The 71,877-nt window shown below is 38.1% G+C and overlaps 4 protein-coding genes across 8 annotated transcripts; 3 read left to right on the forward strand and 1 right to left on the reverse strand.

Annotated features, from left to right (window-relative positions):
* The first annotated feature begins 19,815 nt into the window (after positions 1 to 19,815).
* Positions 19,816 to 21,141, forward strand: LOC113340590 (basic 7S globulin-like). The gene has a single exon (XM_026585715.1). The coding sequence runs from the start codon at positions 19,816 to 19,818 to the stop codon at positions 21,139 to 21,141; it is 1,326 nt and encodes a 441-aa protein (XP_026441500.1).
* A 2,093-nt stretch (positions 21,142 to 23,234) lies between these two features.
* Positions 23,235 to 25,915, forward strand: LOC113340674 (S-formylglutathione hydrolase FrmB-like). 2 transcript variants are annotated; one of them, XM_026585794.1, is made up of 4 exons: positions 23,235 to 23,666; positions 24,191 to 24,308; positions 24,679 to 24,745; positions 25,487 to 25,915. In XM_026585794.1, exons 1-4 carry the CDS (start codon positions 23,634 to 23,636, stop codon positions 25,557 to 25,559), a joined length of 291 nt encoding a protein of 96 aa, XP_026441579.1. In that variant the 5' UTR covers positions 23,235 to 23,633; the 3' UTR covers positions 25,560 to 25,915. The 2 variants fall into 2 exon arrangements, with proteins under 2 accessions (XP_026441579.1, XP_026441580.1); XM_026585795.1 differs by having other exon boundaries at positions 25,505 to 25,915.
* Positions 25,916 to 29,899: 3,984 nt separating this feature from the next.
* On the forward strand, positions 29,900 to 32,341 carry LOC113340498. 4 transcript variants are annotated; one of them, XR_003355510.1, is made up of 5 exons: positions 29,900 to 29,987; positions 30,067 to 30,208; positions 30,404 to 30,693; positions 30,772 to 30,946; positions 31,767 to 32,341. XR_003355510.1 is itself a non-coding variant. In XM_026585639.1 (4 exons), the coding sequence occupies exons 1-4, from the start codon at positions 29,971 to 29,973 to the stop codon at positions 32,105 to 32,107; spliced, it is 675 nt and encodes a 224-aa protein (XP_026441424.1). In that variant the 5' UTR covers positions 29,900 to 29,970; the 3' UTR covers positions 32,108 to 32,341. The 4 variants fall into 4 exon arrangements, 2 of the variants coding, with proteins under 2 accessions (XP_026441424.1, XP_026441423.1); XR_003355509.1 differs by having other exon boundaries at positions 30,067 to 30,693; XM_026585639.1 differs by lacking the exon at positions 30,404 to 30,693.
* A 3,994-nt stretch (positions 32,342 to 36,335) lies between these two features.
* On the reverse strand, positions 36,336 to 37,243 carry LOC113340591. Its single transcript, XM_026585716.1, has 2 exons — positions 36,810 to 37,243; positions 36,336 to 36,489 (listed from the first exon to the last, which is right to left on the reverse strand). Exons 1-2 carry the CDS (start codon positions 37,241 to 37,243, stop codon positions 36,336 to 36,338), a joined length of 588 nt encoding a protein of 195 aa, XP_026441501.1.
* Between the last annotated feature and the right edge of the window lie 34,634 nt (positions 37,244 to 71,877).

Genomic DNA, 71,877 nt, shown 5'->3' on the forward strand with positions numbered 1-71,877 from the left:
ATTGGTTATCAGAACATGATGTGTGGAACCCTCGTGCCTAATTCTACAGGTTTGCAAATCTATTCTGAGATTTGTAAGTTCTTTTCGTGTTGTCCTTTATTTTTTCGTTTCTTTGTCATTTTTGTGACTAAAAGGGGGATAAATATATGGAGTAAACAAGTGATGTTGGCATTGATATTTTATATTAACTGGCATCGCTAGGGAAAAGAACATCGGTACTTGAATGTTTTTATCTAACGAAAGAGTGAAAGCACAGACTAAGGGGGAGTAACATGTTATATTATTGGTATAACAAAGACGTGCGAGTTTAATATCTACCTACCTTACTTAGGGGGAGTAATAACTTTGTTATTCTAATGTCAACAACGACATTTTCAAGCATCGAATGTAAGAAGTTTCACTATGCTGTTGAATCGGGAATCAAGCGGATGTGTAATGAATTATTGTAATTTGTTTATCCATATGATGTAAGAGTATTGTCACTAAAATTGACAAAGGGGGAGATTGTTAGATCATGGATCGGTTGAACCCACCAAGCGTTGGTATGTCAAGTTTGGTTGTCATATTTTAGTGAATCAAAACTCATGTTAAGAGTCACTTGATTATGTACTAGAGTTAAACTCCGTATAGGTTAGCTTGAAAGTATTAGGATATGAGACATTACAAGTATCGGGAAGACTTGAATATGTGAAGAAGCAAGGAGCTACAACGACAACAATCATCCTTCCACTTGAGGTTAGTGATATTTGACTTGAACTTTTTCATTCCCTAACGTATCTTTCAAGTCGTTCATATTGAAAACATAACTGCGAAGCATATTTGAACTCTAGATAGACATAGCATTAAGGAATACAATACGAGGTTTATTGTTTAACCATTAAACTATTTAGATAAGACATCGCCATAATCATTTGAATGCTATTGTGATTATGTGTGGGTATAAGGTGAGGATTTAATTCTAGGGAACAATGTTAACATGTGTTCTAAGGAAGTAAGTTCATAAACTTGTTTGTGGACCGAAAAGGAAATTTCCAGGTGTTATTGGTTTTGTTATTCATCGCATATCTTATGAACAACCAATATGTGTGATACAATATAACCTCTCACAACTTGTTGTGTTCTTGGTAGAACTGTTCACAAAGGCCTGACTTATGCATTGGTATAACTTTTATTTATAAAAACGATCTTAAGTAATCACCTGTGGTATGATCGGATTTTGTATGTCTGACCTTGTAAGGGAAGGGGAACCGATCCTTGTAACGGAAAAGGAACCGATCCTAGTATGGGAAAGGGAACCGATCCTAGTAAGGGGTGCAGTACATCAAAGGGAACCGATCCTTGTATGGGTGCAACAAGGTTTATAGTAGAAAGGGGAACCAATCCTATGGACATGTGCAACACATATAAGTTAGATACCATATATATGTGAGGAACCGAACCTAGTACCTAGTCAACCGAACTTTTGGGAAGCTAGTGTGAATATGCACAGTACTCACATGGAGGTAGAACCGAAACTTGTTTTGGTAGAACCGTAAACCCATGATTGTGATTGAATGTTGGTTTGATCAATCGCATAGTTCTTGAAAGTCAGATGAACCAATTCTAAAGTTGTTTGGAAATGTTGTGAATGGAGATTTTCCAGCCTCTTCTATTGCTTCTGCCAGTTGCACCCTGCCACCTCTTCGAGAATTGTTTATCAATGTCCGCATGTCTTGCAGTTCGTTCATGACCTCTTGATGTAGGTTTCTTCCTTCTTCTTGGCGATAATTGTTTCTCATCTCTCCATACCTTCCTTCCCCACGTCTTATTTCTTCCTCATATTTACGGTTTGTTACGTGTTGCGTCTCCTCCTCTCGCCTCCTTTCTTCTTCGTTCCTCCTGTCTTCTTTGTATCTCCGTATTTTTTCTTTTTATCTCCAGTGCTCTTCTTAGATCTCTTTCTTTACTGCTTTCTCTTCGTTGTCTCCTTTTTAGTTTTCCTCTGTCTTCCTAGTAAGCGTATCTCCCCTGTCGCGGCTGTTCTTCTCCCGACAATATTGTTCTTGCTTCCGAGTCCGTGGAGTCAGGTGATCTGTCCTCATTGAATCGGTGATTCTCCATTGTCAACATAACGTTTTTCCTTATCAACCTTGTGTGTTGCTCCGCTAAGTCCCTGTCTCGCTCCCTATCGAGGCGGAGTGTCTCCCTTAACTGCTCAAACATCATATCTTCTTCGCCGATGTTTTCCTCCATCTCTTCGCGGGTCAGTTCTTCTATGGCGATGGTATCCGTGTCATAGGTGTGCAATGAACCCTCCCTGAAATCATCTTCACTGGTCTGATCATTTTTCCGTTGATTCACGCCTTGCATTTCTCCTGCAACCGAAGTTTCCTCCCTTTCCATTCTTCCTCCTCTTTTCGCCTCCAAACGTTTGCTTCTCCTCGTTGCTATCAAGTGCCTCGCTCGATCCGGTGTCATGTCCATCAACTAGTTCGTGATTTAATATCTCTAAATCAACCTCTGCTTCTAAAACCCAACCAACCTCACGATGCAACACCCAATGATTACTTCCTTTCTTAGATTTCCAACCTTAATTAAGAATAAACCGTTTGAGATCTACAAAACCATAACTTGTAAAAAACAATTCGCCAAGATCTCTAACTTCTATTGTTTTAAAAAATAATTTCAAATTTTCTCAAACTCTTAGATGACGATGAATCCCCAATTTAAGTTCACTGTTTCTGGACGCCAAAATGTAACTACTGGAAATCCAATAGCACACCCAAATAGGAAACAAACAAGATCTAAGACATAACAAATATTTAGGTAAAGAAATTATTTATTTATCAACCACACAAGGAAGTGAAAATACAAGTTTTGGATACAAGGAAACCCTAATCTCACACTCCAAGCAAGACTATTCTTACCCCAAAGAATCTCGACCCCCTTTACATTGCCTAAGGGTCTCTATTTATAGATCATCCAATCCTAATGGAGTATAGCTCATTTTACTTCGTCCAAGGTTATCGTGTTCTCGTGGGTAATCTTTTTACTTTTCCCAGAGCATTTTCCATAAAGCTTCTCCCCTTCTTACGCTGAACTTTGGGAACTTGTCGGGACAACTGTCTCTTTTCTTGTTCAATAATTTACTGACTTCACAGGTTATCTTTCCATCCAAGTAACCTTATTTCGCCTACCTGATTTTGTAATCGGTATCTTGTTGGGGACTCCAATTGATCCTTTGTGTTTTATATTCTTTATGCGAGTTACTTCGTTTTGGGATGCCTCCTTGCTACAAATTTTCTTACTTCGTGTCGTTAATCAGTGACAAGGTCATTCTGACTTTTGATTTGACAAGTCACTGATTGGGATCTTGGGGAACGATGCAAGATCTTTGAGTGAGACTCTTCATACCTAATTCATGCCTTCCTGTGCGACCACGTGGTGAGACTATTTTGTGTACCTACACAAAGAGAGTATGAAACGTTAGTTTATTTGATCTTATAAGAGTTAATGAGGGTGTCGACTGTGTGAGAGTTTTTGATGGAGGTTCGAAGCCTACGACTTCTATCGTTATTGGTGCACGTCAGATATCTTTTCTAGAGTTTGATATTTCAAGGTCGAGACTAGGATTTGTTAGAAAATTGAATCCAATTTTCATAGATGATGGAGAATCCATGTCTAGTACCTTGGTTTGGCCCAATTTAGTTTCTGATCCGGTTAGTTAGGTTAATTTCAAATTTGGAAACCAAATTGAAACGTCAGAAATGTGAAACGACTTGACCTTTCATACGAAACCCTTGAACAAAACTCCATGAAGTGTCGCAATGCTTCAATGAAGAGGTATTAGATAATCTAGAAATGCCCTGCACACCTAGATTAGAATAAATCAATAAAAAACCTAATCATTATTCTACTTACATCCTAAAAGTTTGTGTCCAAAGAGAGTTCATCACTTTAAGTTTTGGTTCGTCGTTTCTCGAAGTTTGGAGTGCTACTACATCGAGAAGAAAGTCGTTGTATCCTGGGAGACAAAAACCGATAATCCGTAAGCACCAGTGCGGGGAGAATCTGTCTTAAGGATAGAGGATATAATTCTTGCCTCGACTTTGGTTTGTCTAACTGAGTTTGCATCCTTCTTCTCTTTTCTATTCTTCTCTGTTTGTTTCATTACAGTTCAGGGACGGACCCAGAAGTTTAACTAGGGTAGGGCTATTTTCCATATTTAAGATTCGGCCGCCGAAAATTTTTAGATGAGTATTAAGATGTTTAAGCATCAGTACGTTTCTTTTCTCTATTTCTTAACTATATTGGTAGAATTTTATTCTTTTTTCCCAAAATTATCAAAGAAGCAAGTTACAGGAACTTGGAATACCAATTTAATGAACGAATCAGTGCATTTTCAATGAATAATAACGTAAATCTTGGTAGAAGATTCTCATATGGGCTGATAATAGTAGTGGGCTTGGTCATTAAAATTAGAATGATTTTTTGGGGACCATGGTTTTTTTGGGGGACCATGGTTTTATTTTGGGTAAAGACATTAGAAGTAATTCTAGGTCACCCCATATCTAGTTATTTATTTAATACCTAATCTACCCTCTTAATTAATTTAGGTTATGATTAGTGAAATGATTTAGTTAAAAACAATTAGTGAGATTAAATTAAAAGATGAGTTTATTATTAGTTGAGTAGAATTATTGTGAGAGTAGAGATAGAGAATATGAAGGAGAAAAACATGGAAAATAAATTTTTTTTCCAATTCACCCCCTTTGAGTATTCAAGTGATGAAAACTCATCTGATTTTTCATCTCCATCCTCTCCTAGAATATTTGTTAATCTTCAAAATGATCCGGATTTGGCTTATTTCTTAGATGGTGATTGTATTTTTCCCCAAAATGAAACTCAAGATGAAAATGATGGATTTTATCAACCACAACCGGAGGAAGAGTATTTGGGCGAATAGGTATGCTCCAAACTTAGATAATGTATGTTGAATTGGTAAAAACTTCCCTAAAAATGTAAATCTTTGAACTGGATTTTGCACAGTTCGGTTACATTATATGAAGAACATGTAAACGAACTGTTCTTAAGGTGTAGTTCGGTTGCCTTGTGAGATGAATAAGTAACTGAACTCATTTGAAGATGTAGTCCGGTTACTTTATCCAAACACGCAGGTTACCGAACTCCACATTAATGGAAGTTCTGAGATGCGGTGTTATGTTCGGTTGGTTCGCAACTAACCGAACTTTACGTAAAAATAAAGTTTAACTAAGTGTATACAGTTCGATTGGTTCGCAAACGACATGTACTAACCATCTAACCGAACTATGTTTAATAAGTTCGGTTGTTTCGTAAACTTGAACCTAACAGCATAACCAATCGAACTTAACAAACAAAAAAAATCTGAAGTTCCAGTGTCTAGTTCGGTTATCTATATAAAATACAAAGTAACCGAACTCTGTTCATTTTATTAGTTCGGTTGTTGCGATAAAATTCACATGTTACCGAACTCGGTTCCTTTTATTTGTTCGGTTTCTTTGCAACTTTCTTAACCAACCGAACAATGAGTTCGGTTTCCCCGATAAAATTATTATGTGACCGAACTTATTTGTGATTGCGTTGATGTTGTTACATTTCTTGTAGATGGAATCACAACCTATACCAATGCATGATCAACCTTCTCCGATTGGTATGTTGTTCGAAGATACATCTACTCACTATGCGAATGAGTTGGTATTTGACTTACCTATTGATGTGAAGAATTGGGCTAGAGAACATGCCAAGAGAGTCAATTGCATCTTGCTTTTGAATGGAAAAGAAAGCAACACTCGTTTTGAAATGGTTTGTGAGAGAAGTGGAGATCCCGATGTTAGTCACAAGAGGAAGGTTATTAGTATAAAGGAAAAACGACGAGGAAGAACACAACGTGCTCAAAGAAAATCAAATGTCCGTTCAAGCTAGTATTTAGCAAGAGCAAATTAACGAAAAGATGGTTTCTAGTTATGGATAAGGTGCTAGGTCGTCATAACCACCCTCGTTCAGATGATCTTGAAGGACATGCAATGTCCGCAAGGCTCACTCCTCGAAAAATGGAAAAAATAGCCGAGTATAGGAAATTGTGTATTCCACCTTCCACAATGCTTCACTTATTAAAGCAAGATAACCCGCGTAACTTATCATCTTTGTACACCATTTACAATGCAATTGAGACGATTAAAAGGAATGAATGGAAGGATAGAAAAGTAATGCAATAATTATTTTTTTTGGCTCAAGAGAAAGGCTACGCGGTTCAAAAGAAGGAAGGTCCGGAAGAAGAAATAACTCATCTCTTCATTTCCCATCCGAAGAGTGTTAAATTGGCTCAATCATTCCATGAAGTTCTTATAATGGATTTCACTTACAATACAAACACATACGAGATGCCATTGTTGAACATTGTTGGTCGTACGTCGACGAAGTCACCGTTTACCGTTGCTTTTTGTTTTCTAAAGGACGAGCAAGAACCAAGTTACACTTGGGAGCTACAACAAGTGAAGGCGATCTACCGAGATGATGAGATCCTCGGGGTTATCGTGACGGACAATGACGTAGAATTGATGAACGCAATAGAGAAAGTCTTCCCATTAGCACATAATATGCTTTGTATATTTCATATATGGTGCAATGTGATGAATAGGTGCAAGCCTCAAATTTTTCCACCTAAGAGGAAATGATTGGAAGAGATTGGTAATCTACCGGAAGATGAACAAGCGTATGCAAAAGAGAAATTCGATAAACAATACGCCATAAATCACGCTAAATGGGTTTCCTTCTCCGGGGAATGGGAGGCATTGACTTGGTCTCTCACCGAAGAAGAGTATTATCTAAATCTTGCCGAATTTAGAGAACATTGGTCTAGCCCCGAATATCCGGAGGATATAATAACGTATGTGGTGGAGCAATGGTTGGAACCGCACAAAGAGCACTTCGTTTATGCTTTTACCAACAACTATAAACACTTTGGGAATCAAGCGACAAGTTTGGTAGAATCGGCTCACCACCGGTTGAAGAAAAATCTCTTTGGATGTGTCGATAATTTTGTGGTTGTTTTTAACGCAATGGAGAGTTACTTCAAACACGATATTGAGAGAATTAAAGAGAAGTTCCAAAAAAGCCGCATCATGAAGTACACAAAGATTGTAGACAAAGATGGTAACATCAAGAAAATGGCGGACCTTCGGTTGTTTAAGGGACTCCACTATAATGTTTCACATGCTTGCATCAAGAGGTTAATGGTTGAGGTGAATTCGATTGACATATGGGGAACCAAGTCGGACGAGGTGTGTGTTTGCAACATGATGAAGTCTATGGGACTCCCTTGTCGCCACGTGATAGCTAAGTATGAACATGGTATAATCCCTTTAAGCGATATTGATCCACATTGGCAACAATTAAGTTTTGTCCCTCCTCCAAAGGGCGATGTCAGTGAAGAGTTTGGTGACAATGAAATGGGAAGAGCGATTATCGAAATGTACCGGAACATGAACAAACTCGAATGGCAAATCTTTTGGGATGACATGCGGCCAATTGTTTTTCCACATACTTCAGAGAATGTGCAAGAACCGGATAAAGGCAAGGGCAAAGGTAGGCCAAAAACCAAAGAAACAAAAAAACAAGTTAGAGAATATGCAAAGGTGTTGGATAAGAAGGCAAGTGAAATGACCCCTTTTACTAGAGATCCTTGTGGGCATGAGCATACCGCAGCGAAGTACCAAGAAGATTCGAAGAAAAGGGGAAGGAATATTATTCAAAAGGGCGAGTCAAGTGAAAGAAATATGAAGAAAAAAGGAATGATGTTACGCTCTCAACCCACTCCGTCGGAACCAAGTCAAGTGAAGAAAAAGGAAATTGATGATACACCAGCTCATGTTGATAAAAGGTACTTGGAAGAGCTACCTCCTTAAATTAGAGATTATGTCATATCCATCAATGATGTCCATCCAGATGGTAATTGCGGTTTCCACGTTGTCAAGGAACAACTAGGGACTTTTACTCAAGGTGCCAAACTATATGATGATAATGAAATCACTTATATTCGTCAAAGGATGAAGATGAAGCTAAAGGAAAAAATGGAATTTTACAAGAGAATGTTGTCCGATGGGGATGATAGCCTCAACATGCAATTCCTTAGGTATCAAATCCGTCTCCACGGGGGAAATCCAATCACAAGGGATCATTAGATGGGCATGCCGATATGTGGGCACTTAATCGCCGACGCATTCAATTGTGTGGTTCACTATTTCTCAAAAGGTGCTAGTTTCACTTACACTCCCAAAACAACCATATGTGTCGAGCAACTTAGACGCATGAGAGTGGTGATTGCGTTGGTTAACAACAACCATTTTGTAGGCCTCCGGTTAGAAAACAATTGTCCATTGCCTCCGATATGCGCATACTCTTATTGGAATGGATTTAACCCCGACACGATGTTGGGTTGGTGCATTATGTATGAACATAACATGGAGATGTGGAAAGCTTTGGAGGAATCAAACAAAATTATACATGGACATGCAGTTTCCCTTGGGGATGATTAGATGTACCTTTGGCTAGAATATATGTATGCTTTTGAACATCATCATATGAATGAAAGATTGTGTTTTTTGGTATTTGGTCTTATTTTTTGTGTTATTAGCTCATATTTTGTTGTTTTGGTGAATAAAAATAGCCGTTTTTTGAGTCAGATCAAGTACAATGTTGTCTCAAAGCTTGAGTTCGGTTACCTGGAAAAATTCTGCAGGTAACCGAACAATGTCATTTTTTTGGAACATTAAAGTTCGGTTACAACGTATTTTTTGCAGGTCACCGAACTGCTCAGTTCAGTGAGCTGACGTTTTTTCCTAGTTAAACCAACCTGACTCTAGATGTTTTGGCATGTTTTCGGTTTTGTTCAACCCCTGAGTTCGGTTACACTACACATTTGCGATAAAACCGAACGCTGAGTTCGGTTACACTGCACATTTGCGATAAAATCGAACGCTGAGTACGGTTACACCGTATTTTTTTGTAGGTCACCGAACTGTTCAGTTCGGTGACATGTCGTTTTTTCCTCGTTAAACGAACCTGACTCTGGATGTTTTGGCATGTTTTCGTTTTTTTTCAACCCTTGAGTTCGGTTACACTGGACATTTGCGATATAACCGAACGCTGAGTTCGGTTACACTGTAAATTTGCGATCAAATCGAACTATTTGTGTTGAATCCAAAATTTTAATTTAAGCATGACTGTAACAACAACATAAGACCAAATTATGAAATTCATTTAGTAATACATATAACTAAATGTTGGAAGCAAACATAAGAAAAGAAACTACCAAATCCGCAAAACAAAAGTCTTCCAAACATAAGGAAACAAACTACCGAATCCGCAATAAAAAAGTCTTCCAAACATAAGAAAACAAACTACTAATTGTTGCAATCACTCATTTACCACGACTACTACGAGAAACTTTTCTACTCTTGCGTTTAGGGATTTAGTTCGTCCTTCGTCACTAGGAGTGTCATCTCCTTGAACCTTCCCCTTGTTGGCAACTCCTTTTGAACGACATGGTCTGGCTTGGATCAACCTGGATTGTATCGACAAGGTCGGGATTAAAAACATTAGTTATTTGTTTGTAGAGGTCTGTTTGTCCTCGAGTGTCCATCGGCTCTCCACTCCGGATTTTTTCCATCAATTTCTTCAACAATTTAGCACTTGGCTTCAACTTTTCTCATCAAAAACATAAGTCACTATTATTTTTCAATACTTTATAACATTTTGAAAAACAAAAATAAGAGTAAATATCTTACCGGTGAATTCCACAAGATCAAGGCCTCATCACCACACATAAGGGTAGGATTCATAATCTTCTGAGCCTCTTTCTCCATTGCCGTCGCTTTTGCTTTATCAGCACGGGCTTGTCGGAAACTGTTTATTACACGAGGATGAGAAAAATGTTCATACCATTCCATATATCCATCGTCAGCGAAGTTTTGCTCATCAAACGAATCTTGTAACTCTTCGACTGGAACAAGATAATCCCCAAAGTTCTTCCAGTGGTCCACTGATGGAGCAGGATCGTATTTGGGGATGAATTCTTCTCGCTGTTCTTAGTTCCGGCCTTCTTTACCTTGAATTTTTCCACTTGTGGGACACTTTGGACACAAGAAAGTTGTCTAAGTACTCTTCGAGGATTATACATTGTACAACCCCCAGGATGAAACAACGGTCCATTATAACCCGCAACAGGTGAGAAATCAATAACATCAACATCCTCCTCATCTTCATCTGATGCAATGCTGTAAGGATGGAAAACCACATCTTCCACTGTTAACTTATCCAATGTCTCGCTCAACTCCAACACCTTTTTTTCCTTATTCTTTTCCTGTGAGTTCAAAAATTCATATTTACCAGCTGTAGGCTTCCCATAAGGCTAAAGAGTGCGAGAATTAGACAATTGCAGTTTAGGGAAGTGGTCGTACACCCAAACCTATGAGAAGAGGAAAAAAATAATACATTCGCAATATTATTAGTAACAATACACATTCATTCACTTATATATTCAAACATACAAACGATAATTTAACGGGGTACCTGAACAAGGGTGTATAAGCCTCCAAAATATAGACTCCTAAGCCTCGAAGCTTTTCTGAGTTCCACTTGAACGAATGAAAGAACCGCAATGCCCCAAGAGTAGTTGTTCACCTCATCCAAGGGGTCCAATAGATGGAGGTAATGAGCATTTACCACGTGGCCTGAAGTGTCAGGGAAGAAGATGGTTCCTATTTTGGGAAAAATCAAACAATTCGGTTACATGGATTTTTTTCCTATTTTTGGTAATATGGCTATAGTTCGGTTACATGGAAGTTCAACAATTTTTTTCCGAAACAACCGAACTCACGAGTTCGGTAACCTAGTTTTCAATCCTATAAAACCGAACTGTTCTTCGTGTTCTTCGTTTCATGGAGTTCGGTTAAGAAACTAGGGCAACAATAAAAGACGCTCTAACCGAACTAAACACTGTAACTTCAATTTGAACCCTATTTTGATGATTTCTAATCAATTGAATCGATGAAAATCAAATTAAAAGAAATGGGTTTCTCGGGAAATACCTGCGAATCGGTCCCATGGAAGAATCAGGCTTCTTACTGCGTCTATTATACTAGATTATGGATTCACTTGGCTCTTCCACTTCTTTATGAATCTCAAAATCACTTGGCTGATTTGCTAGATGTCCTAATGGGGGACCTGTTCCTGGGAGTCTTTTGGTTTTCTTTCGAAGAACCATTCTTATAGTCGATTGATTAATCGACGATGACAATTTTATGAATCGACGATTAATCGATGAAGATGACGTTGAAATGGGGAAGAAGAGAATAACAAGAGGGAGAATAGTTTTCTTTTTTTTTTTCCTTTTTTTGGGTTTAGTTTAGGTTTTGAATTAGATTTAGTTTAAATTTTGTTTTAAATTAAATTAGAGGCAGTTATTAAGTTAGGGGTAATTTTGATTAGAATAAGGGCCAAATTAGTAATCTCATGATTTTAGGACATCCCTTAAAATTGTAGGGTAGGTGGCCTAATAGGACCATGGTCCCCAAAAAAACCAAGGTCCCTAAAAAATCGTTCAAAAATTAAATGGGTTTTATCAGGTGGGATAAGAACAAAAATTCAGCTTAATATCTATACTAAAATTTTTGGTGGCCAAATTCAGAGACGGGCTATAGCCTTCTTTAGCCCCTTGCTAGGCTCGTCCCTGTTACAGTTTATACACAAGGTTGCCAACGGGATTCATGGAACCAAATCTTCATGAATCGTTCTTCTGATACACAAGGTTGCCAACGGGATTCATGGAACCAAATCTTCATGAATCGTTCTTCTGATGTATTTAGAACCCTTAGTAATTAATCCACATTTTGTGCTCGTTTCTTTGTTTGTCTTTTATTTTAATTACTTTCTTTTGTTTTCTCTTTTGGTTGCAATAATATCATTCCACTCTTAAAAACAAGTGTGTGACATCCAAACCAATGTACGAGCACCAATGACCATGATGAGTCAAATGTATAAGTCATTCTTATCTATTACTTCGTGAATCCCATAGGTCTTTATCCATTTATCTTATTTTATAGGTTTATGATAAGGTTTAATAAGATTATGATCTGATTTATTAGTATTCTGAGTGACATAGTGTTCATATGATATAGGCCAAGTGGTGTTTGCATTAATCCTATTCTTCTCTTAATTACTTCTCGGCATTAAATGCAGGCACTGGATAATTAACGCAGCCACATGAAATAGTTGATCAGAACGATTAACAACATGCCGCAATTGTAAGATTTCTAAGTTGACTTACATGCATGCTATATATGAAACCCATGCCAATGTAGTTGTTGCCATTATTTTCTAAATACCATGTCTTCTACTTCTTTGATTATTCATTCTAGAAAGAGCAGGAGGCGGAACAGAAACAGGAAGAGGAGTACATGCAGCAACAAGAGTAAGATGGGCAGTCAAATCTAGTTTGGTGTATGTTATTGTTTTTCGTACCTTGACGTGCTGCCAGCTTTTAGGTAATTCTGTTGATGGCTATATTTATCTATGCAAACATTGAACTTTCCAATATAAGCACGGAAATCTGCAGGCTTGATTAGTTATAGGGTTCCCCACATTGGCCTTCAGTGCAACCTTATTGCATCCTCTATGTCTTGTGCCTGTTGTCTCATCGTCTTTTTCACGACTCTCTCTTCATCTTTTTCATTGAGGAGCTCAACAAAATGACTACTGCCACGATGACGTTTATTCATATAACGAATCTTCTCGAAACTATAATTTTCAGGCCGGCGACATATTTGATAGTACCTTCTAGCATTGATATTTGATAACGAAGGAGAGATATAATCAATCAATCAATATATCACTTCTTTTATATAATGGGGAATGTTAAGGCTGACGTACGTGTTGGATCCAGGTTAATTTTTACGTTTTCTGAAAGAATAGGATGCCACGTCAGCATATCAGTTTTGCCAAACGAATGAATGCACCTCTTGGTCAATGGTTGTTAGTATTCCACCGTACATAATGAGAAGATATACCTCCTTAGGATTTACCAACCAACACGACTCTTGAGTTACCCTTCCTCTTTATCATCTTATATTCCGAGACTCTTACAAATGCAGTACGTAGAGTCTATTCGGATGGTCCTAAAAAGGAAGGCAGAGCTTTTTGTTTTACCCAATTGGATTTAGAGTAGTAAGTGGTGATAATAAATTCTTTCCATGGTTTACAATCACCGTATATTGATTTTGATCGAAACAGCACATTGAAAATGATGGAAGTTGGAGAATTTGGTGAAGTAGAACAAAAAGATGACACTTTGACACACTTTCATGCACAAGTTCTGTTTGAAGTTGTGAGACTTTCATGCAACCACAAATATCTTAGTTAATTAATGGACAGGTAATAACTTTGAGTTCAACTGTCCCTTGATTATATTCTCTCTTCGAAAAATCTTAGGATGCATCCTTTCGCTCAAGTAACTTTGAATTCAAGTGTCTTTGGATTATATTCTCTCTTCGAAACATCTTAGGATGCATCCCTACGCTCCAGTTTTAGAAAAGATAAGGCTAGCGCCACCAACACAAGCATCACTATGTGTTTCGACAGACAGTCAGACATCATCTTCCATTGACCAACAACAATGTTTTTTGGGGAAAAAAATCCTTTCCACATTGTTCACAGATCACGACGATAGACTGTATGAAAGTGCAGATCCCATTTTCAAGTCTCCACCACATTTCATTAGATTGAAGAATTCTTTAAAGGTATAACCATATATGGTAATCTTGATAGGAACATCATTCGACATATTCGTACGTGTAGTAGTAATTTTCATCCATGGTAATAAATTAAGTAGTTCTTGATCTGTTTTTTTTTTCCAGTCTTTTTTGATTGGGTACTTGATGCCTCAAAATGGCGTTACCAATTTTTTCGAAAAAGTAAGACACCGACGCACTACGGTCTGGATCTTCTCAGAGTATACCAGAAGATAGGCTTTAGTATAATGTATGCGGAATAGCGAATGCACATCAGTTATCAAATTGATACCACGCAACAGTTCTCTTTGCATGGTGATCGTGTAGAAATATTGAGGATTTCAAAGAAATCCTTACACTGCCAAACAGGTTAGATCATTTTCCCTTTTCTTCTTTTTCTTTTAATTCTGAAGAGATAATTCTTAACCAACCGATGGATTGGAACAAGGGGTAAGTAAAAATGACTTTAATGTAAAATACCAATTCCTTAAAAATTAAGTAATGGTTTGTCTAAATTGGATCTGTTTGTTACTGTTTTTGATGATTTTGTTGATATAGTTGGAGGTTATAATGATGCGGGTGATCATGTAATCTGGATGGACATGACTGTAACAATGCTTTCATGGAGAGTAATTGCGTGTGGAAAGCAAATCGTTAACTTTGATGATTACAGTTAGACAATGATAATGAGGATGAATGCTTCCACACCTAATGTGTATGGAGAGCTCGTTTATTTATAACAAGATATTCTACTCAACACAGTTACAAAGTTTGTTAAGGAACCTATCAAATAAGGATAGCTTTGCAACCCGTTATTATAGGCTAGGAATATTAGAATGATACAAAGTCATAGTCCTGGTTGTTGAGACTTGTTAGGAGAGTCATCAGGATGACTCTTAACATTCCCCTCAAGTTGTACTGTAGCTGGTAAAGTTGCAACTTGCCACGAAGTATATGAAACCTGGGTGCCGGAAGACCTTTAGTGAAGATGTCAGCGACCTGAACTCTTGAACTGATGAACCTGAATTTGAGTAGATTTGCCGCTACCCGTTCACGAACAAAATGGTAGTCAATTTCGATATGTTTAGTACGTGCATGGAAGACCGGATTAGAGGTTAAATATATTGCCCCTAAATTATCACACCAAAGGATAGGTGGTGAGGACTGCACACCCAGTTCTTGAAGTAAAGATTGGATCCATATTATTTCAGAAGTGGCAATAGCAATGCCACGGTATTCCGCTTCAGTGCTGGACTTGGATACCGTTTTCTGCTTCCTTGCACTCCATGAAATTAAGTTGCCCCCAAAGTATACACAGAATCCACTCGTAGATCGTCTGTCATCCAGGCTCCCAGCCCAATCCGTATCAGTGTAGACCTGCAACGAAAAATCCTTCGACGGACTGATGTGCAACCCATAATCAATTGTATTTTTGAGATATCGAATAATCGTTTTTACGAGATCCCAATGCTCGTCATAAGGGTCATGCATAAATTGACACACCTTATTGACAGCAACAGAGATGTCAGGTCTTGTTAAATGCAGGTATTAAAGTGCCCCAACAACACTTCGATACAATGTGGAATCATGAAATCTCGTAGAACCTTGCCTCTGGATTTTTGCATTGACTGCCAAAGGAGTGTTCACCGGTTTAAATCCATCCAGCTTTGTTTTGCGCAGAAGGTCCGTTATATATTTATGCTGAGTAAGAATTAAATCATTCCCCTTTCTAAGCACTTCTAACCCCAAAAAGAAAGACAAATCACCCAAATCCTTAAGGGAAAACACAACAACAAGATCCTCAAGCAACGTGGAAATCTGAGCAGTACTTGAACCAGTTACAATAATATCTTCGACGTATACCAGAACATATAAAGTGTTATTATGAGAATGACGAATAAAAAGAGAACTATCAGCAATAGATCCCTTGAACCCCAACTGAACTAAGTAATTACTTAGCTTAGAGAACCATGCCCTCGGTGCCTGTTTGAGCCCATAGAGGGATTTGTGCAGTTTGCACACATGGTTAGGATATGACTCATCCACATAACCTTGAGGCTGCTGCATATATACATCCTCCTTCAAGTCACCATGCAGAAATGCATTTTCCACATCTAATTGCTTGATATCCCAGTTGCGCATCACAACAATAGACAACACAATCCGGATAGTACAAGGTTTAACCACCGGCGAGAATGTTTCACCATAGTCAATTCCCTGCTGTTGTGTATAACCCTTGGCAACCAAACGAGCTTTACACTTGTTAATAGTACCGTCTGGGTTTTGCTTTACCCTATACACCCACTTTGAACCCACAACATTCATTCCTTTTTCGTATTTAACAAGAGAGTACGTACCATTTTGAATCAATGCATTTATCTGGATATCCATCGCACTTCTCCACTCTGGAATTTTTCTTGCAGCTGAGAAACATGTGGGTTCCATAAAGTCGTCATCAGCTAACGGGTGTTTAGAAGCTGTTAGGCACAGTTTCTGGATGGGCTTATGTATACCAGACTTTTCCCGCGTTACCATTGGATGTCTGACATTATCACCCTGCACGTCTTCATGAGCAGTAGAAGCTGAGGCTTGTTGTGAAGACTCAGCTACTGAGTTATTGTTTGCTGGAGATCCCGCTGGTGAAAGAGACTTCGCAGTATCTGATGTACCATCAAAAGACGCTCCTGGTGATGGAGCGTTGATATTCTCATTTGCTTGTAGATCACCGGACTGTTCTGGAACAGCACTTTGAGGCACAGGAATACAACAGTTGTGAAAAGGGTGCTTAAAGAAAACACTTGTGCTGGAGTTTTCCATACCTGGATTTGGCTCCGGAGAATGCTGCTTGAGAGGTAAGAATGGAAAATAGTTTTCCACAAAACGAACATGCCTAGAAATATAAATCCTGTTTGATTCTCTGTGTAAACACATGTACCCTTTATGGGCGTTGCTGTAACCTATAAAGACACAAGAAAGGGATCTTGGTTCAAGTTTATTGTTGTTATATTGCCTCAAGCAAGGATATGCTAAGCAGCCAAACACCTTTAAGAAGGAATAATTAGGAAGCCTGTTGAACATCAATTCTAATGGAGTTTTCGTATCTAAAGTAGACTTAAGAAGTCTGTTAATAAGATAACAGGCAGTGAAAAAAGCATCCCCCAGAAAGATGTAGGCATATATGCATGGAAGAGTAGAGCTAAACCAGATTCAGTCACATGTCTGATACGTCTCTCTGCTAAGCCATTTTGGGGTGAAGTATGTGGACAAGAGAAACGATGCTGGATCCCCGAATCATTGAGATAGGAAGTGAATTTCTTATATTCAAGTGCATTATCAGATTGAAAAACTTTAATGGTGTAATCAGTAAGGTTTTCAATTTGTTTACGAAATATGAAAGTTTGCAGAGCATCAGAACGTTGAACAAGAGGAAATACCCAGGTATAATGAGAAAACAAATCCATAAATAATATATAGCACCGAAATCCAGTTCTTGATAAAGAGGGAGAGACCCAAATATCTGACACAATTAAACCCAATGGCTTAGTGTAAACAGTACTACTAGGAACAAAAGGTAACTTCTTGCTTTTGCTCACATGGCAAGAATGACAGAAGTCAAAAGATTTATTTTTTATTGGAAGGGAATACTGACGACAAATTTTAGACACAGTGCTCAGCATGGGATGACCTAAACGCTGGTGCCATATAGGTAGAGTAGATGAAGTCAATGCTTGCGGTTTTATTGATTTCTCCAGCAGTTTAAATCCATCGAAAACATACAGTCCATTCTTAGTGAAGCCTCTCAGCAGCAGTGTCCCCGTGCACATGTCCTTTACAACAAAAAATTTTGGGTGAAATTCAAAGTAGACATCATTGTCTTTACAGAATTGAGAGACTGATAACAAATTAGTTTGGATTTTAGGAACATGATATATATTATTCAACTTAAAAGTTATTGAATTAACTGTAAAAGAGGCATTACCGACATTGGAGATATCCAGTGCATTACCATTCCCCACATGAACTTGTTCAATTCCATTGTACTCATGTGGAATGGACAAATTGCGCATATCAGCCGTTAAATGGTGAGTAGCGCCTATGTCCGTCACCCATTGTTGTTATGCATGCTCACCAGGTAAAGCAATATAGGCTGCAGGAGTGCGTTTGGTTTGGCTGGCTGATTTCTCATAGCGAAACCAACATTTGTCTCCAAGATGGCCCTTTTTCTTACAGATTTGACACTTTTCTATGAACTGAGGATTCCGCTGATATTGCTGCGCTGGGGAAAGTTTGGTTGATTGTAGTTGAATTGAGATCTATATTGAGTATTAAATTTTCTTGCATCTCCTCTGGAGCCAGATGCAGAGTTAGTTACATCTACATTTGCAATTGGAGTTTGTAACAGGGATAGTTGTTGTTCTTGACGCATGTCAAAGGTGACAAGATGAGAATAAAAAGTGTATATATCCATATTTTCAACCGTACTTAAAGCAGTGACAATTGTATCATAGCTTTGGTTAAGGCCATTACTGATAGCCTGCTTCTTCTCATTCGTTGTAACAGCACAGCCCGATTCTGCCAATTGAGCAAAGAGAGATTTAGCATCATTTAAATATGATTTTAGTGTTTTGTTACCTTTCGACATGTTGTGTAGTTGCTTTTTCAGATTCATCTGATGATGAAATGTTTTTGGTGCGTATTCAGACTCGAGTTTGTCCCATACTTCTTTTGCAGTCGTAAAATGGGCTACATTGCTTAGAACCTCTGATGTTAATGTGGAATTCAGCCATCCCACAATTAAAGAATCCTGATGTTCATATGCTGTGAACTCTGGATTTACAGCTTCACTGTTAGGTAAAGTTCTAGCAGGAACTGGTTTTGATCCATCCACAAATCCATTAAGATCATACCCTTTTAGAATGGGTTTGAATTGAGCCTTCCATAGGATGTGGTTGGTTTCTGTGTGCTTCAAAGTGACAAGGTGATGAATCTGCACCTGTCGAAGAGTATTTGTGGTTTCTGCCATAATTTGTTTTTGTTAGGGTTCTAATGATATATATTTTTTTTTGATATGTTGCGGAAGATGGCTTGGATCAAATAGCTCATACGTCCCATTGTTGAAGCGGGAAATTCATTATAGCTCATACGTACCCAAATGTTTTGTGGGTTGACGTATGTTTATGTACAAATACAATGAATTTTCTTAATCAACATTTTAGGAAAACTTATGGCAATAATTGTAAATTAAGATTGAGGTTTAGGGTAGGAGATTGTCCGATGCTGATCATCATTGTTGGCAGTGATTGGAGACGGTCTTACTGTAGAGATGGGAGATGTAAAAAGAGATGGGAGATGTAAAAAAGATAGTTAAATTGTCCGCTTCTTCAGAAAAAAACCGATGAGCGTGAAAGCAAGTTTTCTTTTAGTTTTTTGTTGGAAAGATTGACAAAATCATTTGCCGCAATGATCAAGTAAATAAAATTAACATGCGCGGGTTTACGGAACTTGTATATATATACTTAAATGCATGTCGTATGCTCTATTCCTCTCCCTTGCTCATAGTATTATTTAATTGATTGTCCAATTAATCAATGCGTGTACTGTAAGTTCTTATGATAAGATCATGATCTAGTTAATTAGTATTCTGATGAGTGGCATAGTGTTCATATGGCCAAGTGGTGTTTGCACTAATCCAGAACATATCATATTCATTGCTTGCTTACTTCTGATCAGCATTAAGTGCTGGCACTGGATTTACTCAGCCACATGAAATCTATGATCATATAGTATATTCTGATTATGCTCTGATTTATTAGTATTCTGAATGCAAGTGTATATGTCCAAGTGGTGTTTTCTTTGCTTAATTACTTCTCGGCATTAAATGATAGCACCGGATAATTAACTCAACCACAAACAACACCCTAATTGAAAGATATATGTCAAAGTTGACTTACATGCATTCTATAAATGAAACCCATGCCAAGCTAGTTTCTGCCATCATTTTCTAAATACCATGGCTTCTACTTCTTCTTTGATTATTCATTTTCTTCTTCTTCTTCTTCAGTTCGTCTTTGCTTCTTTCTCCAATGCACAGCTACCCATTACTTCTTCTAAGCCTGCAGGTATAATCTTCGATCTTGAGAGAGATCCATCAACTCTCCAATATATGATCAAAATCAACCAAGGAACTCCTCGAGCTGACGTAAAACTAGTTCTTGATCTTGGAGGAATAGCACCTTGGCTTCGTTGTGATAAAGGAACCCACGAATCATCATCCTACCATCCAGTCAGTTGCGCGTCACCCCAATGTTCTCTAGGGAACAAACAAGCAGTTGGTACAAGTGAATTGTGCAATGGTACTGCTAACAGTACATGTAGTATTTACACAAGTAACCCGGTAACTCATTCTGTCAGAAAAGGTGAGCTCGTTTCAGATCTTATGACTATTACATCTAACCCTGACAGCCAAGCGACGCCAGTTGCTTCACCTCGTAGGATTTCGTTTGGTTGTGCGACTGCTGGTAGTATGTTGAGTGGACTTGCTAAAGGTTCTAAAGGAGTGGCTGGTCTTGGTCGTTCATCTTCTCTTTCACTAGTTCCACAATTTGCAGTTGCAGGCCGATTCTCCCGCATATTTTCTCTGGAGTTGGTGGAGAACAGTCAAGATAATAATCACGGCAATAGGATCTATTTTGGGGGTGGACCTTACATTTATTCCGACTGGGTGCAGATGGATTGGTGGAATAGAGGGTTAAAATACACTCCACTCTTGATTAACCCCAAAAGTAGGGAAGAATATTTTGTGGATTTAAGATCCATCTCGGTGCACAACAGAACTGTACCAATAAACAAAAAGTTGTTGTCCATCAACAAGAAAACTGGTATTGGAGGAACAAAAATCGACATTCGAATTCCTTATACTACTTTGGAGACCTCAATCTACAAAGCCTTCATTAAGACTCATACTGAATGGGCTGAAGCATGGAACGTTAAGAATGGTATATGGAGGGATCATCTGGTGAACATTACAAGGGTTGCTCCGGTTGCACCTTTTACTGCCTGTTATAACGCGTCCACCCTGCCTCGTGTGTTAGCTTTTTCCGCTGATTACTTCTTTGGACCAAGTGTGTCGTTCATATTTCCTAAGAATAAATGGAACATTGATTTGTTGGATCTGGTAAGAGTTAATGATGGTGTTGACTGTGTGGGATTTGTCGATGGAGGTTCAAAGCCTACGACTTCCATCGTTATTGGTGCACGTCAGATAGCTTTCCTAGAGTTTGATATTTCTAGATCAAGATTAGGATTTGTGGAACCAAATCTTCCTGAATTTGATTAATGAACCACATTTAGAACCTTTAATAATCTTTATTTTCTGTTTCTTTACTTGTTTCTTTTATTTAAATCTTTTTCTTGTTTGGTCCTTATGCTTGCAATAATGAATTATTCCAAGCATGAAAATTTGCAGACTTTTATTGCAACCTTAGCCTCTATGAATTGTATTGCATCCCTTATGTCTTGGGCCTGTACTGTCTCATTGTCTTTTTCACGACTCTTTCTTCATCTTTTTCTCTAAAGTATAATCTTCAGGCCGGTAACATATTTGATGGCTTCTAGCATTGGCAGCATCTGCAGGGAAGAATAGAAATATATACCAACGTTAAGTTACTCTGAAATAGTTGATTTCCAAGTTTAAACCAACATAGATCACAAAATAAGAAGCGAAATGCTTCTACTAGCTAGATTGACGTCACTCACAACTGGCCAGCAACTTGATGAGATGATCTGGTGGGTGCTTCCACACTACACAGCGTGACAATCTGGCGGTCAAAAGAAAGTTTGTGGTTACCCAATGCTTACCGATTTGCAGACTCTCTCTCAGCCCGATTTTATGTGTGTTTTAATGCTCTTTTTATTTATGTTCAAGTTATCAAGATTTCTTTGCATGTTCAGCTTTTCTTAAAGCTTCGATGGATTGGTTTCACGTGTACACAAGATTTGTTAGAGGTGGTTCAAGTAACAAAACAGGGTTTTAAATACACTTTTTGGGCTTCTTTATCCTGCACTTTCGATTGATATTTAAAACTCCATCTTAAACTAAATTATACAAAAGTCCTAAAATTTTAAAAATTTGATATAAAAACTCCAAATTTCAAAATTGGTTTCATCAAATTTTATGATGAAACTAAAAATTGGTTTCGTCAAATTCTACGAGGTTTCATCAAAATTTTATTTTTTTTTTGGCGGGTTTTTTTGTGGATGGATAGTGACTCCTTTGGAGTTATAACTCGCGTACCGTTTAAAGAGAAAGGATAGTGGACACTTGTACGATTTAATATTATTTTATTGTTTGAGTGTCCAGTTGACATATAGGGGACACTAGGTGGAATCCGGTTATTTCGTAAATAAGTGAACAGTAAATCGACGGTCTATTGGACTCTCGGCCTTCGGAGTCTAGACACTCATATATTTTTGAACTGGACACCAGAATATTGAGGATGTAGGGAGTCCAATTTTATGGACACTACCTTAAACATTTTGCACAAAACAAAACGATCCTATTGGTTCCTCTAAACCAGCAGTTAATTAATGAATATAATTTTTTTTTCTTATTTTAATTTTATTTAAATCTTAAAAATAGCAACTGGATATCTAATATTGCCAAAAATATAGGACTCTTAAAAAAAATGAAACACTTAATTTGCTAACAACTCCAAAAACGTGGTGGTGGATTCAATTTGTTATAAAGAAGGAAAAAAGCATGATGCTGTACTGATAATCATCAGTACAGAGATAAATTTGAAATAGTATTACAAAAAATGAAATACCTAAGTATTACTATTGATATCAACAGTAAGTACATCCTTCGAAATAGTATTATTGATGGAGTCCGCCAAAGAAGTCGATCAAGTAAGCGATAAATTTTCTAAACAGGGTCTCAAACGTATGGAACATGTGTTTCTTAATCAGAAAATTGGACTCAATAATCAGATATACAGTGGTTTCAAAACAAGAGGGAGGTTGGTAGGATGGTATACAATATTGACCATGGTTCTTGCTTTCCATCTGAAACTCACATTCACAAGAAGATCCTGAAAACTTGCATTGAAGATGGATCGATTCAATTTGGATCAAGGGAGCTGAAGATATCAATCAAACGACCTACCCTGATCACCTGTTACCGGGTTTTAAAATTGCTGTATTTTAGGCTAGATATATGTTATTTACCTTTTTTAAATTTCATTTTAATTAAAAAATAAAAGACAGAAACTATTTAACAAATAGTTAACAGTCTGGTTATGCCAACCAATAAGAATAATTTGGACTCGGATGTAGACACCGCATTGGTTGCCACATAGGCGCATCACCAGGAAATTTAACAACTTAGTCTGCATATGCTTCTGTAGGTAGCTCAGTGCTCATATACTTCATCGCATATACTTCTGCACCTCATTCTACCTTTCGACGACCACAGCACACAACCTCTTTCCTGATCTTCTTCTTGGATTTCTTCCTCAAAATTTTGTTCCCCATGTTGTTGTGTTAATCATCATATCTAGGGTTTTGATCCATCCCTAATAACCTTGCTTCATATACTTCAATCTCCTTCTTCTTTCTTCATTCTTCTCACCATGTTCAAACTTTAGTCACAAAATTATTAAAGACTAATAAAGGTCAAAATTTCGATCTTACAGCATGTTTGGTTCGGAGAATTAGACGCCTAGGAATCCGATTGCACGTAATTGGACCGATTCTCCGGACCAAACATAAGTTTGGAGCTCAGAATCGGATTACCCCCAAAACTCAGTTTTGGATTGCATTGGTCCAGCTATGCAATGGAAACCAATTCCGGATAATCAAAAGGTACATGACTTATTATCCATTTTCACGGTGAAAAAGAGCCAGTTCGAGCTGGAGATTCCATTGAGAAACTGAAACCCAAACAAATTGACAACCTAAGTTCCATCAAGTGAAAACCAACCTTGTCTCCATAGCTTTTCTGTTGGTGTTACTGATTTTTAGTCTCATTTTGATATCTCAGTACAATCACCATGAGCTTAAACTGTTTGTTTGTATGTCTGGATGATCCAAACTGTACACACGATGAGCTTAAACTGTTTGCTTGTATGTCTGGATGATATGTCTATATGTCTCATTTTGATTTCTTAGTACACACACGATCACCATGAGCTTAAACTGAGAAAACAAACAATTTTCTCCGTCTCATTTTGATTTTAGGTACCCTATATGAGATTTATCATTAAATATCCATCCAATTTTCCACTTGCTTCATACTTCGGCAGTTCGGCTTGCGCAAATTTTAGCATAAGTTTATGTAGCGTGTTCTGATGCGTACTATTAAACTTTGATTCACGTCTGTTGTGCAGGTACTTTGCTGGATATCTGTCCTAACTTGCTCCGATGAGAACTTCATTGCCAAGTCTGGAGCTCAATGTGTAGCTTCCTGCAAGAGTGTTGCGCTAATTGCCCTAGATACATCTCCGAGTAAGTTGGTGCAACCCCATTATATTTATTGCTCGTCAGCTTCATGATTATTAAAGGTTGAGGACAATAAAATCTGAGTAAAGCTTTAGTGGGTAAGGAGATGCAGCGATGGAGGCACATAGAGACAAATGGGGTCTCAAGCCCCCGCTTGTTTCTCAACCTCGGTGTAAAATCAGTTGAGTTTTTAGAAATTTTGCTCTACTGTGTGGGGGCAAATGTGATGGAATTATGAACATTTTGTTCTTTAGGGGTTCAAATACAGAAAGATTTGATAGAGATTTTCATATTACCCCTCTTAAAATTTTGTTTGGCTCCATCGCTGAGGAGATGAATTTTTTTCTTGCGTTTTTTTATGTGCAAAATTGGTTAGTCCTGGTGCTTGGATATCGGATCTTTCTCGGAAGATATGAAGCAACAGAGAAGAAAACTGCAATAAGGTATTCACTAATATGCAATTCTGATTTTGATTTTATTGAGATTTGATTGTTATGTTGATAGGATAGGAAAACATAAGCAATGGGACACTGAGCAGATCATTTGCTTCGAACCCCATCAAAATGTAAACGGAACATACTTGGAAATTTATTGGTAATAGCCCTGCGTTTAGGAGTTCAAATAGCACTGTCAAGGAAAATTGAGATGCCTTACAGAGAGTGAGATTATAAAAATGGGGGTTGTGGATATAACATTTGTGATTATGATGGTTTCTGTTTACAAATGATCTAGATAGAGGCGAAATATGTCTTCTTTTATTAAGTATCGGGGTTCTAGATTCGCTTCCTAGTTTGTGTTAATAAAAATCGACGTTGCTGACAGGTTATGTGAAGCTAATCATATTATATATATGTAGGAAACAATGTTTTAGAAAGAGATTAGTGCACTAACAGGAATGTTATTATGGTAAATGATTACTGATATGAATAAGTACTATTAAAACTTAAAACAAGGTTTGTGCAGCCTTTCTTAACACTCTCTAATACAATTAATCAGTAGCATCAACAAAGATCTTAGTAACAAAAGTCTATGGTTTTGAAATGGTCTTAGATCAGAGGCAATAGGTTAAAATATTTATAGATGGTTCACTTCTTTTCTGGACCACCCTTGTTTGATGTACTTTCTTAGCTATAATTAATACAACGCGTGGGGTTTGTTCGAAATGAGCTTTATGTTGGCTACAGTGTTGTGCTTTGTTTCAGGTCGATAGCTTTACAAACTCAACGGTCTAACCAATTAGTGATGATGTGGTGGTGAGGTATACATGGAGGCTCAAGAGATGAGGTTGGGCTTATGAGTTGGGAGTTTGTTGCGTGGTTATAGTTTGGTTTTTGGTATGCACACAAACTGAGGTAACCGAACTTATTAGAAGGAGAAGACGCTGAGAGAAAGAAAAAAGAGACGCCGATGATGTGAGACGCTGATGGCGAGAGACGCGCTCATGATGTGAGACCCGCTCATGGTGTGAGACGCGCTCGTGATGTAAGACATGCTGATAGTGTGAGACGCCGTTGTCTTCTAATGGTGGATGCAGCTCTTTGTGGATACGAGGGTTTGATGATGATGGTGGATGAATAAAATAGACGCCCAGAGCGAAGGAGAGATGCTAACAGCACCAAAGAAAGACGTAGTGCGCGTGTTGTAGTGCAATTTGGTGCCACTTGTATTGATTAAAATGACGCTGGATTGTCTGACGGCGCCGCTGTCGTTGAGTTTGCCAGTGGCTGAACCGCTGTCCATTACTGCTCATGTAGCTTTGATCCGCCAGAGAAGCCCTCATATGTACTACCGTAATGGGACTCTACCGCTGATACAAACAGACAATTTAAGAAGTTTAATGCTTATGCATTTTAAGATATCAACGTAACATCATAAAGCAGAAACGTTATTAATTAAACTTGGTGCGTCGAAGGTTATCATCAAACAATTAATGTATATGCTGGCTTTGAAATACTCATCTCTCAATAGGGTCTTTTTCAAGCGGTTGACATGCAGGCGGTGGTCTCTTCTCATTAAATATCAAAATGAACCTCATGTATGGAGGCGCTGGGTAAAGGAAAATGAATGACGCGCTTCTTGTTGTTGAGGGCTCGATGTTACAGACGAGTTGGTGTAGTTATCATCAAGAATAATGGTGATCAGCGTTTGACGCTGATGGTTACTGGGACTCCGTTGATGGTGGTAGTTGTTCCATCGGTTTAGATAAATAAGCTCAGAAGGGATGGAAACGCCAAGGGATGGAAACGCTGGGTGAAGAAAGTGAATGATCAACTGACGCGGTTGGTCAGGTGGATAAGCGTCTTAGCGAGAGTGGATGGTGTATTTTGTTGTGGTCGAGAAAAGACGCCAATAGAAGGCAACAACCGAGAGAGATAACCTCGTCAGATTGTATGTGCCACAATGCGGCAGTCCTTAAATACTCCCGTGAGTACAAACCCCAATACATTGTAGTCTTTGACGCATTCAGCTTCCTTGTGGAGAGTGCTGACCCTTTATTTACCCTTGAGTTGCCAATATTATTATTTTCATGGACAATCAGTTGCTTTAGTGGTGTAATTCCTTCGGCTGATATAGCTTTTTAGAAGAAGACCACACCCTAAGCGGGTTGCACCGGGACCGAGTTTATCCGCTGCCAGGACCTCTTATACTCCGCTGGACATGTTTCAGCACCCCTTGCCGGAAAACTTAATCGCTGAGTTGTTCGTTCTTAGTGGCCTCGAGTCTTTGTGCCCCGATAGTTCTTCTGGAATTTCCCCTTTCCCGGGTTCCCATCCTCTCTAATGGAAGTTTTGTACTCCCTCCGTTCCGATTTACTTGACGTTGTAGAACTTTTCACGGATATTAAGAAATATCACAGAGAGTAAAATCTTTCCAATAATACCCATATTAATTCCTACTTAAAGAGTTAAATAACCTAGTTTTATGTTTCTAAAATATAGGGAAAGTTATCAATCCCGTAGTTATGTACTTGGGATGTACAAGATTGAGTATATATCCTCCATGGGGTATATTTAAAAATTATAGAGTAATTGTTTTTGTGTTGATTACTATGAGAATTAATTCTCTGGAGTGATTCCAAAGCAGGGATAAATTAGTGAAAATTGGGAAAAAGAATTAAAACTATCATCTAATTTGGAACACAAAAAAAACCCTAAAAAAACAAATAAAATGGAACGGACGGAGTATGTAATTTCATGCCCCCTAATAAGGTCTTATTTGTGCAAATAAATTTTCCTAGGATTTCCCCTTTCCCGGGTTCCCAGCCTCTCTGGTAGAGGTTTTAACATGTAATTTTGTCTTTAGCTTGTTCGCATCATTGATATTTATTTGACTGGTACACAACTTTTTTATATCATTTTAAGTACAGTAGTGTTGTTTATGCCTTTCACATGACAAATCAAACAGGACGAATTCATTTGTTTTTTCCTTCAACAATTGTTTTCATGGGACGAATTTCAGCTTCTTCAGGATAAGATATGACTCTACCATCACTATCTTCTTATGCAGTGTAGCTGAAGGTCTTGTCATATTGGATTTTCCATCTATTCACTAAGTCACGCAATCCTTTTTCCCTGGCTCCTTCTCAAGTTTTATAATGCGCCATTTCCCATTCTTAGCAAGTTAAGTTGTACATGGACATCCAGAATTATACTTTGAGAATACATTCATTTTACTGCTTCATTATGCTTATTCCTTTCTTCGAGAGGTAAGTTACTTATGGGTGGTTGATCAACTTTGTGCGACTTTTCTCCTCCATTTTTTTTCAATATTTTCTTCAATTTTCGCAGGATTTCATTCGTGTTTCTGGTACCGCGTTCAACTTTGTTTTTTAGCTATCGCGCTTGACTACGCTCTGTCTGTCTTTCTTTTGCTGGACCCGTTTTTAATTTAGTTTCCACTCTTATAATGTTGATCATTAACCTTTCTGCCCACCTATCATCCTTCACGTTCTGCTTCTGTTTTTCTCTCGTCTTCACATTTTCTTCGCACAACTTCACATATATCTCATTACATCTTTTCGTACTAACATAATCTCCTCGGATTTCTCCGATGCCAGAAGGTATAGAGAATCGAACGAGCTTTCGATAAGTTGATGTGACTCTCATTAACCCATGAATCCAGGTCCTTCTTATGATGGCCACTCCACGTTTACCACACAAAAGGTTACCACTATCTCTAGAATTCCTGCGGGAATGATCAAAGTAATTTCTCCCTTGGGTTTTGAACGACACCATTCAATCCATATATCGTTTGTGTAGAAGGAATAAAATCCGAGTCGTTGTATCCTATAGTTTTGAAGGCATGATAAAAAAGAATATCAACTGAACTTCCTATGTCTACCAAGATCTTGTTTATTTCCCAGGGTAACTTCTTTTCCTCTTCAGTTTCTTCCCATCTGGAGTGCGGCTGCATACTCATGGTGATGATCAACGGGTATGTATGTACCCATTCCCTGTAGGAATATCCTCTGCTGTGAACGAAATTTGCTGCTTCTTCCATGTTTCTAGCGGTAGGTTCTTCGTCACCATATGCCTTCCTTTCCTTCACAATTAATCTCTTTTATGTACCCGGCTCAAAATATTGTCGTGAAAAATCAACTATATTATTGGAAGAATGGACAATCGAGTTTATTCGCCTTGCACCTGGTTCTATTTCGATGCGATGTATCTTTGTTGGTTTTTGATGGGTCGGCTGGAGAGGTTGTGCTTGTGGTAATTCATTCGTCACTAGGAATTGTTTTAACTTTCCTCTTTCAATCAACTGTAACAAGAACCTTTGCACAATCCGTCAATGTGTAGTGCTGTGACCATGGAACCTACGGTACATGTAGTATTCATCAGGTCCTCCTGAAGATTCTCACCCTACATTCCATGTGTAGTTGTAAGAAATCTTACAACTACACTCCAATTTACCTAACTGTTTCTCTATGTAATCATTATGCGAAATTATCTCATTGATCGAATGTATTAAGATTATTTACAAGATTGATGGAAACTTAAAATAACATTTTTGTAGACTAAACTTAGTTTCCCTCTCTTTCAATCTCTCTTACAAGACTTATGTTCCAACCCTTTACAAGACAACTACTCTCTCTTTTATATAGGGGTTTACATAGTGGATGACAGCTAAGAATCCCTTTATTTTCGGGATCTTTGTGCGACATATTCGCTTATATATAACCGCTCATCTTCGCATATCTTACATCTTCGCATAACTCCTCACACTTTACTCGTGACTTTGCTGATATCATCTGATGTGACGTCTCAATTTGTTGTGTGCGATATTGCTCGGGTATGTCGTATTCTTCACTTCGCATGATTATTAGTATGTGCGATATTTAACTCCTACATTTGCCTCTTCTCATGTCGCTTGTTTCTTCAAAGTGAGCGATATGGAAATTCTCCATTTTCAAATCGTGCATGCTTATCCTTTTGCATTTTATTTTATCGATAATTATCCGGATTTCAAGCTCCTCTCTACACGTGTTGATTTTCTTCCTTTTTTACCTGCTTGAACCGTCTCCAACCGATAACTACTTTTCACCTATTTAAGGGTATGATTCACAAGTTTTTTTCACCCATCATTCATCCTCTCTCTCTTAATCTTCATCTGCTACTTCCCAGTTTTGTTGCTGTTTTATTGATTCTTCTGCTATTGTTCTTCTACCATGAATCCCGAATCAAGGTTGGTTTCTTTTATAATCATTGATTTTAACCATTATTTGTTATTATTATTATATGGTATGATTCCCATACTTGTGCAGAAAAATTAGTGCTCTTCGAATTACACAAAGGCCCAATTGTTCTTCAAGTGAAAATCAAGAAACGCAAAAGAAGAAACCCAGTATCGATAATGAACCTCAAAACAAGGAATCTCACAAGAGGAAGACTTCGCACAGTAAAGAAGTAAGAAATACCCTACTGTCTCTAAACAATATTGTTGCCTCTATTTTTTATCTTCTTTATTTTCGCAGGCTTGTGATGTTGAAATAGTTGATCGTAAAAAACAGAAAGTTAAAAAGTCTAGCAAACCCGTACCTCTCTCTTCAAATCTTTCTATTTTAAATTTTACTGCTGTAGATGTTGTTCTTGTATCCACAGTTCAACCTTCGCACACTGATCCTCCTACTACTCCAACAATAAGTCAAACTCCTGAGAAAGATGTTTTTGTTACTCATACATTTTCCCAAGGTTTTGAGAAGAATGTTCCTGCTGCTCCTTCACCAAAAAATCCTCTTATGGATGAGAATGCTTATATTTCGTATGATGAGCTTTTTAAAAATACGTCCCTGTTGCCTCTGCGAATCCATCGCATATACGTTTTCCTTCACCCCTTGTTGCCTCTGCGAATCCATTGCATATAATATTTCCACATCTCTCTAAATGTTTTGGTAATTATCATTAACACTTTAACTTTTATCTTCTTTAATGACATTTCCAAGTACTAATCTTTGTCTTTTTCTCTTTAGGAATCTCATCGTCGTATGATGTTAGCTGAAAAGCATTTTTTGTCTAGTTGTTCTCAATTGGAACTCCCGCAGAAAAATATTTCTTTGGAAAAGGAAATACAAAGATTAAGATGGGAACTTCATATTTCAAATTATGAGACTGAAAATCTTCGCAGCGATAATCAGAAACTTAGAGGTATTTATCTTTATCTTTTGGTCACTTATCGTAATTTTTACTTCTTCGCGTACGTTCATTTTTATAAATTTCTTCATGAATTTGTTAAGATTCAAACCAGAAGCGAACGAATGAGAGATATGAATTTGAATTCCTTGCCGAAGAAGCCCACGTGAATAACCCGAAGTTACAGTCTCAACTAAATCAATTAAATCATCAATATTCATATGCACATAATCAGATTGACCATCTTTCTCATGAAAATGACCGTCTTACTCAAAAAATCGATATTCTTAGTGATCAAATATCTTATTTTTCTAAGTTATCACACGATGCTGACTTACTTCATCAAACCTTATCAGAAGAGAACCACACCCTTTCTAGGGAAAAACTGTTTTTTCAAAGAAAGAAGCAATGTTTTCACAACAATATTCACTTCTTCATGAAATAAATGAAAACCAAGCGCGAACTCTTCGCGTACAGAAGGAACAGTACGAAACTTCGCTTAAAGATCTGAGTTCCCAAAATGAGAAATTAATTCAGAATAATATAAATCTCTCTGTAAAGAAGAATCAATTTCGAGAACAATATAGCCAGCTGAAGAATCCTTATGACGTTCTTAAGAAAAAGAACAAATCTCTTTCTTCCGAAGAAAAGAAAATTCGCTCTCGCCTCATTGGTTCATTTGGTGATGGATTTGATAAGGCCATGGAAAGTATGAAGGACAATACCCTTGCTTTTTCCAAATTCTTCCAAGGTAGTCAGCTAGGGTTGACTGCCTCATGATAATTTCTCAGAATTTTTTTTTACACAGTGTTAACTTTTTATTTTCTACTTGTAGATTCTGAAGCATCGCATCAATCTGTTGTCGCTCAACTGAATTCTAAGTTATCCAAAGTTCGCAAAGAATATGGTAATCTGGAATTATCTCGTGGTAATCTTGAGCTTTCTCTTTCTGCGTCTCGAAATAGAGCACAAAGAAGGTTTGCGTTCCAGAAGAATTTTCTAGAGATAAATGCTAGAAATCTTGAAAGGGCTGTTATTCGCAAAGGCCACTCTAGTGCTCAAACTGTTATTGATGGAATTCTTTCTAGCAATTCTCTTCCAGCAGTAAGGCTCCCCGCATGCAATGTGGGTGAAGATGAAGAATATCTGAACCAGATAGTGATTTTGACTTTTTAAGCAATGATGAGAAGGATCAAGGTGATGAGAAAATTCAGCAAGAAGGAGAGAAATCTACAAATGATGCCGGTATTGAGATTGAAAATCCTTACCCCGGCTCTAAAGTCTGATGTTACCATTTGATCATTCTTGATTTTTTCTTTCTTTTTATTTTGATGTTTTTTTGGTCTTTCGCACCCCCTTTAGACTTGTTTGTTGTAAGGAATATGATACATTGTTATTTTATTTCCCATACTTGCCTCTTATTATATTGCTTGTAAGAAACAATTTTGGAAATTTATCAGTAATTTATTTAATTTGATTGGGAGGTCTTATGCAACCTTCCTATGTAAAGGTCTTATTTTGTCCCATTTTTCGTACGACGAGATCGCAGGAAGACTTTGTATTTTAGTACATTGACCCATTAATTTCGTTTTATCTTCAGGTTTTTTGCATAAATATCACAAGTCTTAATACTCCCATGAGTAAAAGCCTTGCGATATTTACGTCTTTTGACAAAATTAAGCTCCCTAATGGAGGGTGTCGTCCTTATCTTCCCCTCTGGTGCCACTTCAAGGAAGCTTACCTCTATCTGGTTAAGATTATGGCTCTTCCCATCCGGCTTTTCAACAACCAGCTGATTTCGCAATCTCGCATACACTACCTATAGGGTTTATGGCAGCAAGATTTCACCCTAAGTGGGGTATCTTCGGACGGAGTGCATCATAGTCAGGACTTGTCAAGAGTGGCAAGGTACGCTCCAGACGTCCCGGGAACTCTTGACTCAACCGTGTACCTCAGCGCCCTGATCGAGTTTCTGCACTCCTTAGGAGAGCCTTTCTCACCTTAGGCTCTCAATCTAAGATTAACATCTTAGACTGAATATTTAAGGTATCTCTCCCGGATGGGCATTATCGTTTAATTCTCACCCTAAATCTCCACAACTCAAGTTCCGGGGTCGGTGTAGCCTTCCCTTGAGTCATGTCTTCTAGGTCTTTCCAATTATGACTTGCGTTAGGTCTTACTATTTTACCTCTTGCATATGAGCGAACCAGGGTGCACGCCATATTTCGATTCCTAGCCAATCTGATAATAAATATCATTTTCTGTAGCCTTTTATAAAGGTATTATTTCTATTTTTATGAACTCTTTAGCAAATCATTCGCGTTACATTTTTATTCAAAAATATGAGATTTTAAAACTTTAATTGTTTGTACACGCGAATGGATTCGCAAGCAACTATGAATAATATTTCTTCAAGAACTGTCTATTCCAAAGGCGATCCAATTTACGATCTGTATCTCGTCCCTCATGATCCATTAATTCATAGGCTCCCTCTACAACTATTCGTTTTATTATATAAGGTTCATCCCGGATTTTCTCCAACTTTCCATCTTTTCCTCTTTGATAAATTGGAATTTCGCGTAGCACTAATTCGCTTGGTTGAAAATTTCTTATTTTAACCCGTTTGTTGTATTCTCGAGCTAGTCTTTTTTGACAATTTTCCATATGTTGCAAAGCGACTTCTCGTACTTCCTCCAAATCATCCAACTTTGTTAAAATCAAGTCCGCACTTAAATTCTTTTCCCAAGCTTCTCTCTTTGTGGTAGGGATGATTACTTCTGTTGGTAGCACTGCGTCTACTCCATATGTCAGACAAAAGGGCGACATTATTGTTGCTTCTCTCCTTGTAGTTCTGTAAGCTCATGCTACATTATGTACTTGTTCGCACCATCCTTTATTGTGCCATTCTAATTTTTTTCTTCAGGTTGTCTGCGATTGTTTTGTTTGTAGATTCTACTTGTCCGTTACTTTGAGGATACAAAGGAGTAGATTTTCCACTCTGAATTTTGAACGCATTGAGCGGCATTGTTATATTCTCGCCTTCAAACTGCTTCCCATTATCAAACACCAATTGTGCAGGAATACCAAATCTGCATATGATATTTTCAAAAATGAATTTAAATATGTCTTTATCTCGAATGTGTTGAACTGCCTTTACTTCTGCCCATTTAGTGAAATAGTCAGTTGCAACTGTTAAGAATCTCTTTTGTCCTGTCCCCGATATAAATGGTCCAAAAATATCTATTCCCCATTTCCCAAAGGGCCACACATTTGTCGATGTATTAAACATAGCCCCAGGTGCATGTATGTTCTTTCCATGACGTTGACATTCTTCGCACCTCCTCGAAACTTGTTTTGCGTCTTCATGCATATATGGCCAGTAATAGCCCTGTATCTTTTCTCTATATCCAAGTGATCTTCCTCCACTATGGTTGCCAGCATCGCCATAGTGTAATGCCTTCAAAATTTCGATCCCCTCTGTTCGCGTAAGACATATAAGTGAAGGTCCAAGAAATAATCTTCTATAAAGAACTCCATCCCTTAATTCATAATTTGTCGCACGGCTCTTTAACTTATGTGCTTCTAATCTTTTCCTCGTAAATTCTCCCTTCTCTAGATAAGAGTGTATTTCAGTTCTCCAATCTTTTTCTTTGCTCACATTTTCTTCTTGTGTACCGTCTACGATCATCACATTTGTTTGCACTTCTTCGCTCTTTTGTATACATGGTAACAAAAGTGTTTGTATTTTTATATCTCTTGCAACTGGATCTACTAACATTGATGGTATGAACGCCAATGCATTCGCGAGCCTGTTATCTTTTCTCCCTATGTGTCTCCAACTTATTTTTGGAATTTGCATTACTAAATCCATAACCAATTTCCTATATTTTTGTAAAAATGGTTCATTAGTACTATATGTGCCTTCTATCTGACGAATTACCAACTGAGAGTCGCTAGTTATTCGTGCATCCTCAATTCTCATTTCAATTGCTAATCTTAGTGCATGAACAACCGCTTCATATTCAGTTTCATTATTTGTAGATGCGAAGTCTAATCTGAAAGAATAAGCCATTTTCGTGCCCATTGGTGAAATGAATACAATACCAATCCCGTTGCCTTCTCCATTGGAGGAATCCATCCACCAAAATTTCCCATCTGTTTGAGTTTCGCTCAGTTAATAAATCATTAAGATTTCCATGTTCATCATCCACCTCCATCATTTCTTCTACATATTCATCTTCTCCTATTGGAAATTCTGCGAGAAATTCTGCAATAACTTGAGACTTTGGTGAAGATAAAATTTCATAGCCGATCTCATAATTTCCTAACTGTGCATTCCACCTTTCTATTTTCCCCGATCTCTTCGAATTCTTCATTGCATTTTCAATTGGTACTCTTGTTAATACTATGATTTTGTGGGCTTGAAAATAAATGCGAAGCTTGAATGATGCATATACCAATGCGAGAATCATTTTTTCGATTTTTGAATAATTTTTCTCTGCACCGTTGTAGGTTTTGCTTATGTAATATATTGGTTTCTCCACACCTTCCTCCGATCATAATAATATTGTACTTAATGCGTGGGATGTTGACGCTAAGTACAATAATAATTCTTCTCATTGTTTCGCCTTTTGCATAATGGATAGGTTCACCAGATAATCTTTTATGCTTTGTAATGTTTTATCACATTCCATTGTCCATTCAAATTTGGTTCCCTTTTTTAATATATTGAAAAAGTGTTTGCACTTGTCCGAAGATCTCGCAATAAATCTTCCCAACGATGCTATCAATCCGTTCAATTTTTGAACATCCTTGACTGTTGCAGGTGGTGGCATATCTCTGATTGCTTGGACTTTTTATGGATCCACTTGTATTCCCTCCTTGGATATAATATAGCCTAGGAATTTTCCTGATGATACACCAATTATACATTTTTCTGGATTTACCTTAATATTAAATGTTCACATTTGCTCAAATATTTTTCGCAAATCATCAACATGGTATTTCTCCTCTTTACTTTTAATCATCATATCTTCCACATAAACTTCCAGTGTTCTATGGATCCATTTTTCAAATACTTTCTGTACCATTCTCTGATACGCCGCCCCGACATTCTTCAACCCAAACGGCATTTCCGTGTAACAATATAAACTTCTAGGTGCGAAGAAAGTAGTGTGCTATTGATCTTCTTCTGCTAACGAAATCTGATTATAGCCCTTGTACCCATCTAACATCGTGACTCTATCATTTCCTAACGCAGACTCCACCATTTGTGGTATGTCGGGTAGAGGGAAACTATCTTTCGGGCACGCTTTATTTAGATCTGTAATACAGATCCTAATTCCGTTGTTCTTTTTAGGTACCACCACCATATCCATTCTGGATATTTTGCTTCTCTTATAATTCATGCATCCAGCATCTTTTGTAATTCTTCTTCAATTTTAGGATGATAATCAGTTGAAATTTTCCTTATCCTTTGCTTAAATGGTTTTGCATTCTTCTTAATATCTAGTTTATGACATGCGACAGATGGATCTATTCCTGGCATTTCATCCATACTGCATGCGAAAATATCACTATATGATCGCAGAATATTTATTGTTTTTTCTTCTTCTTCTCTACCCATTTTGGTTCTGATTCTTAATATTTTTGGTTCTTCTGCAGTTCCTACATTTATTTATTTTGTTGGTTCTGCTGCGGTAAAGTTCCCCTTTGGTTCGCCCATAGGTGTTGGTTCCTTAATTTCTTTAATTCGTTCACCTTCCTCAGTTAGTTCACCTTCCTTAATTTCTTTAATTCGTTCACCTTCCTTAATTTCTTTAGTTCTTCACCTGGTATTGTTTTTCCTTCTTTTGCTCTTATCATGTATATTCTAAACTTCTTTTCTTTTCTTTGTTCTTTCGCTTTTCTCCATCTATCCTTTTGTTTCTTCCCTCGTCCTTCATAATTTCGCACATCTATTTGATTGCAGGTATTTGCAGCCTTAACATCTCCTCTGATTTCACCTATACCGCTTGGAATTTGAAATCTGATACATTGATGTAATGTGGACGTGACTGCATTTAATCCATGTACCCATGGTCGTCCCAACAGCATGTTGTATGGTGACTCAATGTCAAGCACACATAGTGTTATCTTAGTTTCGATCTCCCCTAGTAATATTCGCATCACGATTTCTCCCTTTTGCTTTGTAATTGCTTTATTGAATCCATGAATATTATATGATGCGGGTGTCATTTCTTCATCTTTGTATCCCATTGCTTTAAATGTGCGATAAAATAATATATCAACTGCACTTCCTGTATCTATCATTGTCTTATCAATCGCTCATCCTTCAAATGTTTTCTGTTGTGCAATAACGTTTTCTCGCTCGACTGTAACCATGATTACCAATGGATCTGTTCGTTGTAAGTCTTCTTCTGAAATTTCATCTGCCGCAAAGGATATCTTCACCTTTTTCCAATCTTGTAATGGTAATTCTGCCTTCACTGTTTCAATTTTCTTTCCTTCATAATTTCTTTTATGAATTTTCCCGGTTATTGTCGCTTGGAAATCTGCTTCAGAAATTGATACTTTAATTATGTTATGACATCGTATATCTCTGCCTCTTTCTTGAACTGGTGTGATTCTTGATGTCTTCATTAGTCTTTTATGATTCTTCCTTAATTTCTCTTTGAATTTCAGATCTATTACCAGGATTTATCAATCCAAAGCTGTTTCTAGCGCCAAAAATGTAGTTGTAAGAAATCTTACAACTACACTCCAATTCAATGTATTCAGATTATTTACAAGATTGATGGAAACTTACAATAACACTTTTGTAGACTAAACTTACTTTCTCTCTCTTACAATCTCTCTTACAAGACTTATGTTCCAACCCTTTACAAGACAACTACTCTCTCCTTTATATGGGGGTTTACATAGTGAATGACGGCTAAGAATTCCTTTGTCTTCGGGATCTCTGTGCAACATATTCGCTTATATATAACCGCTCATCTTCGCATATCTTACATCTTCGCGTACCTCCTCACACTTTACTCGTGACTTTGTTGATATCATCTGATGTGACGTCTCAATTTTTTGTGTGCGATATTCCTCGGGTATGTTGTATTCTTCACTTCGCATGATTATTAATATGTGCGATATTTAACTCCTACACCATGGTAGTGGTATGTCGTCTATCTGTATGATTGGTTCTCAGATCTTTTCTATTGATGTTTTTAGCCTGGGGAGTTTTATATCTTCGAAGGGTAAACTGTACGGCTTTCTTTTGAATATATGATTGTTGTTATATCCGACTCTCCAGTCATTGTTAAATCTTCCTCCTTGATTATTTAATCCTTTTTCCGGGTAGTTGTACGAAAGGATTCGATCTCCGAATTTTTTCTTAAACCATTCTTCATCATGGCCTGACAAAGCTACTTCTTTCTTGATTCTTTTATGGGTTTTCCCTATTTTGCTGATTTTATTTACCTACTATTCGCGGTAAAAATCTTGTGCTTCCTTCTTTTACGGATGCATGGATGTTATATTGATTTCCATCTACTTCTGCTTTTCTTCCAACGAAATGTATTCCTCTTGATATTCCCTTAATTTTTACATTGTGAGTTTATATATGATAAAGAATATTTCTATGTATAACAGGCATGTTGTATACAGAGCATTGATGAATGCAAGGATCAAGTGTCGCTCAGACAGTAGCCCTGTTAATTTGCTACATTTGGTTCTCCAGCGAGTAGTTAGACCTCGCAAACTTTCCCCATGTGCTTTCCTTAAATCAAATGCATTTTTGATTCCTTTCTTGACTGATGGTTTGTAAGTTTCCAAGAATATCCTTTGTAGTTGTCCGAACGAGGTTATGGATCCTTCGTGCAGATTGTCAAACCACGATAGGGCTTCTCCTGTTAAAATCGCAGGAAAGTAGTTGCACATTACGGCTTTATGCTGAACCCACTACATTAACTTGAGGTTATAAGACTTCATGTGCTTTACTTAGTAGGAATAGGTGCTTGCAATATTTTTTTTCGAAAATGGTGATCGCTCAGCCTCTTCTATTGCTTCTCCCAACTTCATTCGTCCTCCTCCTCTTCTGCTATTATTATCCATCGCTGCTTTGAGTTCTTCCAGTTTCCTTAGTATAGCTTGGTTTGCATCATCTTGTCCTATCTCCCTTCGTTTTGGTCCTGCTTCTGCTCCTAATTCTTCATGTTCTACCATGTTTCTTTCTCTCCTGCCGCACCTTTGGTGTTCGCGTTCTGAGCCGCTTTATCTTCCTCCATCATATCGTTGGTACTCACACTCCAGGCTTTCTCTCCTTTCACGATTCCTTCGCCTTTCTCTTCTATCATTCTGCCTCATTTATCTGTCGCGTACGTCTTCTCTTTCTCATTATCTTTCGCGTACTCCTAATTCATATTTTTCTCTTATACTCCTTACTGAGCTCTTACTTGTTTGGGTTTCTGCTTATCCAGTATGCGGCTGTCTGTCCTCATTTAGCCTGTTATTTTGTTCCATTAATAATGTGTTCTTTCGTGCCAGATTTTCTAGTTCCATTGTCAGCTCAGCATCTCTCGCCCTACTTTTATCAAGTTCATGCCTTAATTCTCTCTCAATTCGTATATCTTGTGTGATACGTTCTCTTAATTGTTGGATGGTCGGGTTTTCTTCGTCATGGGTTTTCGATTCCCTGATTTTCCGCTTCTATTGTTTCGGTATTAGTCGTGTCAACGAGATCTTCTTCGTACATGACTCTTTCTTCATTGTTGTTCTGCTGCAGTGGGCCTTGCGCAGCAATTATGGGGTTCTGTTGGTTGTTTTCTATGATGGCGAGCAAATTGCAGTAGCGATTTGTTCGTTCAGGGGATCGTCTCTCTCCTGCGGCCGAGGTCTCTCCTGCATCTCTTACTCCTCTTCTTCATGTAATTCCGTTGCTTCTTCGCGTAGCTATAATTTGCCCTGCTCTTGATACAACTTGCACAATTTGCTTGTGGTTAATTTGTGAATTGGATCCTACTGATTCACAAAGAGGGTATCTTGAGAGAGTGCTTTACCGGCGTGTTTCTTAGAAATTTTGAGATGTATAAAGTTCTTGAAGGAAACTTTCCGAATTGAGATGGTGGTATTTAATAGGATTTTTATGAGGGACAGAATGATGTAGTGGATATAACAAAGAAATCTCTGGAGGTGATGATTTCGAACTTATCAATTACCAGGTGAGGATAAATCCTTTACTCCTCCTTTTCTCTAGCGCCAAAATGTAATTGTGGAAAATCCCACAACTACAGCCAAATAATGATAATCACACAAAGCTGAAGCCATATTGTTAAATTCAAATATTAATGATATTATTCGCCACTTTGACACTTATATGACCTTGCGCAACTCTTCTATTATGAATATTTCTTGTTCTTACGATGGATTCGAACTGATATTTATATACAACCATGGAAAATATGAAATTACAAACTAAGTTTTAAGTTAAAGTGGTCTTCATTTTCTCTTTATAACTTTCTTCGCTTACCTCTCTTGAATGAATCCTATTCCTTTCTTCATCATTTCTGAACCCTTATATAGGAAAACTTATCAAATAAAGATAACTTTTGTTCACGTGCAAGATCTCAGTTGATTGATTCTGTTTCAATCTGTCTTATATGCCAGGCTTTTGAGAACTGTCCCTGTCTATCGCAATGTTAGACTCTTCGCGCAACTTCTGGTTTGAGCTATCCTTTCGCGTGAGTGTTTATTCGCGTGACTGCTTCATTGAACTTTTGTGTTCATCATTTCAAAAGTGTGGTAGTTTAACTTGATCATTAAGCAATAACTCCCTATGTTATTTTCTAAAAATAGTTTGTTTTTCTTTACCATCATTGATAGTTTATTCTAATGGTATATGACTATCGGCATCAAACATAGAACTAATATTATTCTATTTGTTATCAAAAATCATATTTATGGTTTTTACTGTACTTCTATCAACCCTCCTAACTCAGGGTATCAGAGAAGAAACGCTCTCGATCCAATCGCTATTCAATTTACTTTATTATTCATGTTTTACTAGGATGATCAATCAATTGCTCAAATTTTTGTTTCGGTATCAATAAACAGTCAAATATCTCTATTTTTGGGATCTTTATCCATAATTAAATTGTTTTTCTTGCTCCTATTTTTACGAGAAAATATATGCTTCAAATTGATGGATTTTCCGTTCACGTCATCTTTTATTTTTTATTAGGATATTTCATCATACATATATCTTTTATTCTTGTTACCAAGAATACAATTCCAAATATCTTTCCCATTTTGAAATGATATACCATTATAAATGGAAATCGTCAAAAAATATCAAAATATCACCGCTTCAAGTATATCTCCTCTTACAGCATCTCCAAAAGATGGTGGATCTATTTATTTTTAGTGACATGTAGGATTTTAGACCCCCCTTTTGTCATAAATCCATCTCCAACAGTAGAGTCCTAGAAGTTAGTAGGGACCAATTACTAAATATGAAGGTGTTCAAGAAAGTGTTATCTACGCCTCCAGATGTACCTCCACGACATGTTTTTAAACAATTTTCTTTTAATTCTAGGGGTTAAATTTCTCATCGTTGGAGATGGTTTTTTAGATATGAGGTCTTATATTTACTCTATGTCTAGACCCCATAAATAAAAGGACTAAATAAAAAATCCACGTAGGATTTTTTACACCTTCAGTTGGAGATGCTCTTAGAGGCCAAAGTTTTTGTATTATGCTCACGTATTAATGGGCTAATACAATCTCCAGCTATTAATTGGTATATTTTTGGGTTCTTTCTATGGTATCTTTTCTCTGAGATCTATGTTTATTTTCCTTCTGAAAATACCTAGTATCTTTTTTTGTTTGCGAAAATATCTTGAAACATCAACTTTTCGGTCTAAGGTTATTTTCTTTCCCAAAATACTTGTTATCTTTATCATTCTCTCACAAAGTCAATCTTTGATTATTTAGCCTGGTATTCCGTAAATATCAGACATATCAAAAAAAAATTGTCAGACCTAATGAAACTTGGGCTATTGTAAGTTATGTTGACAATTATTCTCAAATCACTTTAGTCCGTTTCTTCCAGGAAAAAACTTGGAGATGAATAAGGTGGATCTCTTTCCTTGCACCTATTTGAAAATTTTAATCGAACTTGGTTTGCGAACCGCTTGACTAGGCGAAGGTCCAGAGTTGTTGTCCACGTACCTAGTTTGTGAACACAGTAGTTAAGTTCTAGAATCAGTAATGTATGGTTTTCATACTCATGAACTAAAACATTTATGATTTAGAGATGCGTATTAAATTTGCAACGTGGCTTAATGTTCATGAATTGATTCTTATATTATACTTTGTACAATCACGAATCAAATCGATTTAGTTTCAATTTTTTCATGAATATTTCTATGATAGTGAACATCTCTATTTGAAGCATAGTTAGATTCATTTGATTATTTATCATAATTGATTGATCATCATATTTGATCTAGAAATGTTAGATGAATGTGGATAAGTCAGTGGCTAACTTCGATTAACTGTTGTTGAGCTAACCCAATATACACATGTAGGTACGGTTGCCCATATCTAAATATAAGTATATTTCATTTGTATGTAACAATCTAACACCATCTAACAATGGAAACTGATTTCTTAATTTCTAATAAGACTAGCTTGAATCTCAAATCAAGTGTTTATCTAGCGGTGAATATTAATTGCTTTCTTACTAAGCTATCTTAGCTTTAATTGAAAAAAAAACTGATTTGAAAAACTATATAAGGGAGAGCTCTAGCATCTGGGAAACCTAATCCCGGCACTTCCGTGTGTCCAAGTTTCAAACTAGATTTGATTCTCCTTTAACCTAGGTATTTCCAAGACCATTATTAGGTTAACGAATTGCAGACTTCATTTGGGATTCGTGAATCCAGATCAACCTATTTTCTCTGTAGTTGTGTATTGGGATCTTACTTGTTATATCGTATTGAGTTTTATCTTCTCTAATAAGATTTACTCGAGATTTATCTCCTACGTAAGATATAAAAAGTAATCACAACATTTCTTCATTTTAGACTCTTATAATTCCACAATATCTTCTTAAGTTAGTCAGTTAGGTTATTATGAGGTGACTAATATTTCCAGGCTGCTCTTCGGGAGTATAAGACTGGATTATTAGTTGGTTACTGTTCTCCTTCATTTTTGTATCAAAAGAAAAAAAAAGTATAAAGGATAGACATATCTGTGGGAGACAATTTTTTTATAAGTCTTTGAATTTGGGTCGTTGCAACTCTTAGTTATGGGTGAGATCAGCTAAGGGAATCAAGTGTGCAGAATCCAGCGTGGTTCCTAAGTCATAAGGAACACGAATGTACCTTAATCATTGTAATACTTGGTTAGGGTTAAACTGTATTCCAGTCTGAAGTTAACTTGTAGTAGGCTAGAGTCTGTAGTGTCTTAATACAGTATGGTGTTCAAATATGGACTAGGTCCCGAGGTTCTTATGCATTTGTGGTTTCCTCGTTAACAAAATATCTGGTAACTGTGTTATTTCTTTTCCGTATTATATTTTTATACAACTGAAATATCACAGGTTGTACTTAGTTCAACCAGCTGATAAATACAACCTTGATTTTTGGATAGAACTTGATTGGCTCTTGAGCATTGGTCTTTCTTAATATCCAAGTTATTATCATATCAATCAGTCTCACAGATTTTATCCTGTTGATTTACTAATTGTGTTGAGAAAGATAAAAACTCTTTGATATTTTTCTTCATTGAGTCGCACTTTTAAGTTGGTACTCTCGGAATTATATTGGAGCTTTGTCTATACAGATTGTCGAACGAAATATTGGGTGTGGTTGTTATACCCCCCGCGTTTTCAAAACTGATGGGTCTTAATAATTGAATATAGATCTTGGTGAAGTTACATGGACTTCGGAACCTCGCAATGGAATACTACGAAATAGAGTACATGACTGAAACATGTCTTTCTATGCATTGGCTTAAAAACCAATTCCTTGGTCCTTTCTCTTTTATTGTCCAATCAACAATTCTTATCTTTACCTACATTTTTATGTTGAAAAAGTGGGTGAGGAAGATATAACATCACCAATGACAATTTGGTACATCATATACTATTTAAAATTTACTTCAATACTAGTTTAAGTTAACTTCAACATTTGATCAATATATTTTATCTCATCTTGGCAGGAAATTTACAATTCGGTGTCACCAAGACATTCATAAGTCCCAATAGTTTATTTACTCAATCTCATTAATGTATTGATCGACTTCGATTAGTTGTAGGTGCGATCAAATTTGGTCAAATTTGGTTATAATTGGGCTTGTTTATGCAATGAATTTTGGCAAGATCTATCATTGTATCTTAGAGACTTATGATATTAATAAGTGATTTGGATTTATCACATAATTTTAGTGTTAAATACTGATCAGTAGAATGCTCAAAAATGTGCATAACACATATATCTTTGAAACTGAAGTTTGGATAAACTTCTCAACTTTATTGTGTGGGTAAAATATCCGACGGCCACGTGTCAACATCCCAAGGGATGAATACATGGTAAGATGAGGAGGTTGGAGCACTGAATCATCCTCTGAAAAGAAGGGTTTGTCTCAGTCGAGGCAACTGCATAAGCGCCACATGAATGACGCGTGTGTATAAAGGTCTGCTCAGACGGTCAAGTCTAAAAAGCAAGATCGCATTTAATGAAGGATAAGAACGAGACTTGGGTAGTTGAGCATCATGACGGAAGACTCGGACGATCTATACTACGACCCAGAAGCGATGGAGCATGAGGATCTCCAAAGAAGGGCAGCACAATCCAAGGGAGAGCGAGACAACTCGGATGGAGGACCAAGAATGCCATCGCGAGGGACGGTATAGAACGAGTCTGAGGGACCCAGGACGATGGAAGACAACTCGCCCAACTCGGATGATCAAGCGACTACCAGTTTATTCTATCTATAAATACCAGTCCATGTACCAGGAGATGGACGACTTATGTAATCTTAGATGGTCTTTCTACAGAGAATTCCTGAGAGAGACTTAGATAGAGAGAAAGTGAGAAATCTAGAAGAGATGTGTAACACTTTCAAGGGTAAGACCTTATAATCAATAAGAAAACATCTTCTTCTCCGTGGATATAGGTCTTCATGGACGAACCACGTTATCTGCTTGTGTCAATATTTACATTTCATGCTATTTACATCTTGTTCATGTTGAATCTTGTATGTTTAAGTAGTTTTTAGTCTTTAACCTTACTTGGGTGTAGTAGTCAGAAAATATGCAGCTACATATTGGCACTAGAAACAGGGAGGTATGAAGATCTAATCTACCTCCCTAACAACAACTCTATATTGTTTTCATAATCTCTGTAAGATAAATGTTTTCACACTACAAAGTGGATTTCTGTTGATATGAATGAGTAGAGCTCGGACTCAAAAATGATCTTCACGATCTGAGAAGTCTAGAAGAACCTCAAGATCAACAGATCTACGTTTTTTCACTAATTTTCTTTAAGATTTCTTGTTATTTTCAAGATTTTTAAAGTCTTCCTCAAGTAGCTCAGGAGAGTTGTAGATCAAAGTAAATATGAAGTTTTAAACGCTTCGGTGCTCAAACGATCTCCTCCATGAAAGAGCTGGGAAGAGATGCTAGTCAGTAGGCTACACAAGGAATCAATCACCTTATGAGAGTTGAAAAAGACGAACTTTTCATGATGTTCATCATCAAACTCACCATAATCTTGGAATCTCTTTCTTAAAAATGTAAATTTAAGTCAAGGGGAGGAATTAATGAGTATATAATCAGTCATCAAACTCAAAGTTTGTTTGAAATCATAAGTTAAAATATGATGAGATATATTTCCTAGAATGGGAAAACTTACTCAATCGTCATAATTAGATTGTTTTCCTATAGGGGTATGGCGTGTTGAAGGAGATATTTCCTCGAAAAGAGGGGACTGGAAAAATAGCTTTTCTCCATCATCAACACCTCATGCAAAGAGGGAATGTTTTGACATTTTCACATGTCTCCAAAATCTACTGCAAAGTCTTGTTGTACTAAACTGCCCAGTCTGAACTATGACTTAGTAATTGCATGTGATCTGCAAATTTAGGGTCCCACTTTTATAAAAGAAAAGACAAATTAAGTATTATTGCATATGTTGCAGAGAAGTTAATGGTGACGCGACGATCTACTCGTGCGAGCCAATGAGAAAATGGTGGAGCCCAAACAGAAGGACTCGACGATATGGATCCAAGCGAGGCTCTGATCCCAGGCGAGGGACAACTCTATGACCAATATCGGGAAGGACTAACTGATAATTCTAGCTCCGAAGGCGAGGGAAACCCCTTTGAGAAGCGTGATGATATTCATCTTACTCATCCAGGAGGGTTGAGCCGCTTGCCGAGACAAGCAGCAAACAGTGAGGCCAAGGAGATCATCCCTTCAGACCTCGCCGATGCTAATGCTTCTATCGCAGGCATCCTGAAAACCCAAGAGGCCCAGGATAAGAGAATGATGAAATTAGAAAGTCATAATAAAAAGCTGGAACGGAGAAACCGCAGGCTAAAACGCAAAGTAACAAAGAAGGTACCACTCACCACCATTGAAGAAATCCTAGAGGAGGAAAACCCTTTCGAGCATCTGCAAGACGACGAACGAATTAACATCCCTGACACCTCGAACGAGGAAACAACGGATCGATTTACTAAGGGAAGTAGAGGTGTGATCGACCACGATGATAGCATATCCGAGGAGTCATCAGATGTTGATCCAAAACATAGACGAAACAAGAACGAAATCGACGAAGTAAATATTGACTACGAGACCGAGAATCTCGCAGCCAAAAACCCAAAACGAGAGGAGAACTCGAGGTCAACTCGCTCTAAGATTGTGTCATACGTTGAATAATCGGACGATGACTCAGGGCGATCAAGGCATCGCCACCATGAACCATCTTTCTCGCCCGAGAGAGCTCTGGGAAGAAGAAAGAAGGCCGAAACCAGGCGAAATGAGGATGAACTCCAAGCCCGAGTCAACCGATTCGAAGCAATGTATAGAGAATCTACAGGGAAGCAGGAGAATAAGAAGTTGGCTGTAGTCATGCAAGAAGCGGGACAATCTCCCTTGTCCGAAAATCTAATAAGATTTCCATTCCGAAGGAAATGCTCCCTACCGGTGTTCACACCCCCGTTCACAGGAACATGAGATGCAATTGAGCACCTTAGGACTTATCGTATGACACTGACCCAATGGGACCACTACGATGTGTTGTTGTGTAAATTTTTCCCCGCCAGTCTAAGGGATGAAGCCTTATTATGGTATAACAATTTACCTAAAGGCTCGGTCGAATTGTTTGATCATCTATCCGAGATATTCTTAGAAACATATATTCACAACAGCTGAATCCGACATGAGGTTGATTCGTTGTTCCAAATATCAAGAGGACCAAACGAGTCGCTCCGCTCCCTGGTGAAACGATGGAGAAAACTATGTGCTGAGATCGGAAAGGTCCCTGAAGACTATGCGATCTTAGGTTTCAAGAATAGTTTTAGAAAGATAGGCCCTCTTTTTGTCCGCATGTATGAGGCCATGCCAAAAACTTGGGGAAGCTAAGAGAAACCCAAGAGGATTACGTAGCCTTGGAGAAGCTCCAGGATGGAAATTATGATAATATGGCAAAAGGAGCTAGTAGAGGAGCAAATGTGGTAGAACCACAGAGCCGCTCAGTACCGGCCCAAGGAGTAGGGCGATACAACAAAGGGTCAACTCAGTTTGACAAACATCGGACTGGAGGATGGAAAGGAAGAGAACAGGCCCAACAGAAGAAGGGCAAGTTCATTGATCCAGTATATACAAAACTAAATACCCCCATATCAGAGATCCTCAAGAAGCTCGACGGACAACATAAAATCACTTACCCATGGAATAGAGGTCAGCAACCAGAACGAACTAAAAATAGGACTGACTTCGGTGAATTCCACCAATTCCACAGCCACACGACAGACTCGTGTAGGGACTTAAATAAGGTTTTACAAGACATGATTAACGAGGGAAAGCTCCAAGAATACATTGCAAAACCAACAGCCCCACCCACCACTGGGGCATCCATACATCATGTGGATATCCCCCGCGAGACACAGTACTTAGGCTGTAATACCATATCACACTCGGCGATAGCCACCACCGTACGAGAAGGAAATATTACTGGACGAATTCACAAACGAAACTTCAGCGGCGATGAAGTTTTCAGTGCAGCCAGAGAACCCCCAGTGGAGGAATGGATGGAACTTCACGTTACCTTTTCAGCCTCAGAAGCACCATAAGGAGGACAAAACCACAACGACCCACTAGTGGTCACGATGGAAATTGCACTCCCGAGCACGAGGGAGAGGAAACAAAAAATAAGGCACTGGCATGGGCGATGCCCAGAATCTTGATCGATGGCGGCAGCTCTGTGGAGATCTTATTCTATGAAACATTTAAACAAATGGGTCTCAAAGACGAATGTCTCGTACCCTCCTCTTACAACATATTTGGCTTCAACGGGTCATCAACCCGCCCAAAGGGTGAGGTAACGTTAGAAATTCGGGTGGGAAAGATCCTCACCCTAACCACCTTTTGCGTGGTAGATGTACTATCACCTTATATAGCCATTGTGAGACGAACCTGGGTTCGTGGAATTAAAGGAGTGGCCTCGACCTATCACCAAAGGCTAAGATTCCCCACACCTGAGGGAGTGGCATAAATCATTGGAGATCTTGGCGAAGAAAATATTGCTACGAGACATAATTTCAATACGGAGAGAACAAAATAAACTCTGCCAGAGCAAAAAAGAAACGAGCTAAGAATGCCAAAAATCAAGCCGAAATCGATGCTTACATAGCTAGAACGAATGAGGCAAGACGATCTAGAAACAAACTCGCAATGGACAATAACCTCCCATCGGACTCACCCATGGGACCAGTACAAAACCTCTCCGATATAGGGGAATTAAAATCAATTTTCTCGGCCTCGGAGCCAACCAAGGAGGTCAACATCAGAACACCTGAAAACCCGGTTATGGTGAAAATAGGGATACTCCTCAGCAAGGAATAAGAAGAAGAAGAGAAGATGGCGTATGAAGATATGCCAGGAATAGATGATGGTTATTTTCAATGATGTAGTAATAGAGTTCGTTCAAGACTTGTGAAGGTTGTGCTTTTAGATTTAAATTTTAATAATAACAAAAATAAAGCAAGTAAAAGTTGATGTAAAAATTAGAGAAAGACCGGGGCTAGGATTCCACCATTGGTCGATATTAGTGATTTAATAAAACAATAATTATGCAACTTAACATTCAAATTGATTCTAATAGTATTTCCTAGACATGTAGATTTCCAAAAGAATAGATGTTAATCTAAGCATAGAATATCAAAATACTAAAGAAAGCATATTCTATCAAGAGAAAATACACCTAACTAATAAAAATCATATAATCAATTTTGAGTTCAATGCAAAAATCATAATAGAGTTCTTATAATTAATTAAAATAAAGATATATCACTTTTACCGAAACAACAGCTTCCTCCATCTCCCCAAGGATTGTGTTTACCTCATCATCATCTTGGAAACACGCTCAAAAGTTAATTTCATTTATGCTCAAAAATGGTTTACAAATGATGAGAATGGTTAAAGTTATAGAGAACGATAAATGCAAATTGTCGCTGTTACTGTAGTATATAAGACTGTCAACTATCAGTCGATGTTACTGTAGCTTCTAAGACTGCCACTGATGTGTTTCAATTACTGTAGCATAAACGACTGTCTAGGATGGTCTTATGTTCTTCGTGTTCTTCACAACAGCAGAAATGGTAGTTTTCTGCCACTTGATTATCTCGACTCTCTGATGCTCTGCAACTCTCCTAATCTCTCTCCCCTCCACTGTACTGACCCTGAACGACTTATATAGCCTCACTGCACCCAAATCTCGCATCATAACTGCAAATAATTCTCTCTTCAATACTCTTCTATCACGGGATTATTTTTTTCCTTTTAAAACCCGTTCACGCGTCTGCAAGTGATTGTCCGTATCTGTTGTTGGTTATACACACTAAAACACGCTACTGAATGTCATTGTTTGGTTCAAACACTCTCAAGACACACGCACAGCACAGAATTCACGGGAAAGAGTGAGATATTCTCGTGCACACTGTCCATATTTAACCCGATCAATATAGCCCAACTTAATCCAAGAAAAAGCCAATACCACGCCTATTAATGTCCGTCACGTCTTCCTCTGCAGATCCAGCCATTGAGTCTCGCTAAATCATCCCAAATCTCGTACCAGAAATATGTTCTTCTGCTGCCATTATTTCTCGCCAAAACCAGAATTTTGGACTGATGAAGATGGGTATCCCCCTATCCATAGTAGGGATGCGAATAACAGCTGCCCAACTAAGGTGCCCCTTAGTAATTGATGTGCCCCTTAACAAAAATGAGAGTCCGCACAGCACATGTTCTCCGGGGTGCCATAGAAAACTTTTCAAGCTGAATTTTCCACGCATGTTTATTTCTCCAAAAATACCTACAAACACACAAAACACCATAATAAGGACGAAAACGAGTACTAGCAATACGAAACATTGAGGACAAATTAGACACATAAATGCGTCTAACAAATACCCCCAAACTTATTATTTTCTAGTCCTCGAGCAAAACTAATAAAACTGAGTTAATCTCGGGAGGGTTTACCAGAGGTGTACCCACAAAACCATTACTCCATACCTTAGCTATCTATGCAGAACCTTGGAAGGCATTAAAGAATCTCCTTGGTTGGCATACTTATTGACTATAGGAGGAAGTACCGTGATGCGAAATTCCAATTTATGTACACGAGTTTGAACTCAAGCATACTAAAATTCATATAAAGTGACAGAGCTCTACTCAGATAGTTTCTGGACATCATAAACCGGAGTCAACCAATCACATGGATAGATTAAGAAGATGGATGTAGAGAAAAACTTAGATGATATTAACTAAGGTGAACCTATCCTAATGGACTGAGATACTGGTCTGGACTAATATCAACACACCGGCATATACAAGGGAACTAGTGGTCGATAATCCTAACTCTAGGTCAACTCAGCTGGCATATATAAGGGTACCAGTGGTCGACTTTATTGTATTTATTCCGGTTGGTCTAGTGGTCTGGTCTCAATTTTTTTTTTTTTTTTTTTTTTTGATCTCGGTCACTCTATTTCACCCTAGCAATGGTAAAAAGAAAAATAAGAATGATCAGGAATCTTTCGATGTTTCCATCACGAGGATATGGTGAAACTACCATGTTTTTTTTTGTCTAACACCTGAGCTTTGTGCTTTTATGAATAGACTCTTCTAGATGTTTCCATCTAATCAGATTGGTTCCTCAACTCCTACAACCAAAATGTTTCCATCCACTTAGATTGGTTAGTGCCATCCTTAATAAACATAAATTTCTAGGCTCTGGAGTTTATTTATTGCAGCTAACAAAAAGTTTCTTCCCCACCCCCAAACTTAAACCTAACATTGTCCTCAATGTTCTAAAAATGAAATTAAAAGCATGAACAATGAGAAACTGTTACCACTTGAGGAAAAGAAACAAGGAAGGATATTACCGTGTCACATGAATGCGGGTGCCTCCCAATAAATGCTAATTTTAAAGTTTCTAGCTAGACATCAAATACCTCAAAAAGGATTGTCACCTTCCACAGTCGTATACCAATAGTCGAAACAATCGTGGGTCCACAAGACCAAATAGAGCTAACACAAATATGAGACAACTACACTGGTTCAGAAAAATGAAAAGAAGGAGCACATCCTCGTCTAAGATTTCTGTCAAGACAACTGGGTTTATCTGGGTAGCATAATTGAGCTTCTTATGTGTATCTTGATAAATAGGTTCATCTGAAAAACGGGTCTCTAATACCTGAGTTACCTCCTGGACAGTATCAGGTGGATCAGGTTGCGGAGTCTGAATAGAATCAAGTGATATCTCAGATGCACAAAGCTCGAGTCCCAAGTTAGGGACTCTAATTAGGGATACGTAACAATCACAAGAACCATCACTACCCCCAAACTTAGGGTTTTCACTACTCACAGTAAAACCTCTAACTATTGATTGAATTTCCGGATCTTCAGAGTCCTTAAAATACTCAAGAGATTCTTCCAATTCTCCACCCCCAAACTTATGGTTATCATTACTCTCAGAAAGACCTAACATTATTTCCTGAACTTCAGGGTCCGTAGAGTCTTTAAAATACTCAAGGGCTTCTTCTAAAGATTGATCACACATCTGGTCTAAGAGAATGGTTAAATTCATCTAAAGAATCTCCCAATAGAGTATCATGCCAATTATCCTGAACTAAAATGCTAATCATATTCGCTTCTTCTAATTCATCATTCTCATTCTCATAAGGTTGTCTAGTAACATTAAATACATTTAGTTCAGTGGTCATATTACCAAAGGATATGTTCATAAGTCCGGTTCTACAGTTGATGACAGCGTTAGCTGTAGCTAAAAATGGGCGACCTAAAATCACCGGGATTTGAGCACTTGGGTCCTGAACTGGATGGGTGTCTAAAACAAAAAAATCCACTAGATAAATAAACTTATCAACCTCAATCAGAACATCCTCTATGACACCACGAGGGACTTTGACAGACCTATCAGCTAATTGTAGTGTCATTTTAGTCGGTTTCAACTTACCAAGACCTAGATGGGTGTAAACATGATACGAGAGTAAGTTAACACTAGCTCCTAAGTCAAGTAATGCCTTATCGACAGTGTGGTTACCAATTTCACAAGATATGGTAGGGCATCCAGGGTCCTTATACTTAGGGGGTGTTTGGTTTAGAAGAATTGAACTTACTTCACCAGCTAAAAAGGCTTTCTTATGAACATTAAGCTTACACTTTCTTGTACAATGATCTTTAAGGAACTTGGCATAAGCAGGCATCTGCCTAATTGCTTCCAATAAAGGGATGTTGATGTTCACCTGCTTAGATATCTCCATTATCTCGTTGAAAGTTGACTCCTTCTTTGTTGGGGTTAACAACTGAGGATATGGGGCTTTAGGCACAAAGATAGTCCTATCAGGAATTTCTTGGGACTCCTTAGAAATTGTTTCAGTTTCCTCAGCTATGGGTTCCTCTTGGGAAGTAGAAGGTGGAACTATAGTATGTTCACTTGGCATGGCTACCTTATTGTCTATTGTTTTACCGTTCCTGAGGGTTTTTATCGAGTTCACATGGTTTGATGATTCCTCACCAACTAAAGATATTTGATGGACCCCCCTAGGATTGGCTTGAGTTTGACTAGGAAACTTACCTTCTTCTCTCTCACTTAAATACTTAGCTATTTGACCTACTTGAAGTTTTAATTTAGCAAGAGTCTGGGAATTATCCTTATGGTTCTGCATGGTTTCTTTTTGAAAGCTAAGGTGGTTAGCTGATAACATATCATGGTTTTTTACTAACATAGTAAGAGCTTCTTCTAAGGTAGAGATCTTTTTCTCAGAAGTGTTCTAAAACTGGGTTTGACCTGAAGGGTTCTGAGTATAACCAAAACCTGGCGGAGGCTGAGTATTATTAGGCTGACCTTGATTCTGGCCCTTGGACCAAGAAAAATTAGGATGGTTTCTCCAACCAGGGTTGTAAGTCTCTGAGTATGGGTCAAACTTCTGACGGTTCTCGAACCTAGCATTGTTATAGACAACATGGGATTGCTCTTCACTAACATGACCTTCCCAAAACGAGTTATTGGGTTCTATTCCACAACTAGAGACTTGAGAGGCTCTAATCCTATTATCAGTTTCAACAAGAGACCTATGTTTAGGCTGATTTAATTCCGAAGATTCTAACCTTCTAGACAAAGCAGCAAACTTAACATCTGACCCGAATCTTGTATCTACCACATTGGTGCTACTTCTATTGACCAAGAGTCTTTTAGGGGGTTCAACACAAGACTCCCACTGTTGGGATTTTTCAGCAATAGCTCCTAAAAAGGTAAAAGCATCATCAACATTTTTATTAGTGAACTCAACAGCGCACATATACTCGACCATGGCTTTGGTCGAATAGTCTAAACCATTATAAATAATCTCCACAAGTTTCATCTTATCAAATCCATGGTGAAGACACTCGGATAGGAGATCACTGAATCTCTCTAAAAACCTATAAAGAGACTCTCCCTCTTGTTGCACACTAGCACTAGTATTCTGCCTAACAGCTGCAGTTTTATGCTTAGGGTAGAATTTCAAGTAGAAAGCAGCAATAAGTTCCTTCCATGTTTCAATGGATTCAGATGGTAGGTTGTTCAGCCAGGTCTTTGCTTTATCTCTCAAGGAAAAGGGGAATATCTTAAGTTTCAAAACTTCATCAGTAAGGTCTTTTATTCTAACTGTCCCACAAATTTCCTCAAAGTCCCTAATATGAAAATAAGGGTTCTCATCATCTTTTCCTAAGAATATAGGGATCATCTGAAGTATACTAGGTTTTATCTCGAAATTAGCCGTATTGGCTGGCAATTTAATGCACGAAGCTCGGTTGGTCCTAGTTGGGAACATGTAATCTTTCAAAGTTGTCATCGCTGGCACAACTAAAGTACTAGGGGTACTTTATTCACAGAGAGACAGATTCTCAAAACTGAAGTTTCCAAAATCGAGGCTCTCAAAAGAAGAGTCTTCGAGCTCCCCGCCTTCACAAGAAGAACTACTCGGTTTATCACTAATCAAACGACCTAGAGTGTTTCTTTTCCAAGCCCGCTCTCTAATAACCTCGGGCATACACTAGAAAAACAAAAGAAAAGAAAAAAGTCCTAAAAGGAAGGGAAGTTCTATGCAAACACAAACAAGGCTGACTTCACCACAACAAACCTACTGATTTCTAGCAAACAAAAAACATGAAGGGTCCACTTAGATTGTTTCTAAACCAGCTTCTAATCCTTCTAAAGGGAATTCGTTACAATGTAAGAAAACCCCTCTGGAATCAATCCGAGTCAAACTAAGTTGAATAGAGGCGAGGGAAGCTGCATGAAGCTTTGATACCCAAGGCCTCACCGCATTACAAGGCGGCGCAGTCACGCATTCAACTCACAGAAACCATCATGAACTTCGAAGTATGCTTAAAAGAGTAACCAATATTTTTCGAACGACTTTTCCTATTAAGCTCGTTACCCTATAGGTCTCGTTCTAGTCAGTATTTTAAGCTTAGGTTCGCGTTTGGTATCGTTTTCCTCAGGCGGGCAAGAAGAGAACGGTGATGAAATCCGAACCCTTATCTTGTATGGCCAGTCCTTGCCTTTTACTAGGAAATTAAAGCAGCCGTATTCAGTTCCTCGACATATATTCACACGAAGGAAGACATTAACTCGCTGACAGGGGATTCGCGAGTGTTTCGACAAACTTACCTCCCGTTCCTGACGGGGGAAGAACCGCTGAAGTCGACTCGGGCCACGACTCCTATGTCATGTACGAACCCGAGGGGCCGAGGCGATATCGTAATCGCCGTCCTTCTCTGCAAACAATTTATATTTAAACTACCCTTCCGTAGGGTTTAAAAAATTTATAAAAAATAAAGTCCACAGTCCAAAAATGAAATGCAAAAGAAAAAGATAATCTAAAAAAATAAAAATAAAATGTCTCTTTTTTTTTTCTTTTCTTCCTCTCTTTTTTATAAAATAAAAAAAAATCTTCTTCTTTCTCTCCTTTCGCGTTGCCTTTTACTCCAAGTCTTTAAGTATTCACCAAAAGCTTTGGCAAAATTTTTCTTTCGCTCCAAATTCCAAATTCTGTAAGGAAAAGACAAAAACCCAAAAACGTAAAGAATAAAAAAAAACAAATAAAAACCTAAAAAAAAAAAAAAAACTAAAAACTCTAGCCTAAAGACAAGTCTGCGTCGGCGGCACCAAAAATTGATGGTTATTTTCAATGATGTAGTAATAGAGTTCGTTCAAGACTTGTGAAGGTTGTGCTTTTAGATTTAAATTTTAAGAATAACAAGAATAAAGCAAGTAAAAGTTGATGTAAAAACTAGAGAAAGACCGGGGCTAGGATTCCACCATTGGTCGATATTAGTGATTTAATAAAACAATAATTATGCAACTCAACATTCAAATTGATTCTAATAGTATTGCCTAGACATGTAGATTTCCAAAAGAATAGATGTTAATCTAAGCATAGAATATCAAAATACTAAAGAAAGCATATTCTATCAAGAGAAAATACACCTAACTAATAAAAATCATATAATCAATTTTGAGTTCAATGCAAAAATCATAATAGAGTTCTTATAATTAATTAAAATAAAGATATATCACTTTTACCGAAACAACAGCTTCCTTCATCTCCCCAAGGATTGTGTTTAGCTCATCATCATCTTGGAAACACGCTCAAAAGTTGATTTCATTTATGCTCAAAAATGGTTTACAAATGATGAGAATGGTTAAAGTTACAGAGAACGATAAATGAAAATTGTCGCTGTTACTGTAGTATATAAGACTGTCAACTATCAGTCGTTGTTACTGTAGCTTTTAAGACTGCCACTGCTGTGTTGCAATTACTGTAGCATAAACGACTGTCTAGGATGGTCTTATGTTCTTCGTGTTCTTCACAGCAGCAGAAATGGTGGTTTCCTGCCACTTGATTATCTCGACTCTCTGATGCTCTGCAACGTTCCCAATCTCTCTCCCCTCCACTATACTGACCCTGAACGACTTATATAGCCTCACTGCACCCAAATCTCGCATCATAACTGCAAATAATTCTCTCTTCAATATTCTTCTATCACGGGTTTATTTTTTTCCTTTTAAAACCCGTTCACGCGTCTGCAAGTGATTCTTCGTATCTGTTGTTGGTTATACACACTAAAACACGCTACTGAATGTCATTGTTTGGTTCAAACACTCTCAATACACACGCACAACACAAAATTCACGGGAAAGGGTGAGATATTCTCGTGCACACTGTCCATCTTTAACCCGATCAATATAGCCCAACTTAATCCAAGAAAAAGCCCATACCACGCCTGTTAAAGTCCGTCACGTTTTCCTCTGCAGATCCAGCCATTGAGTCTCGCTAAATCATCCCAAATCTCGAACCAAAAATATGTTCTTCTGCTGCCATTATTTCCCGCAAAAACCAGAATTTTGAAACGATGAAGATGGGTATCCCCCTATCTAGAGTATAGGTGCGAATACCAGCTTCCCAACTGAGGTGCCCTTTAGTAATTGAGGTGCCCCTTAACAAAAATGAGAGTCCGCACAGCACATGTTCTCCGGGGTGCCATAGACAAATTTTCAAGCTGAATTTTCCACACATGTTTATTTCTCCAAAAATACCTACAAACACACAAAACACCATAATAAGGACGAAAACGAGTACTAACAATACGAAACATTAAGGACAAATTAGACACATAAATGCGTCTATCAATAGACCCCGACGTGTGCTGTCATCACCTAAAATTTTACCCAAAGCACAAGCCCATGCGGCAAAAAAGGAGAAAAGTGGCACCAGAAAACCATGAAGCCATCCGGAAAGAGCTAAAGAAAATGGAAGCTTTAGGGGTGATACGAGAAGTCCAATATCCAACATGAATATCTAACATGGTGATCGTGCCAAAGAAAAACGGGGGAGTAAGGATCTGTATCGACTTTAGCGACCTTAACAAATCTTGTCCTAAGGACAGCTTCCCACTCCCTAACATAGACCAACTTGTAGAAGCAACCTCAGCATACGGATTGCTGTCTCTGATGGACGGATACTCTGTTTATAACCAGATCCCCCTCTCCGAGGAAGATCAAGAACATACCGCTTTATTCACCCCTCGTGCCCTATACTTCCATATCAAAATGCCATTTGGGTTAAAAAATGCAGGGGACACCTACCAAAGAATGGTGGAAAAGATGTTTGGCGGTTGGATACACAAAACCCTAGAGGTATACGTAGACGATATGCTTGTTAAGATCAAACTCCCACAAGATCATGCACATGACCTCAGGGAAATCTTCGCAAAAATGAGAAAATTTAACATGAAGATCAATTCCGCAAAATGTGCCTTCGGAGTAACCTCAGGCAAATTCTTGGGCTACTTGGTCACCAAACGAGGAATTGAGGTTGATCCCGAGAAGGTACGGGCCATATTGGAAATGCCTTCCCCAGCAACGGTCAAGAATGTACAGAGACTGAATAACCGGCTGGCGGCCTTGGATAGCTTCATCTCCCGATCATCTGACAAATGCAGAGACTTCTTCAACACCTTAAAGAAGGGTGAAAAGTTTTCTTGGACTAGTGCTTGTGAGGAAGCCTTTCAAAAAATCAAGGAACATCTGGCAACCTTGCCAATTCTCCAAAAGCCCAACCCAGGTGAAAAACTCTACATCTACCTATCGGCAATCAATACTTCGATTAGTGCAGTACTCACTCGCATAGATGCAGATGCGGAGCAACCAATTTATTTCATCAGCAAAACTCTGACGTCGGCCTATAAAAACTATTCAAAGATCGAGAAGATAGTGCTATCTCTGGTCTACGCAACACAGAAGCTGCGCACTTTTTTTCATGCGCACACTGTAACAGTCATCACTAAAGCCCCCATAAAGTCCGTGCTAGACCATGCCGACAGAGCAGGTAGAATTTCCAAGTGCGGGGTCCAAATCAAACAATTTGGTGTCAAATACCAAGCCCAGACGGCAAGTAAAACCCAGGTGGTCGCAGATTTCTTAGCGGATTTCCCAATGGACGATACTGATGAGATTGAGGAAATCCTGGTAGGCTTCTAAAAGGTCCTAAAAATTATCCCCGGCCAAAAACTTGGTGGGCCCGGAGATATGTATAAAATTAAGCGCAATAAAAACGGTGGCCTACAGTAATACCGCAAGTGCACGGTCGTCAGTTGTAGCTCGTGCAAGTACGGGTCGATCCACAGAGATCGGGTGTGTTTGGAGTTTTCTAGCTAATTGGGTTCCTAAATTGCTGTTGGGCTTAGTTGGTCTTTGAAGTGTAAGCGGATTCCTAAGAATGAACTGGCCTTAGTCTTTTGAGTTAGGCTTTTGGGTTAAGCCCACAGTTGAATGAATTGGGCTTTGGTTTGAGCTGGGCCTGTGGTCTTTCAACAATTTACAATGGGCTTTTGTTTTGGTCTTCTGGTGAGCTCAAGTTGTGCTCTGGGCTTTTGGGCTCAATGGGATTGAGCTAACAGTGGACTGTGGGCTGGGCTTTGGAGAAGAAGCAGCAGCAGCAGGGTAGCAGACAGCTTCAAGGGAAGTGGAGTGGCAGCAACAGCTGCAGAAACTCAGATGCAGGAGAAGAAGTGGCAGCAGCACAAGGCAATGCAAGTAGTAGCAGCACAAGAACAGCAAGGCAGAGGCAAGTGCACAGCAAGGCCAAGAAAACAGCAGCAACAACAGAGTTGCAGCAAGCCAAGGGAAGTAACAAGAAAAGAAGTAGCAGCAATAGCACAAGCAAGGAAGAAAACAGCAGTAGGGGAAGCATACAGTGGGAAAGCAAGGCAATAAAACAAAGGCAATGCAGTAAACAACAACAATGGAAATACTAGACAGCAAAGAAAGATGACAATGAAGAAAACAGTGTGAACAAGATAAATGAACCAAGGCCTAAGGCCAAGGCCAAGGGCAAGGGAGATGGTGAAGCTAACATATCAAGGCTAAGGCATTCATCTAGAGTGGGAAGAGAACTAGCTTGCTCATTGTCACTAGTGAGCACTAGTTTCTCCCAATGCTCAATCAAATCAGTGCAACCTAAGCATACAAAAATGGAATGGCAAGATAATCAGCTTGCTATGAGCACTGATTTCTTCAATTACTCAATCAATTCAGTGCTTCAAAGGCTTCTAGCCTAGCATTCCATCAAACTAACATTACATGACAGTGAATTAATCCTAACAGTGAGCATTTAACTAACATTAACAGTGAAATAACATGGAATTAAACCTAAACAGTATACTAACAGACATTTAAACAACAAATATAAACATTAACAGTGATTCTAGCAGTGAGATAAACATGAACAGGGATTGATTTGTAACTGAAATTGAACATTAAAATTAAACATACACTAACCCAAATTTGGGGGAATCTTGGCTAGCCCAAGAACGCCCTCAAATTGCTCTACACACTCTCTATTTATAGCATACAAATACCCAAATTTCGAAACCCTAATTTTACAGACCTAGGGTTTGATTTTTTTACCTAATTTGATGTAGCAACATCAAATTAAACCTCGACCCATTCTTCCTCTGACATTGTAGCTTCATTCCCATGCCTTTTCTAGCTTCTCTAGCTCGATCTATCTCATCAGTCTCTTACCTAGGGATTAGAATAGGGGAGAGCTTGATGGAATAGATAGGTAGAGAGATAGGGTGGTTGTGATGATGTGGTATTTGGTAGTGACAGTGGAGAGTTGGTGGTGGTGGCGGACATGGTGGTACGGTGGTGAGTGGAGTTGGTGGTGGGAGCAGTTGCAGAGGAGAAGGAAGGAAGAAGTCGATGGAAAGAAGGAGGGGAGTGTTTGGCGATGGGTATAGGGTTAGGTTGCTCGGGTGTGAGGCGGGTGCAGCGATTTTTGATGTTTAGCGAGACTAAGCCGTGAGATGTGGAGCTGGTAGGTAGATCGGACGGTGATGCGGAGGCAAGCGAGGAGCGACCGTCGGATGAAGGGATACAACGAAACGAACGGTGCTAGATTAGGTTAGGTGTGTAGTGTAAGGCGGAGATATCAAACTTTGATGAACAGCAAGGGAGCAACCGTTGGATTCAACTACCATCTAATCTGAAGGCTTGGAATTTCAGGCTGTGGTGCTTGGCAGAGACTTCAGATTTTGATGCTCTATGAAGGAGCGACCATCGGATGCTTCTGAGAACTGATCTGATGGCTGAGAACGGAGGCGTTTTTGTGTGTGAAAATGAGGTTGTGCGCACCATTCTTCGCGGCTTCCTTGCGTGATTTCTCCCGGCTTTTCACTACTTTCTGCTCTTTTTGCTCCGCAAGTCATCCAGACTTTATTTATTACCTAAAAATGCAAAATTAATTAATAAAAATATTTATTCTTGAAAACAATGAAAATACAGAATATGGGATAAAATGTAGAATTAATGCACAAAAGATGAGTTAAATGCCAACAAAAAGGGATAATATACAATATTTGGCACTCATCAAATACCCCCAAACCTGAATTTTACTTGTCCTCAAGTAAAACAAAACTAAGGAAATCCTAACTATACCACTGTCGTGGCTCTCGAATGCATTTAGCGTATGCACTAAGCCTTTTAAACCACTAAGTGTTCCTAGTGGACGAGTTGAAGTCTCGTGAAGGTTTGCTTAGAACGTACCTACAAAGTTCTAGGTCAAAATATAAGCTCAGATTCCATCAAATGTGACATGTGCAAAACAGTTAAGCTCACAGCAAAATGGAGATGTCAATCTAGCTATCAAAGGCACAGTCCTAGCACTGATAACAAAAAAAATAGACATGTGATAAGAGTGTAAAGTGTATCTACACATGTGTAAAGAAAGATCTGAAGTTATGACTACTAATCACCAAGAGATAGTTTCTCAGGCTAAGAACCAAGGTCGAAATCTAGCTAGCTGTCCGGACTTTACGAGAATTGTGAATGAGTTGGAGGTATTTCACAATTACTCGCGTTGTACATCAATGGTATACACCCTTCCTTGCTTATTACAATGAAACAACAAAATGACTATTTACATGACTCTTATTTACATTGACTACTCTCTTTTATTTTTGGAAGAGACAAGAGAGATGATATAATACTTGATTTTTTGTATTTTTCTGATATATTTTTTTTCTCTTTTTTTTTTTTTTTTTTTTTTACATTTTTTTTTTTTTTGATTCGGAAACACTTTTGATACATATACAAAAGAAACAAAAGATTACATGACACTTTGCAAGAGGTAGCCCTTTTTGATGCACCCAGTTAAATTCGATGGTTTCTTTCTTAATGTAACCTCCACCTTCTATCCCAACCAACCAAAGAACAAGCTAGTCAAGTTTCGTATTCTTCTAAAGTGATTGGCAATCGTAACTTCCTATCCAACACCTTGAAGATCGAGGCCATACATGTATTGGTAGATCGTGCGCGTGCAAATTTCTTATCACTATGTGAATTGTGCTAGAATCAGGGTGCCTAAATATCTAGACTAAGACTCCTAATAAAAATACATATTTGCACAAGAGTCAACATTTCAAGGTAAATGAGCTCCATTTTTTATGATTTTTTTCAATTTTTTTAATTTTTTTGAATTTTGATTTTTCAATTTTTTTGGAATTTTTTTTCAAAAAGAAGAAGGAGTTCGTTTTCAATTATGGCAAATTATCATGGTATCTACTCTATACCCCCAAACCTAAACTAAACATTGTCCTCAATGTTTCAAAATATGGAAAGAATTAAAATGCAACATATGGAAAGGGACATGCTGAGTAGAGTAAAAGGAGAGAGAATACCCGATTGTACGGCGGTAGCTCGATTAAAACTCCGTTATTCAAGGCAAAAATCCAACATATTTCAGCCGAGATCATATTGGATTAGCAAAATATATACAAAAGGAACAAAAGAGTTTTTTAAGAAATTTTAGCTACTGGATTATATACAAAAAATTCACCATACACTAACAATCTAAAGAGTTGAGGATCAACCCAAAAGACAAAGTGTAGAGACATAGAAAGTTTCAAAACACTAAAATTGGACTTAAATGGGGGAGAGTGAAAAACCGAATGAATCACCCCTGAACCAAAATTTTTCAACAGGTTTACTTTTAAGCACAAAATCTTTTAATTTTAGGGGTTCAGGATTCAAAAGGTCTAACTCATAATGGACTGTTTTAGGGATGGGCAAAGAAATGCATTCCAACTGTGGCTCTTTAAAAGTGTTATATTTTGAAGCAAAATAGTCCAAGAGGACTTGGGAAGCACACAGTTCCAATCCTAGATTAGGAATTTTCAGAAAAATCGGTTTGACAATATGGGTACAAACCAATCTAGGTTGGGTGGAAGGCCATCAGATTGTGACTTAGGTAGAAGAATAGGCATATCATTATCAATCAAATCAAAATCTCCTAACTCATCTACACATGTCACATCATGCTCACAATCATCAATCAAATTGGAAAGATCACAATCAGAATTATCAACATCATCAACAGATTTATTCTCGTGTATCGGCACATCAGGGGAAACATCACATGGAATACTAGAAGAAATATCATGCATTAAGGTCGGGGCAGATAAGCTTAATGTATTTGAACCCAGAGGTTCCATAACATTTTCAGTATAGACATGTTCTTCTAACATAACATCATAATCATCATCATCATCATGATAGGAATTTTGCAATCTAGGATAATTTTCAATCCTAAGGTCGGAGCTATTACAAGAATAAAACTCTAATTCATGGGGGTGAATCATATCATGTGGTGTTGTTCCTGTTTCCCTAACGGATTCCCATTGATGGGTTTTCTGCAATCTCGGCTAAAAAATTCCATGCATCATCCACAGATTTATCAATAAACTCACCATTACACATAGACTCAACCATGGTTCGAGATTTAAAGTCTAGTCCCTCATAGAGGATGACGACAAGTCTCCACTTCTCAATTCCATGGTGCGGACATTCACTCAACAATTCATTAAAACGTTAAAAATAGTGAAAAACAGTTTCCTCATCCAATTGGACAAAACAATTGATACTTTGACGAATAGCGATGGTCCTATGATGTGGAAAGAATTTTTTGAAAAATAGATCTGTGAGTTGGTCCCAAGTGTTGATTGATTGTGGTCTCAAACCGTAAAACCATGTTTTGGCCCTTTCCTTTAAAGAAAATGTAAACAAACGCAATTTCAGAGAGTCTTCGGACATATGATCAGGTTGCATAGTCCGACAAATTTGTTCAAACTCTCTTACATGAGTATAGGGGTTCTCAGAATCGAACCCTCGAAATATAGGAAGTATTTGTATCATGCTTGCATTTATTTTAAAAGGGTTATTGGTTTGAGGTAATACAATACATGATAATGGAATTTTTATTGACGGATACATGTATTCATGGAGAGCACGAGGTTGGCCCATTTTGAAATGACACAAAGCCCACTATTTGGTTTTTAAATGGGTTTTCAAAAATTTGGTTTTTGATGGGTTTGGATTTTTGGGAAAAATTTGGTTTTGGTGGGAGACATTTGAAAATTAAAATTTGGTTTAAAAATGGGAGCAAAGTAGAAATTTGGTTTTAAAATTGGGAGCAAAAGAAATTTTTTTTTTATTTTTTTTTTTTTTTTATTTTTTTTTTTATTTTTTTTTTTTTTTAACAGAAAATAAAATTTGGTTTTTGAAATGGGAGCAAGCCCACTGTTGGTCCTCTAATGGAATGGAAGGAAGGCTGCGGCTCAAGAAACACTAAGTTTTAATTTTGATAGTTTAATTTGGCCCAGTTGGTTAAGGCCCGACGTTTGTTTTAAAACTTTGGTTTCGAGGTCCACTCTTGAGTGGAAGCAAGACCACAATCGGTTACAAGCTCAGCTGGGTTTAAACCCAGAGTCCAAAATACAAGTCCAATGGAAGAATTTAAACAAGCCCACACAAAATAAATACAAGCCCACAAATTAAACAACAAGCCCAAAAATAATTAATTACAAACCCAAAATAGAAAAATAAAAAGCCCAAAAAATTGGGTTAATTATTACAAGCCCACAATTAAAGAAATTTGGAAGCCCACAGGTTGGGTTCTCTTAATGGAATGGGTTTAGGCTTACCTTTTTAGCACAGCCCAGCTGCTCTGATATTGTTGCAAAAACCCAGTTGGGTTTTGGTTCTTTTCCTTGGTGGCGTCCCAGCAGAGGAAAAACAGGTTCAGAACAGCAGGTCCAACAGCAAATGAAGTGAAGCAGATGCAAATGCTATGAAATGAAATACAAAATAGCTAAAGAAAAACACAAGAAAAACACAGCACCAATCCCTGGCAGCGGCGCCAAAAACTTGGTAGGCTTCTAAAAGGTCCTAAAAATTATCCCCGGCCAAAAACTTGGTGGGCCCGGAGATATGTATAAAATTAAGCGCAATAAAAACGGTGGCCTACAGTAATACCGCAAGTGCACGGTCGTCAGTTGTATCTCGTGCAAGTACGGGTCGATCCACAGAGATCGGGTGTGTTTGGAGTTTTCTAGCTAATTGGGTTCCTAAATTGCTGTTGGGCTTAGTTGGTCTTTGAAGTGTAAACTGGCTTGTGATTGAAGTTGGCTTTGGCCTTATTCCTAAGAATGAACTGGCCTTAGTCTTTTGAGTTAGGCTTTTGGGTTAAGCCCATAGTTGAATGAATTGGGCTTTGGTTTGAGCTGGGCCTGTGGTCTTTCAACAATTTACAATGGGCTTTTGTTTTGGTCTTCTGGTGAGCTCAAGTTGTGCTCTGGGCTTTTGGGCTCAATGGGATTGAGCTAACAGTGGACTGTGGGCTGGGCTTTGGAGAGGAAGCAGCAGCAGCAGGGTAGCAGACAGCTGCAAGGGAAGTGGAGTGGCAGCAACAGCTGCAGAAACTCAGATGCAGGAGAAGAAGTGGCAGCAGCACAAGGCAATGCAAGTAGTAGCAGCACAAGAACAGCAAGGCAGAGGCAAGTGCACAGCAAGGCCAAGAAAACAGCAGCAGCAACAGAGTTGCAGCAAGCCAAGGGAAGTAACAAGAAAAGAAGTAGCAGCAATAGCACAAGCAAGGAAGAAAACAGCAGTAGGGGAAGCATACAGTGGGAAAGCAAGGCAATAAAACAAAGGCAATGCAGTAAACAACAACAATGGAAATACTAGACAGCAAAGAAATATGACAATGAAGAAAACAGTGTGAACAAGATAAATGAACCAAGGCCTAAGGCCAAGGGCAAGGGAGATGGTGAAGCTAACAGAGCAAGGCTAAGGCATTCATCTAGAGTGGGAAGAGAACTAGCTTGCTCATTGTCACTAGTGAGCACTAGTTTCTCCCAATGCTCAATCAAATCAGTGCAACCTAAGCATACAAAAATGGAATGGCAAGATAATCAGCTTGCTATGAGCACTGATTTTCCATTACTCAATCAATTCAGTGCTTCAAAGGCTTCTAGCCTAGCATTCCATCAAACTAACATTACATGACAGTGAATTAATCCTAACAGTGAGCATTTAACTAACATTAACAGTGAAATAACATGGAATTAAACCTAAATAGTATACTAACAGACATTTAAACAACAAATATAAACATTAACAGTGATTCTAGCAGTGAGATAAACATGAACAAGGATTGATTTGTAACTGAAATTGAACATTAAAATTAAACATACACTAACCCAAATTTGGGGGAATCTTGGCTAGCCCAAGAACGCCCTCAAATTGCTCTACACACTCTCTATTTATAGCATACAAATACCCAAATTTCGAAACCCTAATTTTACAGACCTAGGGTTTGATTTTTTTACCTAATTTGATGTAGCAACATCAAATTAAACTCGACCCATTCTTCCTCTGACATTGTAGCTTCATTCCCATGCCTTTTCTAGCTTCTCTAGCTCGATCTATCTCATCAGTCTCTTACCTAGGGATTAGAATAGGGGAGAGCTTGATGGAATAGATAGGTAGAGAGATAGGGTGGTTGTGATGATGTGGTATTTGGTAGTGACAGTGGAGAGTTGGTGGTGGCGGACATGGTGGTACGGTGGAGCAGTTGTGGAGTTGGTGGTGGAGCAGTTGCAGAGGAGAAGGAAGGAAGAAGTCGATGGAAAGAAGGAGGGGAGTGTTTGGCGATGGGTATAGGGTTAGGTTGCTCGGGTGTGAGGCGGGTGCAGCGATTTTTGATGTTTAGCGAGACTAAGCCGTGAGATGTGGAGCTGGTAGGTAGATCGGACGGTGATGCGGAGGCAAGCGAGGAGCGACCGTCGGATGAAGGGATACAACGAAACGAACGGTGCTAGATTAGGTTAGGTGCTGTAGTGTAAGGCGGAGATATCAAACTTTGATGAACAGCAAGGGAGCAACCGTTGGATTCAACTACCATCTAATCTGAAGGCTTGGAATTTCAGCGCTGTGGTGCTTGGCAGAGACTTCAGATTTTGATGCTCTATGAAGGAGCGACCATCGGATGCTTCTGAGAACTGATCTGATGGCTGAGAACGGAGGCGTTTTTGTGTGTAGAAAATGAGGTTGTGCGCACCATTCTTCGCGGCTTCCTTGCGTGATTTCTCCCGGCTTTTCACTACTTTTCTGCTTTTTGCTCCGCAAGTCATCCAGACTTTATTTATTACCTAAAAATGCAAAATTAATTAATAAAAATATTTATTCTTGAAAACAATGAAAATACAGAATATGGGATAAAATGTAGAATTAATGCACAAAAGATGAGTTAAATGCCAACAAAAAGGGATAAATATATACAATATTTGGCACTCATCAAATACCCCCAAACCTGAATTTTACTTGTCCTCAAGTAAAACAAAACTAAGGAAATCCTAACTATACCACTGTCGCTGGTCTCTCGAATGCATTTAGCGTATGCACTAAGCCTTTTAAACCACTAAGTGTCCTAGTGGACGAGTTGAAGTCTCGTGAAGGTTGCTTAGAACGTACCTACAAGTTCTAGGTCAAAATATAAGCTCAGATTCCATCAAATGTGACATGTGCAAAACAGTTAAGCTCACAGCAAAATGGAGATGTCAATCTAGCTATCAAAGGCAATCCTAGCACTGATAACAAAAAAATAGACATGTGATAAGAGTGTAAAGTGTATCTACACATGTGTAAAGAAAGATCTGAAGTTATGACTACTAATCACCAAGAGATAGTTTCTCAGGCTAAGAACCAAGGTCGAAATCTAGCTAGCTGTCCGGACTTTACGAGAATTGTGAATGAGTTGGAGGTATTTCACAATTACTCGCGTTGTACATCAATGGTATACACCCTTCCTTGCTTATTACAATGAAACAACAAAATGACTATTTACATGACTCTTATTTACATTGACTACTCTCTTTTATTTTTGGAACAAGAGAGGATGGAATGATAAATACTTGATTTTTTGTATTTTTCTGATATTTTTTTCTCTTTTTTTTTTTTTTTTTTTGACATTTTTTTTTTTTGATTCGGAAACACTTTTGATACATATACAAAAGAAACAAAAGATTACATGACACTTTGCAAGAGGTAGCCCTTTTTGATGCACCCAGTTAAATTCGATGGTTGTCTTTCTTAATGTAACCTCCACCTTCTATCCCAACCAACCAAAGAACAAGCTAGTCAAGTTTCGTTCAGTATTCTAAAGTGATTGGCAATCGTAACTTCCTATCCAACACCTTGAAGATCGAGGCCATACATGTATTGGTAGATCGTGCGCGTGCAAATTTCTTATCACTATGTGAATTGTGCTAGAATCAGGGTGCCTAAATATCTAGACTAAGACTCCTAATAAAAATACATATTTGCACAAGAGTCAACATTTCAAGGTAAATGAGCTCCATTTTTTATGATTTTTTTCAATTTTTTAATTTTTTGAATTTTGATTTTTTTCAATTTTTTTGGAATTTTTTTCAAAAAGAAGAAGGAGTTCGTTTTCAATTATGGCAAATTATCATGGTATCTACTCTATACCCCCAAACCTAAACTAAACATTGTCCTCAATGTTTCAAAATATGGAAAGAATTAAAATGCAACATATGGAAAGGGACATGCTGAGTAGAGTAAAAGGAGAGAGAATACCCGATTGTCGGCGAAAGCTCGAATTAAAACTCCGTTATTCAAGGCAAAAATCCAACATATTTCAGCCGAGATCATATTGGATTAGCAAAATATATACAAAAGGAACAAAAGGTTTTTTAAGAAATTTTAGCTACTGGATTATATACAAAAAATTCACCATACACTAACAATCTAAAGAGTTGAGGATCAACCCAAAAGACAAAGTGTAGAGACATAGAAAGTTTCAAAACACTAAAATTGGACTTAAATGGGGTGAGAGTGAAAAACCGAATGAATCACCCCTAAACCAAAATTTTTCAACAGGTTTACTTTTAAGCACAAAATCTTTTAATTTTAGGGGTTCAGGATTCAAAAGGTCTAACTCATAATGGACTGTTTTAGGGATGGGCAAAGAAATGCATTCCAACTGTGGCTCTTTAAAAGTGTTATATTTTGAAGCAAAATAGTCCAAGAGGACTTGGGAAGCACACAGTTCCAATCCTAGATTAGGAATTTTCAGAAAAATCGGTTTGACAATATGGGTACAAACCAAATCTAGGTTGGGTGGAAGGCCATCAGATTGTGACTTAGGTAGAAGAATAGGCATATCATTATCAATCAAATCAAAATCTCCTAACTCATCTACACATGTCACATCATGCTCACAATCATCAATCAAATTGGCAAGATCACAATCAGAATTATCAACATCATCAACAGATTTATTCTCGTGTATCGGCACATCAGGGGAAACATCACATGGAATACTAGAAGAAATATCATGCATTAAGGTCGGGGCAGATAAGCTAATGTATTTGAACCCAAGGTTCCATAACATTTTCAGTATAGACATGTTCTTCTAACATAACATCATAATCATCATCATCATCATGATAGGAATTTTGCAATCTAGGATAATTTTCAATCCTAAGGTCGGAGCTATTACAAGAATAAAACTCTAATTCATGGGGGTGAATCATATCATGTGGTGTTGTTCCTGTTTCCCTAACGGATTCCCATTGATGGGTTTTCTCTGCAATCTCGGCTAAAAAATTCCATGCATCATCCACAGATTTATCAATAAACTCACCATTACACATAGACTCAACCATGGTTCGAGATTTAAAGTCTAGTCCCTCATAGAGGATGACGACAAGTCTCCACTTCTCAATTCCATGGTGCGGACATTCACTCAACAATCATTAAAACGTTAAAATAGTGAAAAACAGTTTCCTCATCCAATTGGACAAAACAATTGATACTTTGACGAATAGCGATGGTCCTATGATGTGGAAAGAATTTTTTGAAAAATAGATCTGTGAGTTGGTCCCAAGTGTTGATTGATTGTGGTCTCAAACCGTAAAACCATGTTTTGGCCCTTTCCTTTAAAGAAAATGTAAACAAACGCAATTTCAGAGAGTCTTCGGACATATGATCAGGTTGCATAGTCCGACAAATTTGTTCAAACTCTCTTACATGAGTATAGGGGTTCTCAGAATCGAACCCTCGAAATATAGAAGTATTTGTATCATGCTTGCATTTATTTTAAAAGGGTTATTGGTTTGAGGTAATACAATACATGATAATGGAATTTTTATTGACGGATACATGTATTCATGGAGAGCACGAGGTTGGCCCATTTTGAAATGACACAAAGCCCACTATTTGGTTTTAATGGGTTTTCAAAAATTTGGTTTTTGATGGGTTTGGATTTTTGGGAAAAATTTGGTTTTGGGGGAGACATTTGAAAATTAAAATTTGGTTTAAAAATGGGAGCAAAGTAGAAATTTGGTTTTAAAATTGGGAGCAAAAGAAAATTTTTTTTTTTTTTTTTTTTTTTTTTTTTTTTTAACAGAAAATAAAATGAAGAAAATAAAATTTGGTTTTTGAAATGGGAGCAAGCCCACTGTTGGTCCTCTAATGGAATGGAAGGAAGGCTGCGGCTCAAGAAACACTAAGTTTTAATTTTGATAGTTTAATTTGGCCCAGTTGGTTAAGGCCCGACGTTTGTTTTAAAACTTTGGTTTCGAGGTCCACTCTTGAGTGGAAGCAAGACCACAATCGGTTACAAGCTCAGCTGGGTTTAAACCCAGAGTCCAAAATACAAGTCCAATGGAAGAATTTAAACAAGCCCACACAAAATAAATACAAGCCCACAAATTAAACAACAAGCCCAAAAATAATTAATTACAAACCCAAAATAGAAAAATAAAAAGCCCAAAAAATTGGGTTAATTATTACAAGCCCACAATTAAAGAAATTTGGAAGCCCACAGGTTGGGTTCTCTTAATGGAATGGGTTTAGGCTTACCTTTTTAGCACAGCCCAGCTGCTCTGATATTGTTGCAAAAACCCAGTTGGGTTTTGGTTCTTTTCCTTGGTGGCGTCCCAGCAGAGGAAAAACAGGTTCAGAACAGCAGGTCCAACAGCAAATGAAGTGAAGCAGATGCAAATGCTATGAAATGAAATACAAAATAGCTAAAGAAAAACACAAGAAAAACACAGCACCAATCCCTGGCAGCGGCGCCAAAAACTTGGTAGGCTTCTAAAAGGTCCTAAAAATTATCCCCGGCCAAAAACTTGGTGGGCCCGGAGATATGTATAAAATTAAGCGCAATAAAAACGGTGGCCTACAGTAATACCGCAAGTGCACGGTCGTCAGTTGTATCTCGTGCAAGTACGGGTCGATCCACAGAGATCGGGTGTGTTTGGAGTTTTCTAGCTAATTGGGTTCCTAAATTGCTGTTGGGCTTAGTTGGTATTTGAAGTGTAAATGGGCTTGTGATTGAAGTTGGCTTTGGCCTTATTCCTAAGAATGAACTGGCCTTAGTCTTTTGAGTTAGGCTTTTGGGTTAAGCCCACAGTTGAATGAATTGGGCTTTGGTTTGAGCTGGGCCTGTGGTCTTTCAACAATTTACAATGGGCTTTTGTTTTGGTCTTCTGGTGAGCTCAAGTTGTGCTCTGGGCTTTTGGGCTCAATGGGATTGAGCTAACAGTGGACTGTGGGCTGGGCTTTGGAGAGGAGAGGAAGCAGCAGCAGCAGGGTAGCAGACAGCTGCAAGGGAAGTGGAGTGGCAGCAACAGCTGCAGAAACTCAGATGCAGGAGAAGAAGTGGCAGCAGCACAAGGCAATGCAAGTAGTAGCAGCACAAGAAAGCAAGGCAGAGGCAAGTGCACAGCAAGG

This window comes from Papaver somniferum, unplaced genomic scaffold (genome assembly GCF_003573695.1).
Source record: "Papaver somniferum cultivar HN1 unplaced genomic scaffold, ASM357369v1 unplaced-scaffold_22, whole genome shotgun sequence".
NCBI classification, from domain to species: domain Eukaryota; kingdom Viridiplantae; phylum Streptophyta; class Magnoliopsida; order Ranunculales; family Papaveraceae; genus Papaver; species Papaver somniferum.

Excerpts from the sequence above, each read along its gene's own strand:
- LOC113340590 (XM_026585715.1), top strand. The coding sequence starts at position 19,816 with ATGGCTTCTACTTCTTCTTTGATTATTCATTTTCTTCTTCTTCTTCTT.
- LOC113340674 (XM_026585794.1), top strand. The coding sequence starts at position 23,634 with ATGCAATGGAAACCAATTCCGGATAATCAAAAG. Across the intron at positions 23,667-24,190 it reads CAATTCCGGATAATCAAAAG|GTACTTTGCTGGATATCTGT; the intron begins GTACATGACTTA and ends TCTGTTGTGCAG. Across the intron at positions 24,309-24,678 it reads TGCCCTAGATACATCTCCGA|TCCTGGTGCTTGGATATCGG; the intron begins GTAAGTTGGTGC and ends AAAATTGGTTAG.
- LOC113340498 (XM_026585638.1), top strand. The coding sequence starts at position 31,340 with ATGTTTTCACAACAATATTCACTTCTTCATGAAATAAATGAAAACCAA. Across the intron at positions 31,683-31,766 it reads TTTTTCCAAATTCTTCCAAG|ATTCTGAAGCATCGCATCAA; the intron begins GTAGTCAGCTAG and ends TTCTACTTGTAG.
- LOC113340591 (XM_026585716.1), bottom strand. The coding sequence starts at position 37,243 with ATGATAGATACAGGAAGTGCAGTTGATATATTATTTTATCGCACATTT. Across the intron at positions 36,490-36,809 it reads GAACAAAGAAAAGAAAAGAA|TATGGATGAAATGCCAGGAA; the intron begins GTTTAGAATATA and ends TTTCGCATGCAG.